The sequence below is a fragment of the Oncorhynchus masou genome, chromosome 11 (genome assembly GCF_036934945.1).
Source record: "Oncorhynchus masou masou isolate Uvic2021 chromosome 11, UVic_Omas_1.1, whole genome shotgun sequence".
Taxonomy (NCBI): domain Eukaryota; kingdom Metazoa; phylum Chordata; class Actinopteri; order Salmoniformes; family Salmonidae; genus Oncorhynchus; species Oncorhynchus masou.
The window spans coordinates 31988799-32060210 of NC_088222.1; the positions used below are offsets into that span (position 1 = coordinate 31988799).

General features: G+C 42.1%; 5 protein-coding genes across 7 annotated transcripts in view; 3 read left to right on the plus strand and 2 right to left on the minus strand.

The window, feature by feature from the left end:
- The first annotated feature begins 9574 nt into the window (after positions 1-9574).
- Positions 9575-19876, plus strand: LOC135548544 (gamma-sarcoglycan-like). The gene is made up of 7 exons (XM_064978269.1): positions 9575-9884; positions 10308-10409; positions 11402-11492; positions 17795-17914; positions 18112-18184; positions 19214-19337; positions 19574-19876. Exons 1-7 carry the CDS (start codon positions 9687-9689, stop codon positions 19745-19747), a joined length of 882 nt encoding a protein of 293 aa, XP_064834341.1. The 5' UTR covers positions 9575-9686; the 3' UTR covers positions 19748-19876.
- Positions 19877-20410: 534 nt separating this feature from the next.
- LOC135548545 (tumor necrosis factor receptor superfamily member 19-like) lies at positions 20411-28480 on the plus strand. Of its 2 annotated transcripts, none has more exons than XM_064978270.1 (7): positions 20411-20725; positions 20811-20921; positions 21390-21568; positions 21655-21740; positions 27255-27416; positions 27566-27672; positions 27836-28480. In XM_064978270.1, exons 1-6 carry the CDS (start codon positions 20663-20665, stop codon positions 27664-27666), a joined length of 702 nt encoding a protein of 233 aa, XP_064834342.1. In that variant the 5' UTR covers positions 20411-20662; the 3' UTR covers positions 27667-27672; positions 27836-28480. The 2 variants fall into 2 exon arrangements, with proteins under 2 accessions (XP_064834342.1, XP_064834343.1); XM_064978271.1 differs by having other exon boundaries at positions 20411-20704.
- Positions 28481-28851: 371 nt separating this feature from the next.
- On the minus strand, positions 28852-44170 carry mipepb (mitochondrial intermediate peptidase b). Its single transcript, XM_064978268.1, has 19 exons — positions 43538-44170; positions 43112-43285; positions 42918-43006; positions 42723-42809; positions 42462-42525; positions 42090-42272; positions 41782-41938; positions 41585-41633; positions 41399-41459; positions 41231-41283; positions 40826-40979; positions 40568-40645; positions 40271-40475; positions 39955-40064; positions 39436-39510; positions 39243-39359; positions 37615-37736; positions 34066-34139; positions 28852-29229 (listed from the first exon to the last, which is right to left on the minus strand). Exons 1-19 carry the CDS (start codon positions 43673-43675, stop codon positions 29132-29134), a joined length of 2088 nt encoding a protein of 695 aa, XP_064834340.1. The 5' UTR covers positions 43676-44170; the 3' UTR covers positions 28852-29131.
- A 21729-nt stretch (positions 44171-65899) lies between these two features.
- On the minus strand, positions 65900-69506 carry LOC135548547 (non-histone chromosomal protein HMG-14-like). The gene is made up of 6 exons (XM_064978275.1): positions 69339-69506; positions 67740-67766; positions 67520-67549; positions 67387-67422; positions 67178-67285; positions 65900-66855 (listed from the first exon to the last, which is right to left on the minus strand). The coding sequence occupies exons 1-6, from the start codon at positions 69354-69356 to the stop codon at positions 66808-66810; spliced, it is 267 nt and encodes an 88-aa protein (XP_064834347.1). The 5' UTR covers positions 69357-69506; the 3' UTR covers positions 65900-66807.
- A 459-nt stretch (positions 69507-69965) lies between these two features.
- LOC135548546 (guided entry of tail-anchored proteins factor 1-like) overlaps positions 69966-71412 on the plus strand; it is a 9364-nt gene continuing 7917 nt past the window's right edge. The window contains exon 1 of one of the 2 annotated variants that reach the window (XM_064978274.1): positions 69966-70085. In XM_064978274.1, the coding sequence (XP_064834346.1) occupies positions 69996-70085 (90 nt within the window). In that variant the 5' untranslated portion in view covers positions 69966-69995. The remainder of the gene's footprint in view (positions 70086-71412) is intronic. The other variant, XM_064978273.1, reaches the window with a different exon arrangement.

Below are 71412 nucleotides of genomic sequence, written 5' to 3' on the forward strand. Positions count from 1 at the left end.
AGAACGCACCCTTGTGGGGCCCCAGTGTTGAGGATCAGCGGGATGGAGATGTTGTTTTCTACCCTCACCACCTTGGGGCGGCCCGTCAGAAAGTTCAGGACCCAGTTGCACAGGGCGGGGTTGAGACCCTTGAGCTTAATGACGAGTTTGGAGGGTACTATGGTGTTTAATGCTGAGCTGTAATCGATGAACAACATTCTTACATAGGTATACCTCGCCCAGATTGGTTATGTCAGTGTGCAGTGTGATTGCGATTGCGTCGTCCGTGGACCTATTGGGGCGGTAAGCAAATTGGAGTGGGTCTAGGGTGTCAGGTAGGGTGGAGGTGATATGATCCTTGACGAGTCTCTCAAAGCACTTACCTTAGCTTTCTTGGGAACAGGAATAATGGTGGCCCTCTTGAAGTTTGTGAGAACAGCAGATTGGGATAAATATTGATTGAATATGTCCATAACACACCAGCCAGCTGGTCTGCGCAGGTTCTGGGGACACGGCTAGGGATGCCGTCTGTGCTGGCAGCCTTGCGAGGGTTAACACGTTTAAATGTTTTACTCAAGTTGGCTGCGGTGAAGGAGAGCCCGAAGGTTTTGGTAGCGGGCTGTGTCAGTGGCACTGTATTGTCCTCAAAACGAGCAAAGAAGTTGTTTAGTTTGTCTGGGAGCAAGACGTTGGTGTCCGTGATTGACTGTAGACCCAGTCACATATGTCTCTTGTCTGAGCCATTGAATTGTGACTACTTTGTCTCTATACTGACGCTTAGCTTATTTGATTGCCTTGCGGAGGGAATAGCTACACTGTTTGTATTCGGTCATGTTTCCAGGTCGCCTTGCCATTATTAAAAGCAGTGGTTTGCGCTTTCAGTTTTGCGCGAATGCTGCCATCAATTCACGGTTTCTGGTTGGGGAAGGTTTTAATAGTCACCGTGGGTATAACATCACCGATGCACTTTCTAATAAACTCACTCACCGAATCAGCGTGTACATCAATGTTGTTGTCTGAGGCTATCTGGAACATATCCCAGTCCACGTGATCGAAGCATTCTTGAAGCGTGGAATCAGATTGGTCAGACCAGCATTGAACAGACCTCAGCAAGGGCGTTTCCTGTTTTAGTTTCTGTCTATAGGCTGGGATCAACAAAATGGAGTCGTGATCAGATTTGTCGAAAGGAGGGCGAGGGCGGCTTTGTATGCGTCACGGAAGTTAGAGTAGCAATGATCCAGAATTTTTCTAGCCGGGTCGCATATTTGATATGCTGATAAAATTTAGGGAGCCTTGTTTTCAGATTAGCCTTGTTAAACTCCCCAGCTACAATAACTGCAACCTCAGGAAATGTGGTTTCCAGTTTACATAGAGTCCAATGAAGTTCTTTCAGAGCCATCGAGGCGTCTGCTTGGGGGCGGGGGATATACACTGCTGTGATTATAATCTAAAACAATTCTCTTGGTAGATAATGCGGTCAGCATTTGATTGTAAGGAATTCTAGGTCTGATGAACTAAAGGATTTGAGTTCCTGTATGTTGTTATGATCACACCCAACTCGTTAATCATAAGGCATACACTCCCTCCCTTCTTCTTACCAGAGAGATGTTTGTTTCTGTCGGTGCAATGCGTGAAGAAACCGGGTGGCTGTACCGACCCTGATAAGTTATCCCGAGTGAGCCATGTTTCCGTGAAACAGAGAATGTTACAATCTCTGATGTCTCTCTGGAAGGCAACCCTAGCTTGAATTTCGTCTACCTTGTTGTCAAGAGACTGGACATTGGCGAGTAGTATACTCTGGAGTGGTGAGCAATGTGCCCATCTACGGAGCCTGACCAGAAGACCGCTCCGTCTGCGGTGCCGTTGTTTTGGGTCGCCTACTGGGATCCGATCCACTGTCCTGGGTGGCTGTCCAAACAGAGGATCCGCTTCAGGAAAGTCGGATGCCTGGTCGTAATGTTGGTAAGTTGACGTTGCTCTTATATCCAATAGCTCTTCCCGGCTGTATGTAATAAGACTTACGATTATATAATAATAATAATAATAATACATTAAAAAACGAAATACTGCATAGTTTCCTTAAGAACGCGAAGCTGAGCTGTAGTAATCAACTATTTACCCACTTAATAACCAGACCGTCATACAAACTTGCTATGCTGAATTCTTGACGCACAACATGTTGCTATATGCTGCCAGAAAAGCCACAAGCGAGCCACTTGTGTGTAGATCACCATTTGTCCTCCTGCGTCACTTCAACACAGAAAATCTCAGCTAAACATAGAATGAAGATGAATACCTGTCTCTCTGTGACCACCGAAAATGTAATAGATGAATATTAATAGCCTAAAAAGCTTGCTGTGTTATAAATAAACGAAGCAAGGATACTTAAAAAAAGGAAAACACAATCAAATTTCATGTGCAATCGGTAAACCTACCTATTAGCCTACTTCTTAGGGATAGGAGTCCCGTCAATGGGGCAGTTGTAAATCATGCAGCGCCGTATGTCACAATCGCAGATTTTAGAGAAACAACAAATGTCAGTACATGCAGTATAAGTGTCTTATATCGTTTTGGGAAACGGATTTGACATCTTTGGCAGTTAATTTTCAGAATGCATCATTAAAACACTCATAAGCTTAAGTTCCATCGCTACCGGGAAACCGGGCACAGATTGACTAACAGGAGGGTAAAGTCACTTGCCCAAGGCCAATTGGCAGATTTTTCCCCCAGTTGGCTTGGGGATCCAAACCAGTGACCTTTCAGTTACTGGCCCAATGCTCTTAAACCCCCCCCCCCCTTATGCATTCTCATTTCCACGCCAAAATCACCAGTGTGTGTGGCCAAAGAGCTCTATTTTCATGTCATCTCACCAAAACACCGGTTCCAATCCAAGTGCCAACATCATTTGCAATACCATCTGTTGGATTACATGAAAATAGAGCTCTTTGGCTACCCATAACAGTGGTGGTTTAAGAGTTGAAATGAGAATGCATGAGCAGAAAACAACCCCATACCTACTGTAAAAATGGTGGTGGATCTTTGATGTTATGGGGCAAAAAAAATATTCACTGGTCCTCGGGCCCTTGTTAAGGTTAAACAGCATCATGAACTTTACCCAGTACCAGGGCATTTTAGCTGAAATCTGGTTGGCTATTTGACCAAGAAGGAGAGTGATGGAGAGCTGCATCAGATGACTTGGCCTCCACAATCACCCAACCTCAAACCAATTGAGATGGTTTGGGATGAGTTGGACCGCAGAGTGAAGGAAAAGCATCTAACAAGTGCTCAGCATATGTGGGAACTCCTTCAAGACTGTTGGAAAAGCATTCCAGGTATAGCTGGTTGAGAGAATGCCAAGCGAGTGCAAAGCTGTCATCAAGGCAAAGAGTGGATACTTTGAAGAACCTCAAATATAAAATATATTTTGATTTGTTTAACACTTTTTTGGTTACTACAGGATTCCATGTGTCTTATTTCATAGTATTGATGTCTTCACTAATATTCTAGAATGTAGAAAATAGTAAAAACCAATTAGATTGTGTATCCAAACGTTTGACTGGTACTGCATATTGTTAATCAAAATCTTTATCAAGGGTGTCAATTTCGCACCCCACTGTATATACAATATACCATTACTTCCGGCGCCGACAGAGATGGCCGCCTCGCTTCGCGTTCCTAGGAAACTATGCAGTTTTTTGTTTTTTTTACGTGTTATTTCTTACATTAGTACCCCAGGTCATCTTAGGTTTCATTACATACAGTCGAGAAGAACTACTGAATATAAGATCAGCGTCAACTCAACATCAGTACGTCCAAGAATATGTTTTTCGCGACGCGGATCCTGTGTTCTGCCTTACAAACAGGAAAACGGAATGGATCGCATGCAGCGACCCAAAAAAACAACTCAGAAAAAGAGGGAAACGAGGCGGTCTTCTGGTCAGACTCCGGAGACGGGCACACCGTGCACCACTCCCTAGCATTCTTCTTGCCAATGCCCAGTCTCTTGACAACAAGGTTGATGAAATCCGAGCAAGGGTAGCATTCCAGAGGGACATCAGAGACTGTAACGTTCTGTGCTTCACGGAAACATGGCTCACTGGAGAGACGCTATCCGAAGCGGTGCAGCCAACGGGTTTCTCCACGCATCGCGCCGACAGAAACAAACACCTTTCTGGTAAGAAGAGGGGTGGGGCGTATGCCTTATTGCTAACGAGACATGGTGCGATGAAAGAAACATACAGGAACTCAAATCCTTCTGTTCGCCTGATTTAAAATTCCTCACAATCAAATGTAGACCGCATTATCTACCAAGAGAATTCTCTTCGATTATAATCACAGCCGTATATATCCCCCCCCAAGCAGACACATCGATGGCTCTGAACGAACTTTATTTAACTCTTTGCAAACTGGAAACCATTTATCCGGAGGCTGCATTCATTGTAGCTGGGGATTTTAACAAGGCTAATCTGAAAACAAGACTCCCTAAATTTTATCAGCATATCGATTGCGCAACCAGGGATGGAAAAACCTTGGATCACTGTTACTCTAACTTCCGCAACGCATATAAGGCCCTGCCCCGCCACCCTTTCGGAAAAGCTGACCACGACTCCATTTTGCTGATCCCTGCCTACAGACAGAAACTTAAACAAGAAGCTCCCACGCTGAGGTCTGTCCAACGCTGGTCCGACCAAGCTGACTCCACACTCCAAGACTGCTTCCATCACGTGGACTGGGACATGTTTCGTATTGCGTCAGATAACAACATTGACGAATACGCTGATTCGGTGTGCGAGTTCATTAGAACGTGCGTTGAAGATGTCGTTCCCATAGCAACGATTAAAACATTCCCTAACCAGAAACCGTGGATTGATGGCAGCATTCACGTGAAACTGAAAGCGCGAACCACTGCTTTTAATCAGGGCAAGGTGTCTGGTAACATGACCGAATACAAACAGTGCAGCTATTCCCTCCGCAAGGCTATCAAACAAGCTAAGCGTCAGTACAGAGACAAAGTAGAATCTCAATTCAACGGCTCAGACACAAGAGGCATGTGGCAGGGTCTACAGACAATCACGGACTACAGGAAGAAATCCAGCCCAGTCACGGACCAGGATGTCTTGCTCCCAGGCAGACTAAATAACTTTTTTGCCCGCTTTGAGGACAATACAGTGCCACTGACACGGCCTGCAACGGAAACATGCGGTCTCTCCTTCACTGCAGCCGAGGTGAGTAAAACATTTAAACATGTTAACCCTCGCAAGGCTGCAAGGCCCAGACGGCATCCCCAGCCGCGCCCTCAGAGCATGCGCAGACCAGCTGGCTGGTGTGTTTACGGACATATTCAATCAATCCCTATACCAGTCTGCTGTTCCCACATGCTTCAAGAGGGCCACCATTGTTCCTGTTCCCAAGAAAGCTAAGGTAACTGAGCTAAACGACTACCGCCCCGTAGCACTCACTTCCGTCATCATGAAGTGCTTTGAGAGACTAGTCAAGGACCATATCACCTCCACCCTACCTGACACCCTAGACCCACTCCAATTTGCTTCCCGCCCAAATAGGTCCACAGACGATGCAATCTCAACCACACTGCACACTGCCCTAACCCATCTGGACAAGAGGAATACCTATGTGAGAATGCTGTTCATCGACTACAGCTCGGCATTCAACACCATAGTACCCTCCAAGCTCGTCATCAAGCTCGAGACCCTGGGTCTCGACCCCGCCCTGTGCAACTGGGTACTGGACTTCCTGACGGGCCGCCCCCAGGTGGTGAGGGTAGGTAACAACATCTCCTCCCCACTGATCCTCAACACTGGGGCCCCACAAGGGTGCGTTCTGAGCCCTCTCCTGTACTCCCTGTTCACCCACGACTGCGTGGCCACGCACGCCTCCAACTCAATCATCAAGTTTGCGGACGACACAACAGTGGTAGGCTTGATCACCAACAACGACGAGACGGCCTACAGGGAGGAGGTGAGGGCCCTCGGAGTGTAGTGTCAGGAAAATAACCTCACACTCAACGTCAACAAAACTAAGGAGATGATTGTGTACTTCAGGAAACAGCAGAGGGAACACCCCCCTATCCACATCGATGGAACAGTAGTGGAGAGGGTAGCAAGTTTTAAGTTCCTCGGCATACACATCACAGACAAACTGAATTGGTCCACTCACACAGACAGCATCGTGAAGAAGGCGCAGCAGCGCCTCTTCAACCTCAGGAGGCTGAAGAAATTCGGCTTGTCACCAAAAGCACTCACAAACTTCTACAGATGCACAATCGAGAGCATCCTGGCGGACTGTATCACCGCCTGGTACGGCAACTGCTCCGCCCTCAACCGTAAGGCTCTCCAGAGGGTAGTGAGGTCTGCACAACGCATCACCGGGGGCAAACTACCTGCCCTCCAGGACACCTACACCACCCGATGTTACAGGAAGGCCGTAAAGATCATCAAGGACATCAACCACCCGAGCCACTGCCTGTTCACCCCGCTATCATCCAGAAGGTGAGGTCAGTACAGGTGCATCAAAGCTGGGACCGAGAGACTGAAAAACAGCTTCTATCTCAAGGCCATCAGACTGTTAAACAGCCACCACTAACATTGAGTGGCTGCTGCCAACACACTGACACTGACTCAACTCCAGCCACTTTAATAATGGGAATTGATGGGAAATTATGTAATATATCACTAGCCACTTTAAACAATGCTACCTTATATAATGTTACTTACCCTACATTATTCATCTCATATGCATACGTATATACTGTACTCTATATCATCGACTGCATCCTTATGTAATACATGTATCACTAGCCACTTTAACTATGCCACTTTGTTTACATACTCATCTCATATGTATATACTGTACTCGATACCATCTACTGTATCTTGCCTATGCTGCTCTGTACCATCACCCATTCATATATCCTTATGTACATATTCTTTATCCCCTTACACTGTGTATAAGACAGTAGTTTAGGAATTGTTAGTTAGATTACTTGTTGGTTATTACTGCATTGTCGGAACTAGAAGCACAAGCATTTCGCTACACTCGCATTAACATCTGCTAACCATGTGTATGTGACAAATAAAATTTGATTTGATTTTTAGTGTTTAGGCCACATAGCAATGAAATTCCTCCCTTCACATTACTTAATGTAAAAGTATAGACATTTTGGGGGTATTTGTTTCATTAGTCCACTGTTGATAGTCCCAAAATGTTTTGCATGTCAGCAATCAAGTTTTCAAGATATAGAATGACATGATGCAGATATGATTCTTGTACCAATAACCCATACCATGGTGATTTTAATAGTGAAACATTGTAACTTCACTATGTAGGGAGATTCGTTGTTGTAGGCTTAGGACTAAATCAAAACTTTGCTAATGCATGTATTGGTCTTCAAGTGGCTCATTAAAATGTGTGTATACTTAACAAACAGCTGTGCAAATTACTTTCCAAAATGTGATTTAAAGTTCCGAATTAATTATGTGTGCGCACTGGGATGTGTAAACTCCAAATCAACAAACCTGTCCTTGCGTGATGGCACCCAGGCGCACTGGAGTGGCATGTTTGTAGTGATAACGCCCCCACAGGGATTTAGAATAAGCAGCCCATTATTAACACAACATTGCATAAAGGCATCATACCACTCATTCTGGAGTGGAGTTCCAGTCCAGAGATGTTGAGTTGACAGGGTCGGGGGTCTTTTTTATATCCAAATATCTAAAGCTGTGGCACCATCACACCTTTAAGAATTTGCGACAATCTGAGTTTCAGGATTGGCGCTATCGCAACAAGGTAATATTGGTGTTGGTATCAGACAATCACTCATTTTAAACGACGTTCTTTGCCTTGAATACTTGGTTTTACGCCTGTAAATCCAACACCAACATGCCAGAGACGAGTTTTCTAGTCGTGCAGTCTGTCAAGTCGGAAAGACATTGAGGTATTTTTGTTTACAATGAGGAGGATTTGAATAGAGCATGCACTGACCGACAGACAGAATCGTTTGCGGAAAGGAAACGTGATGACTCGTGTTCATTCGTACAGTTTGGGATATGTTCGTTCACAGCATCTCCACTTTGAGCGAACATTTAGGTACAATCCTTCTCTAGTGTGAAATTGTGAATGAGTGAATTATAAAAAATGATGATATTATAAAACCTGTCCTTGGTGCTGATTGTTTGTCAACAGCACACTTTAATTAATAATGTCAACATGCATAATGAATCATATGCAATAATTATTAATATTATTACAAAAATCTATAGGTAATTCTGAAATAATATCAGCAACCCTTCAGCAGAATGCTGTACTGAAAACGTCTTCATTTTCTAATGAGACTGAGAATCACTTGAAATACTGTATACTGTCTCTTTTATCTCATATACCTGACTGGGTTTTTTTTCTGCTATTCTGCAAAAAAGTTTTGGACAGAGAATAATGACATGGTTTTTCACCTCCAATGGATACCCATAGGTAGCCCATAACTTAGGCTGAACAAAGAGAATGGAGAAGTGAGGCAGGCAGCGAAATGTGGGTACCTAATGTAGACCATATAATGCAGGAGAGCAAGCCAAAGTCCTCATGCGGAGGGATGCTAAGCATCTCTCAGTCAGTGCCGATTCGGAGCGTGATTCATGGCATCTTGCTGGTAAATGCCAGGTCCATGGGTCTGAGATCCATACAAAAGCCCAATTGCCTCTGCAAAGGAGGGAAACTTTCTCTCTGAGACTTTGGTAAGAGATGCTTATTGTCATTGATTTGTCTGTCATTGGTTAAGGAACAAGCTAGTAGTCTGAGATTCTGCCCTATTGTTTATCATGTTGCATCTTGCATGTCATATGAATTAAAGTTATTTTTAAGTAGCATATGTTATTTCAAGATCAGAACTATTTTTGTTGCTATGGTATAAAAATGTGTAATACATCCGCTGAACATGAGTCGGATGACGTAAAAACCAGCAATCGCTTAAAGTTATGTTACGGAAGATTCATTTTTGACCATCACACCACTTATTCCCATAGGTTGTTCCCCTGTTTCAGTGGGAGAATACTGAACAGCTCATTAAGATGCTTTGAACAGGAACTGAACTGACATGTAATTACTGGGGAGATTTAGCAGAGTTGTTCCTGTTTTTCTTTTTACGGGGTTCTTCACAACAAGATCTCATTAGTGTTCAGTGCTGTTCATCCTTTTGGAGGCAAAATTATCATTTCCATCTCATCTTGATCCCATTAGTTATTTAAAGCATGCAATGTATAGATTGAGAAATGTACAGTTCACAAATACATTTAGGATTTTGGGTCTCATATCCACTCTAAAAATAATTTCATCATACTGAAGAGATGCCAGAAATTAAAAACATCCAAGATTCAAATTGACTGGACTTCTGCTCAAAAGGATAATTTCACTCTCACCACGTTTGAAGCATTCGGCTTTCTGATTAGTTTCTAAACAAGGTACTGTATAATAATTGTTTATCTAAATAAAGTAATGCAACAGCAGATTACATGACTTCAATGCAATGTGGTCACACATATAGCAGCACATTATTGCATCTTTACTTCAAACTTGTATGACTTGTACACATAACATGTTGTATGAACATTTTTCATTGTGATGCTGCATGTTTATGCTATGTTCCCCAAGGTTGTAGGTAGCCTATTCTGCAACAGTGCTATAACTGTCCTTCTCAGCTGATGGTTTTGCAGCAATACCCCCCACCAGCAGAGGGTGCTGAAGGCCCAGACACAGAGGAGCAGAATGATGATCACAGGCTGGGGGTCTATGGCTGGAGGAAGCGCTGCTTCTATCTGCTGGTGCTTCTCCTGCTCTCCACCCTGCTGGTCAACATTGCCCTGACAATCTGGATCCTCAGGGTCACCTGTCTCAACACAGTGAGTGCATTTCAACAGTATTTCTCTTCTCGCCTGCTATGAGGTTCCCTCTGACAATTTTGAGTAGGTGGCCAGGAGAAGGATGCATGAAATCAAATTAATTACTTTTGAGACTCACAAGGAGTACATGCTCAGTCTAGTTTGCTCAGTTCAGTATTTATCAGTGACAGTTGCTTATTACCAGACATCCTGGATGAGATAGCCTATCTTGAAATGGGTTTTATCTATAATAAAACAGGGAAGTCATTTGTACACCTTTGTCTAGTTAAAGACCATCGAGGCATGTCGGCAGTCTCACAAAACACTTCAGAGGTACGATAAGATAACTTTAACTCTTCTGGAGGAGAATATCAGCATATTACAAGAGCAAGAATGACAAAACAGAGTTTGTATTAAAAGTTGATTTCCTCCTGACTGTTTCAGGAAGGAATGGGGCAGCTGAGAATAACATCAGATCGGGTGAGGCTTGATGGAGTGTCCGAGTTCCTCTTCTCTATCTACGCCCAAGAGATACACTCCAAACAGGTAAACTAATTCAAGTTCTATACATTGAACATTTACATATCTTCCTGTTTCCCTCAATGTTCTGGCTAACTCCACTTATACTGAATGAAGTGTCTGAGCCATGACTTGAGGACCAATGAAATCATATTCCCTTGCAAAGATTGCATCATCCCTTTCACCATGGATTAAATATTTTATTCATCAAATGTTTTTGTGTAAAAATATTGAAATACCTATGTTACTATCACATTTAGTAATGACAGGATGCATTTCAAACTTCATCCACAGTAAAAGTGTTATGACTTTTTATTAAATTATTTTATTGATAGGTTAGGTGGGTGGTGGTTGTGCATTGATAAGCACACCAAAGCCAGCATTAACAATAAGTTATACAATAAAGACGGCAGTTCAACAAGCCTATTTCACACCGTAGCCTGCTTGATTGGCAAGATAACTTTTATCATTTTGATTTTGCCACAAATTAAAATGTGGCACTGACTCGCCCATGGATTGACGTTTCAGCATTGTCTCAATGAAGAGTTTGGCGTTTGACTAGCTAGTTAAAGTCAATTCATGCTTGATCCGAAAATGTGGTCGGAAGCGCAATTGCGGAGCCTTCACTGGTATTCAGAGGCCAAATTGAGCTCCGTACTGCATTGGCATGCGGCGCACACATTTTGTAACAATGCGGGGGACTCTGTATAGCCACGCATTGACATGATTGGTTGACGGTAGGTGGGGCTGAAGGTCCTGTATAAGTACAAACTCACATTCTTGACAACATCCTTCACAACAGTTCTGCGCTGCTCCGTGAAGAGCAACACATATGAATGCCCTGCCTTCTGCAGAACGAACAGGCCGTATCACCGTAAATTAATGAAGCCTGAGCTGGAATGTGAAGCTAACTGAAGCTGGCTAGTTTTAGAAAACCCTGAGTAGATTTAGCTTTAATTGTAGTATACCCCTCTGATCAGAGTGACACTGCACTCAAACACTGTTCTCTTGCTTCACAGGACACCTCCCTTCTTATCCACTCTGAGTTCCAGAATGTCACGCTCCAAGCCTGCAATGGGAAAGGAGGTGTGTTAGGTAGCCTTAACCTGGGTAAGAGTCCATCTTTGCTAGCTACAAGAATGTGATATATAGTGCTATTATGACTCAACATGCTTCTAAGGAATCAAATTCAAAACTAGTATTTTTTAAATACACTTTTGATGTTTAATAGATGACTCATGCTGATGTATCTATTAGTTTCTCTGTGGCACTGATAAGATGCAGACCTGCTGGACTAAATAGATTTATGAGAAATGGAGATGTCAAAAAAAGCTAGGTACAACTCTGAATAATCAGAAAGGATGGCTTTAATGTATTCAAATCAAAATGCCATAGTTGGGATGCCTCCACATGAGCCCTGAAATATATTATTCTCAGTTTATGGGCTCATGTATATATATGATTAATACTTTAGATTCCTACATTTGATGGCTAATATAAATAGCCTGTGGGTGTTTATCAAAGTAGATGTCCATGCCCCGCTGAAATCTAATTAGCATAATAAAAACATCCCCCCCAAAATCCCTCCGTTTAAGCTTGAGATATGTTTTTTTGCATTGGATGCGTTTCAGTCCACCGCATTCACCGATGTCGCACTTCTGCACCTGCGGTGAAAGGTGACAGAGGTAGAGCGGTGTTTGTCAGACCATGAGACATCTCAGAAATCGGTCTTCTCACAAAATAGTCTGTGGCGTCCGAACAGTTTGGCCCACAAACTATTATGACCCCTCTATGGAAAGATGCTCTACGACCCCCACAAGCGTCTTGCGACTCGTCTGAAGTCGGTACAGCCGATCTGCCAACTTCTGTCTGTAGCATACAAACAGTTTGGGGTACACGCCAATGCCTCTCACGAACACATACATGTCAGTTGTGGGGCCTGTGGGCCTCCTAGAGCAACACAAGACTCGTCTGAGGGTCCGCCGTCAACCATTTGAAAACATTTATGGAAGTACAGTATATATGGAGACTCCTGAGTGCCAAAAATAAGGGGTTAAATACAAGTAAAAAAATAAAGATTCCTGATCTTTCTTATACACTACATAACGAAAAGTATGTGGACAGCTGCTCGTTAAACATCTCATTCCAAAATCATGGGCATTAATATGAAGTTGGTCCCCCCTTTGCTGCTAGAACTGCCTCCAATCCTCTGGGAAGGCTTTCCACTAGATGTTGGAACATTGCTGCGGGGACTTGCTTCCATTCAGCCACAAGAGCATTAGTGAGGTCGGGCACTGATGTTGGGTGATAAAGGCCTGGCTCGCAGTCAGCGTTCCAATTCATCCCAAAGGTATTCGATAGGGTTGAGGTCAGGGCTCTGTGCATGCCAGTCAAGTCCTTCAACACCGATCTCGGTATCGCTTCGTGCTCGGGGCAGTGTCATGCTGAAACAGGAAAGGGCCTTCTCAAAACTGTTGCCACAAAGTTGGAAGCACAGAATCATCTTGATTGTAATGTATGCTGTAGCGTTAAGATTTCCTTTTGCTGGAACTAAGGGGCCTAGCTCAAGCCACGAAAAACAGCCTCAGACCATTATTCCTCCGCCACCAAACTTTACAGTTGGCACTATGCAGTCGGGCAGGTAGCCAGACAGTGAAGCGTAATTCATCACTCCAGAGAATGTGTTTTCACTGCTCCAGAGTCCAATGGTGGAGCACTTTACACCACTCCAGCTGATGATTGGCATTGCGCATGGTGGTTTTAGGCTTGTGTGCGGCTGCTCGGCCATGGAAAACCATTTAATGAAGCTCCCAACGAACGGTTCTTGTGCTGGTGTTGCTTCCAGAGGCAGTTTGAACTGGGTAGTGAGTGTTGCAACCGAGGACAGACCATTTTTACGTGCTACTGTGAGGGAAAAAAGTATTTGATCCTCTGCTGATTTTGTACGTTTGCCGACTGACAAAGAAATGATCCGTCTATAATTTTAATGGTAGTTTTATAACAGTGAGAGACAGAATAACAACAAAAAAATCCAGAAAAACACATGTCAAAAATGTTATTAATTGGTTTGCATTTTAATGAGGGAAATAAGTATTTGACCCCTCTCAGTCAGAAAGATTTCTGGCTCCCAGATGTCTTTTATACAGGTAACGAGCTGAGATTAGGAGCACACTCTTAAAGGGAGTGCTCCTAATCTCAGTTTGTTATCTGTATAAAAGACACCTGTCCACAGAAGCAATCAATCAATCAATCAGATTCCAAACTCTCCACCATGGCCAAGACCAAAGAGCTCTCCAAGGATGTCAGAGACAAGATTGCAGACATACACAAGGCTGGAATGGGCTACAAGACCATCACCAAGCAGCTTGGTGAGAAGGTGACAACAGTTGGTGCGATTATTTGCAAATGGAAGAAACACAAAATAACTGTCAATCTCCCTCAGCCTGGGGCTCCATGCAAGATCTCACCTCGTGGAGTTGCAATGATCATGAGAACGGTCAGGAATCAGTCCAGAACTACACGGGATAATCTTGTCAATGATCTCAAGGCAGCTAGGACCATAGTCACTAAGAAAACAATTGGTAACACACTACGCCGTGAAGGACTGAAATCCTGCAGTGCCTGCAAAGTCCCCCTGCTCAAGAAAGCACATATACATGCCCATCTGAAGTTTGCCAATGAACATCTGAATGAATCAGAGGACAACTGGGTGAAAGTGTTGTGGTCATCAAAAGAGACCAAAATGGAGCTCTTTGGCATCAACTCAACTCGCCGTGTTTGGAGGAGGAGGAATGCTGCATATGACCCCAAGAACACCATCCCCACCGTCAAACATGGAGGTGGAAACATTATGCTTTGGGGGTGTTTTTCTGCTAAGGGGACAGGACAACTTCACCGCATCAAAGGGACGATGGAAGGGGCCATGTACCGTCAAATCTTGGGTGAGAACCTCCTTCCCTTAGCCAGGGCATTGAAAATGGGTCGTGAATGGGTATTCCAGCATGACAATAACCCAAAACACACAGCCAAGGAAACAAATGAGTGGCTCAAGAAGAAGCACATTAAGGTCCTGGAGTGGCCTAGCCAGTCTCCAGACCTTAATCCCATAGAAAATCTGTGGAGGGAGCTGAAGGTTCGAGTTGCCAAACGTCAGCCTCGAAACCTTAATGACATGGAGAAGATCTGCAAAGAGGAGTGGGACATCCCTCCTGAGATGTGTGCAAACCTGGTGGCCAACTACAAGAAACATCTGACCTCTGTGATTGCCACCAAGTACTAAGTCATGTTTTGCAGAGGGGTCAAATACGTTTTTCCCTCATTAAAATGCAAATCAATTTATAACATTTTTGACATGCGTTTTTCTGGATTTGGTTGTTGTTATTCTGTCTCTCACTGTTCAAATAAACCTACCATTAAAATTATAGACTGATCATTTCTTTGTCAGTGGGCAAACATACAAAATCAGCAGGGGATCAAATACTTTTTTCCCTCACTCTATGTGCTTCAGCACTCGGCCGTCTCGTTCTTTGAGTTGGTGTGGCACAATCTGTTGGTCCGTGTGGAAAATATTGTATTTAATATGTTTTAGGCTAATAGCATTCAGGCCAATTTTTCATGAAAGTGTTTTATTTAGATATTTTTGGAGAAACTTCAAGGGGTCTGAATTCTAAATCAAATAGCTAATTATCCTTGGTATCACCTTAAAACAATTCTATATAGTTTAGAAGAACTATAAAGGTAAGACCCAGATGCAGACAATGTCGAATTAACAATGGTTTAATAATCCAACAGGGATAGGCAAAAGACAGGTCAAGGCAGGCAGGTGTCAATAAACCAGAGGTGGGGCAACGGTACCGGATGGCAGGCAGGCTCAGGAAGAGTGGTCAGGCAGGCGGGCTCAGAGTCAGGACAGGCAAGGGTCAAAACCAAGAGAGCGAGAAAAAGGGAGACTGGGAAAAGCAGGAGCTGAGACAAATGTTAGTCGATTTGACAAACAAGACGAACTGGCAACAGACCAACAGAGAACACAGGTATAAATACACAGGGGATAATGGGGAAAATGGGTGATAGCTGAAGGGGGGTGGAGACAATCACAAAGACAGGTAAAACAGATAAGGGTGTGACGGGTTATAACATAATGAGGGTGAGAGCGGATATCAACATTAATTATCTCCCAACTTAATGTATTCATGCTCAATGCTCTTTAAAATGTCTGTGTCCTCTCCATGTACTACAGTTGAAGTTGCAGGTTTACATATGCCTTAGCCAAATACATTTAAACTCAGTTTTTCACAATTCCTGATATTTAATCCTTGTAAAAATGCCCTTTCTTAGGTCAGTTAGCATCACCACTTTATTTTAAGAATGTGAAATGTCAGAAAAATAGTAGAGAGAACGATTTATTTCAGCTTTTATTTATTTCATCACATTCCCAGTGGGTCAGAAGTTCACATACACTCAGTCAGTATTTGGGAGCATTGCCTTTAAGTTGTTTAACTTGGGTCAAACGTTTCGGGTAGCCTTCCACAAGCTTCCCACAATAAGTTGGGTGAATTTTGGCCCATTCCTCCTGACAGAGCTGGTGTAACGGAGTCAGGTTTGTAGGCCTCCTTGCTCGCACACGCCTTTTCAGTTCTGCCCACAAATTTTCTATAGGATTGAGGTCAGGGCTTTGCGATGGCGCCTCCAATACCTTGACTTTGTTGTTCTTAAGCCATTTTGCCACAACTTTGGAAGCTTAGGGTCATTGTCCATTTGGAAGACACATTTGCGACCAACAGATGTCTTGAGATGATGCTTCAATATATCCACATAATTTCCCTTCCTCACAATGCCATCTATTTTATGAAGTGCACCAGCCCCTCCTGCAGCATCACGGTTGGGATGTTGTTCTTCGGCTTGCAAGCCTCCCCTTTTTCCTCCAAACATAACGATGGTCATTATGGCCAAACAGTTCTAATTTTGTTTCATCAGGCCAGAGGACATTTCTCCAAAAAGTACAAGCTTTGTCTCCATGTGCAGTTGCAAACCGTAGTCTGGCTTTTTAATCGCGGTTTTGGAGCAGTAGCTTCTTCCTTGCTGAGTGACCTTTCAAGTTATGTTGATATAGGACTCGTTTTACTGTGGATATAGATATTTTTGTACCTGTTTCCTCCAGCATTTTCATAAGGTCCTTTGCTGTTGTTCTGGGATTGATTTGCACTTTTCGCACCAAAATATGTTCTGTCACGCCCTGACCGTAGAGATCCTTCCATTCTCTATGTTTGTTTGGTCAGGGTGTGACTCTGGTGGGAAAGTCTATGTTTTCTGGTTCTTTGTTTTTGTCCGGGTATGATTCTCAATCAGGGACAGCTGTTGTCTCTGATTGGGAATCATACTTAGGCAGCCTTTTTTCCTTTTTTCATTTGTGGGTTGTTGTCTTTGTTTGTGGCATGTATAGCGTTACAGAGCTCCACGTTCATTTTGTTGGCGACATTTAAAATAAAAGAATGTACGCCTACCACGCTGCACCTTGGTCCGGTCATTTCCTTGAAGACGATCGTGACACGATCTCCTTCCTGAGTGGTATGACGGCTGCATTGTCCCATGGTGTTTATACTTGTGTACTATTGTTTGTACAGATGAATGTGGTACCTTCAGGCGTTTGGAAATTGCTCCCAAGGATGAACCAGACTTGCGGTCTACAATGTTTTTTTCTGAGGTCTTGACTGATTTCTTTTGATTTTCCCATGTCAAGCAAAGAGGCACTGAGTGTGAAGGTAGGCCTTGAAATACATCCTCAGGTACACCTCCAATTGACTCAAATGATGTCAATTTGCCTATCAGAAACTTCTAAAGCCATGACATCATTTTCAGGAATTTTCACAGTCAACTTAGTATATGTAAACTTCTCACCCACTGGAATTGTGATAGAGTGAAATAATCTGTCTGTAAACAATTGGTGGAAAAATGACTTGTGTCATGCACAAAGTAGATGTCCTAACCGACTTGCCAAAACTATAGTTTGTTAACAAGTAATTTGTGGAGTGGTTGAAAAACAAGTTTTAATGACTCCAAGCTAAGTGTATGTAAACTTGAGTAAAATATAAATGTGTTTCGGTAATGACCCTCATTAGGCAACTCAATGGATCCCATTTATGAAGCACCTTTCATTTCAGAATCTAAGCGTTTTTAAATATTTCAATATTGGGGTTAACGCACATCTCCCACTACCTACTGTATGTGTACATGGAGATAGCAAATAGCTGTTCTGCTGAATCAAAACACTCTCCACACACAGTTATTGCTGTGTGGGTAGATGTGTTTGTAACATTTGAACTCAACCCACTGTGTGCATCCATTTACTTAAGTGTTAATTAAATGTCTACTGTGTTTTAATCACTTTGGTAATATAATTTATTATTTGTATTTAGGTCCACAATCCATGGAAAGCGTAGGACAACATTTTGAGGTGATGACAAGCACTGGGAAATTGTTATTTTCTGCTGGTACAGAACAGGTAGTTGTTGGAGCGGATAAGCTAACCATTACAGGTATGTGGGCATTTCACACTATTCAGAGAAACAGTCCAACTTTGTTTAATCATGAAACATCCTTTGTTAGTTTTGTCTGATATACTGTATCTGTCAGGGATATGGTAATACATACAATATCTGTATACTGATTCACATGATGTTATTATAAGAATATAATCTAAACGGGGCAGTGCTCCTACATTTGTGTTCTACAGGGTCTGATGGTGCTCAGTGTGAACATTCCATAGAGACATCCCTGGTCAGGGCAGAGCATTCCATGGACTTGAGGTAACTTTAAAATGTTGACACCTAATGGCAGTTTTTATCTGATCATAGGGGAGAGAAGCCTTTGCTTTTCTTCTATTGTTAAATTAGAGTTTTGATAATTTTGTCTCCATTTCCTGTGACAGAAATACTCCCACCTTGGGTAAACAACATAACGATTCAACATAATTTGTTGTCTTACAGTCACCATATGTATCACACAGCAGGGCAACATTTCCCAGACATCTTCTCTCTTCAATATAAATGTCCCATCAACAGCAGTGTCCGCAGTGGTGGAGTGCAGGCTGCAGCACAGACATAACAGGCACAACAGTCCCCTGCTCTGGGGTTAGGAGCAGCGTGTGTTTCCTGTGCCGTTGTTATCTCTCCCTCCATCTTGGTTTCCCCAGTGTGTGGCCCTCAGAATGCACAGCGCTCTGCTCACTCTCTCTCCCTCAGCATACAACGTGTCCTACCTTAACGAATCGTAATCCTAATGCCTCACACTCCATGTACTGCCAGTGGGTGGGAGTAGAGACCTCCTCTTTTGTGTACATGAGTGGGCAGACCTATAAATTGGGACTTATGTATTTAGGGGCTTTACTGTCGATGTAAAGAGATGCTTTTGTGGAAATATGTAAATCCAATTTACATGTTTAATTAAGATAAGAGGTATTAAGCTAATTTCTGATTTGGATGGATCAAGGGGTCTCATAGTAACAGCTTGGAGATGGTGTGCATAAATATTCATGTCATTGGCTCATATTGCTCGGTGAAAACTCCCAGTGAATTTGTCCACAGTTCTTTCAGTCTCTGCCGATTTCCAACAAATTAAATTCAAATATGTTCTGTATTCGAATTGATAACATGACTAAATACATTTGAATGTAGACTGAATAAATGTGCTCAACTGGTAATGTGTGGATTTTCTGCCACCTATAGGCTTAATTCAAGTCCAATTCAGCCTTCTAAGTGTAAAGCATGCACCACTTGTGTCCATTCTCTTATTATCTAATATCCTTTACCGTATACTCTGTCTTTCTGTGTGTTCAGGCTAGAGGCCCCCACCCGGTCGCTCCACCTGGATGCTCCAAAGGGAGTCCACATCAAAGCAGTGTCCGGCAGCGGCCAGGCCGTGTCCAGCATGGACATCTCTCTACTCTCTATGGACGGAGTGGTAAGAAGAGACACCACTAAATCTAGGATAGCACCCATGGCAACACTTTTTACTTCAGTGTCCTGATTACAATACTTAATACACCTTTTACGAATTCATTTGCATTGGAATAAGGACACTGTCATGTTTCTAAATGTATTTCTTATTGTTAGCAAAAACTAAATGAATGTCTTATGGTTCATGTGCTCAAGCAAATAATGAATATAGCATCATATTATTTTCCTCTCTTTCTGCAGTTGATTGTGGATGCTGAGAGGGTGCAACTGCCCAGGTTACCTCTGAGTGGAGAAGGAGTGAAGGGGAGTCCTGGGGAGCAGTTGTATGAAGTGTGTGTTTGTCCTGATGGAAGACTGTACCTGTCCAAAGCTGGTCACACCTCCACCTGCCATGACAACAGTCACAATTGTTAAAAGACCACACTCTATTATCTTGAGATTTGTATTTACCTGGGATCATCTTTATACATACATCATCATAATTGTGCAGTCAGTCCTGTCTTGTCTGAAAATTATGCAAAGTGCATATTAGAAAAATATGAAAGTTCAAAACTTTTAATAAAACAACATTTGTATATTTTAATAGTTTTTTTTTCACAGCTTCATATCTAAAATATGTACATGCAAGGTGTTCTACTCTCGTGGCACCAACTATGTTACCTGATTCGTCTGGGAATAGTTTCATTAATTATATTTGTGGATATTTTCATCCCTTTCACAGTAAACATATGTTGGTTATGATGTTGTACAACCGGATAACATGTATGATACTATCCGTCCTATATGATATTGTACGACCGCTATTCCATCCATAACGTAACCTATTGTAGGGTAATATATCATACTAAACGGAGAGAAACAAATACATTTTCCAAATCCTACCCATTGCTCTGAAGACAGGTTGATATTTTGAACATGCAGTGTACATATGTGATTGAAGATTGTTCATAATGTTCAGGGGGAGCTTGATGCGCTAGTATCTGGCAGGCGGCAACAGTATTTGTTGAAAAAGTAGCCTACCCAATAGCGGTGTCTGCGAACTACACTTCTGACTGGGTATTTAGGAGTGGGGCGCGGTATTGTCTAGCAACGTGTTGTGGAATAAACGCCGTTGCCTTATCTTGCCTATGGCAGCATCATATGTCATATCCGCCAGATATCTACTTATATTACTGTACTTAATAGCTTCTTATGTCAATTAACATTGGACGTACTGCATCAGAAGATGGACCGTTTAATCGCATTATTATGAGCGTGGGTGGTATAAAAGTATTAGCTCATTGATTCCCATCCAGGTATTGGCAGACATTTTAAGACAAAATAGTTAACATGGAGTGGAAGCTAAAGAAGATGCTGTCGCTTTTACTGGAGGTGATTATTTTGTGCTATATGGTAAGGCATAAAATTTTTCGTTTACGGATGTAGTTTTTCATTTGTTGTAGTGTATCTGAAGTCTGTGAGTGATGCTCTTGGTCAGGTTCATGGAACTGCAGTGGAGAATAGAGAATGCAGGGAGCAGGAGTACAGGGATGAAGCAGGGGACTGTGTCGCCTGCAGACAGTGTGGATCTGGGCAGGAGTTATCCACGGTGAGTAGTCTATCAAACGTATTCCCTCCTGTCAAAATTATTGATACAACCAGTCATGCCGTTGTAAGAATATAATTAATGTGCGCGCCGCAAGTAGGCTAGTGGTTAAGAGCTTTGGGCCAGTAAGAAAGGTTCCCCTATAAGATAATACAAATCGCTGGTTCGAAACCCTGAGCCGACTAGGTGAAAAATGTGTCAATCTGAACCTGAGCAAGGCACTTAATCCTAATTACTCTGGATAAGAGCATCTGCTAAATGACTAAAATGTTATGTATTTCCTGTTACATACTTTGTTGACATATGAAACATTTTACACATATGTTACTATGCAAGTTGTCTCTTTCTCTCTCAACCACTGTTAGCGACCTCTGCTTGCTGTTCCTTCACAAACTCCCAACCCCCACCACACCTCCTCACCATCAACTGGGTCTCCTGTGTATGTTTGTGTGTGTGTGTTAAACCCCTCAGGAATGTGGTTTTGGCTATGGGGCGGGTGCTCGCTGTGCACCCTGCAGACCGGGGCGCTACAAAGAGGAAGCAGTAGGGCAGAAATGCAAGCCGTGTCTATCATGTGCCCACACCAGCCGCCTCCATAGAGCCAACTGCACTACCACAGGAAACGCTGTGTGTGGAGACTGTCTGCCCGGGTGAGGACAGCTGCTGTCTCATCCTCCCCATTATCTCCGAAGTGTCTCCATTTTCCATCACATATGCTGTTGTTGTTGTATTACAGGTTCTATAGGAAAACCAAGCTGAGTGGGTTTCAGGACATGGACTGTGTACCCTGTGGAGACCCTCCTCATGCCTATGAGCCTCTCTGTGAGTAGGCCTTTTCATCAATACAAATGATCTATGCACACTCACACACACTCCATACTCTCACAGACATGCATATTGACGCCACACTCACACAGACACAAATTGTATTAGTCACATACACATGGTTAGCAGAAAATGCTTATGCTTCTGGTTCCAACAGTGCAGCAGTATCTAACAGGTAATATCTAACAATTTCACAACAAAACCTAATATCTGAAAAAATTCCACAACAAAACCTAATACACACAATCTAGTAAAGGAATGGGATAAGAATATATCAGTATAAAATATATGGATGAGCAGTGACAGAGCGGCTGAGATGCAATACATAGTGAAGGACACAGTATTCTTTATATACATATGAAATGAGTAATGTGAGATATGTAAACATTCTTGAAGTGGCATTATTAAAGTGACTAGTGTTCAATTTCGTAAAGTGGCCAATGATATCAAGTCTGTAAGTAGGCAGCCGCCTCTCTGTGCTTGTGGTGGCTGTTTTAACAATCTGATGGCCTTGAGATAGAAGCTGTAGTTTCAATCTCTCTGTCCCAGCTTTGATGCACCTGTACTGACCTCGCCTTCTGGATGGAGGCGGGGTGAACAGGCAGTGGCTCGGGTGGTTATTGTCCTTGATGATATATTTTGCCTTCCAGTGACATCGGATGTTGTAGGTTTCCTGGAGGGCAGGTAGTTTGCCCTCTGTGATGTGTTGTGCAGACTGCACTACCCTCTGGAGAGCCTTGCGGTTGTGGGCGGTGCAGTTGCCATTCCAAGCGGTGATACAGCCCGACAGGATGCTCTCAATTGTGCACCTGTAAAAGTTAGTGAGTGTTTTTGGTGACAAGCCAAATTTCTTCAGCCTCCTGAGGTTGAAGAGGCGCTGTTGCGCCTTCTTCACCACACTGTCTGTGTGCGTGGACCATTTCAGTTTGTCGGTGATATGTGCACCAAGGAACTTAGAACTTTACACCTTCTCCACGGCGCTCCCATCGATGTGGATAGGGGGGTGCTCCCTTTGCTGTTTCCTGAAGTCCACAATCATCTCTTTTGTTTTTCTGACATTGAGTGAGAGGTTATTTTCCTGACACTAGACCCAGGGTCTCAAGCTTAATGATGAGTTTGGAGGGTACCATGGTGTTGAATGCTGAGCTGTAGTCAATGAACAGCATTTTTACATACAGTTGAAGTCGGAAGTTTACATACACCTTAGCCAAATACATTTAAACTCAGTTTTTCATAATTCCTGACATTTAATTGCAGTAAAAAGTCCCTGTCTTAGGTCAGTTAGGATCACCACTTTATTTTAAGAATGTGAAATGTCAGAATAATAGTAGAGTGTTTTATTTAAACTTTTATTTATTTCATCACATTCCCAGTGGGTCAGAAGTTTACATACACTCATATTTGGTAGCATTGCCTTTAAATTGTTTAACTTGGGTCAAACGTTTCGGGTAGCCTTCCACAAGCTTCCCACAATAAGTTGGGTTAATTTTGGCCCATTCCTCCTGACAGAGCTGGTGTAACTGAGGCTAATTGACATAATTTGAGTCAATTGGAGGTGTACCTGTGGATGTATTTCACGGCCTACCTTGAAACTCAGTGCCTCTTTGCTTGACATCACGGTCACTGTAGGTACGACGTGTCATGGTAATTTCCTGTATTACTAAGTGAAAGGAGAGTTTACAAACTACACACAAGTCAGAGTTATACTTTAAACTTAATCTTTTAATAATAAAAGCTTCCCCATAGCCCTTTGACAGATCAATTCAGTGTTTATAAATTAATTCTGAGAGTGCTTACAAAATGGCAACTGAGATCTTTTATAGCAAAGATCCACCCCTCCCAACTCACAATGACGAACCACAGGTCTTAGGAAAACTGCATAAAGGAAGACTTTTACTTGAGAGAGAGGAGTATCCCATAGCCAGACAGCATTAGCTATAAATTATCATTCAGTTTGGTCTCCTAAACGAAGTTCTTATCTTGTTCTTGGTACAACATAGTGCCAAAACATTACCTCATCCAATGGCATATATCATTTGTCAATTCTAGATACTCCCATCTCAAATACAATCCCTCCTGGACAAGCTCACGGAGAGGAGAGTGAGCCTCTAGGTCAAGATAAGGGCAACATCAAAGGGGACATACAATGGTTCCAGACACTGCCATACTCTTCCCCCAAATGGGAAAAGTAGGGAGTGGCTAGCACAGACATTGTGGAGCTAAGAGATAATTGGTTCCCCCTCAATCATCCCTTCACATGGTTTAAAATAAACGTTCACATATGAAGACAAGCCTGACCTCTCCCCTCTCTGGGCCCCAAGTGACTTTACCCACATAAGCATATTTATGAAAGTAGATAAAACATCTTATTTATCAATGTTATCTAACTAATTCTCATTCTGCTACGACAGACGTCATCGATGCACTTATTGATGAAGCCAATGACTGATGTGGTGTACTCCTCAATGCCACCGGAGGAATCCTGGAACATATTCCAGTCTGTGCTAGCAAAATAGTTCTGTTGCTTAGCATCTGCTTCATCTGACCACTTTTTTTTATTGATCTAGTCACTGGTGCTTCCTGCTTTAATTTTTGCTTGTAAGCAGGAATCAGGAAGATAGAATTATGGTCAGATCTGCCAAATGGAGGGTGTTGGTTCCGTTTTTCTGTGCTCCGTTTTATTTACTTAACAAATAAGGAACACTCAAAAATCATAACAATTTGAATCAAAATACAGCTGTAGACAGAAGTCAAAGATCAAACATACAACTGATGTCTCTCATGAGTTCTGCCCCATAGGAAAAGTCCAAGTTACTTTTATCATGCTTGTAGTTAACCCCCTGTGATGTCACTGCATACGTCATTACCTGCTACTCCTCAGACCAAGCCCATGCATACACAGCTATAATAACTTGCAAGAGATACAATAGTTCCAGTGTTTTCTAAGGCCTCAGCAGTAAATAAATGTCCACTCCTCCAAGTTGATTTATAGAGGTATGTCTGATTAGCCTCTTATCTCTTCTAGTCCTCTGCATGGCTCTTTGTTTATCTTTGAAATGCTTTTTCACAGACCCCGTTTCTTTATAAGAGGCAGAGACTTAGAAAAGATTGGAACAATTCCAAAACCTTACAATGAATATATATATATTGTTCATCTGTAGTCTAGGACCCTTTAGATGTAGAGGAGGAGGGGTCCCATAGCCCCTCCCCTTCTATTAATACAACATAAGAATATCAATTATTTTATTGGATTTTATCAACATTGGATCATTCAGAGATCCTCACTGAACTTCTGGAGAGAGTTTGCTGCACTGAAAGTAAAGGGGCTGAATAATTTTGCACGCCCAATTTTTCAGTTTTTGATTTGTTAAAAAAGTTAGAAATATCCAATAAATATCGTTCCACTTCATGATTGTGTCCCACTTGTTGTTGATTATTCACAAAAAAATACAGTTTTATATCTTTATGTTTGAAGCCTGAAATGTGGCAAAAGGTCGCAAAGTTCAAGGGGGCCGAATACTTTCGCAAGGCACTGTAGATTGCGCCCATTAATTCTCAGAAGGCAGCCCGCCCTCCGGCCCCTTTTTCTCTGCCTCCTCTCCATGCAAATCACAGGGATCTGGGCCTGTACCAGAGAAAACAGTATATAGTTTGCGTTGGCCTCGTCAGATTCGTTAAAGGAAAAAAAAGATTCTGCCAGTCCATGGTGAGTAATCGCAGTCCTGCACATTGACTCGGTAGCAGTATTCCTTGTATATAGCCTCGTTATTATTTTATTATGTTACTATTTTCTTTTATTTCTTATTTACTCATTCTTTTTTTCTTACTTTTTAACTGCACTGTTGGGAAAGGGCTCATAAGTAAGCATTTCACGGGAAAATCTACGGCTGTTATATTCAGTGCATGTGACAAATAACATTTTATTTGATTTCCCCATAGGCAAGATTGGGCTTCAGTCCAAGTACTATAAGCACGCTTAATGTTACTGTATCACTTTTAGAATAATTTAAGAAAATATTTCCAGGGAACATGTGAAATGTGCTTTACTGATGTCTGTCTGTTTAACTATCTTTCTGGGATTGTTTGCACACACATATCCACTATGTACCAGCCTCAAATGAAATTCTTGGAAGATCAAATCATGCCCACCACTATTTTGTAGTGGAGTGTGAGCTAGCTGGCTGTTGAACTTCCGTCTCTCTCTGTGTTTAACTTGGCAGTCAAATGGGGTTGAAATAAGAACACATTTCCCAGATGTTACAACCTACTGTTAGGTGTTAGGTATGGAAAAATACTCCTGGTATTGAAGCACACTTTGATACCATAAAAGGCATATTTAGATGATTTTGATATTACAAAAACTTATTTGAAGTCCATCTGAGAACTCTTATAGTTAAAATGTGAAATTCTTATGAGACAAATAGGTTGTTGTATCCCAGAGTGACAGTGCTCTCCAAGTGTCTTCTCCCCACCTCACTACATGCCTCCAGTTGTGATGGAGCAGCATTTCATTCATAGTGACTTTTATAAAACAAAAACAAAGTGTAGACCAGCACAAGTAAGTTATTGCATATCCTTCCAACTGCAAGGATCTTACCGTAGTTTGTACTTTAAATCACTTTTTTGAGAAAATAGGCATGAAAAAAATGAATAGGTGCTTGTTTTTGATTTCCTGACACCTTTTAGACATCTCTGTTCTGGTGGTTCAGTTTGGTGATGCCCCAGGGGTATGTTCGGTTTGGTTATCAAACCAAAGGGTTTTGGCACAGAAAAGTGTTATGATTAGATCATCATGTAAATTTGTTTCAGTGGATTGTCCTCTATCTGAACTGAAAAGCAGGAAAGATTTGGGGAGACACAAAGACAACCAGACTCAATGTGCTGTCTTTGGATTTGAGAAGCCACTACCAAAGAGGACATATGAGATAGGTATTCAGTAAGGCAGTGAATGCTAATATACACATGCCAACACACACTGCACCCACACTCAATTACAAATCTGAATTATCCCACACTTAAAAATACTTAGAAAAAGTGGGTGTCTTAACAACTAGAGGTCGACCGATTATGATTTTTCAATGCCGATACAGATTATTGGAGGACCAAAAAAAGCAGATACCGATTAAATTGGCCGATTATTTTAAATATATTTTTTATTTGTAATAATGACAATTACAACAATACTGAATGAACACTTAGTTTAACATAATATATTACATCAATAAAAATCCATTTAGACTCAATGTTCAATTTGGTTTAAATAATGCAAAAACAGTGTTGGAGAAGTAAAAGTGAAATATGTGCCATGTAAAAAAAGCTAACGTTTGAGTTCCTTGCTCAGAACACATGAAAGTTGGTGGTTCCTTTTAACATGAGACTTCAATATTCCAAGGTAAGAACTGTTCTATAATTAAATGCATGTTTGTGGGTGTGCTGTATTGCACCCAAGGATAAACAGCTGTAGTGATATTTGTGCACATGCGTGTGTGTTTATGCATGTTTACTGTGTAGGCAGTAGCAGGGTGAACCTGGTGCCCCTTTCGTCTGTTGTGGCAAGCTCCAGGGACACTGTCCTGGCTGTAGTCATCTGCATCGCTCTGACTTCTGTCCTACTGGCCCTAATGCTTTTCTGTGCCATCTACTGCAAAAGACAGCTGGAGAAGAAACCTCATGGTAACCCTGCCTGAATCACAGATTCTCACTCATCCCTCATGTCGACTAAGATTGTAATCATGTCAAACAATGTTTAATGCAGATATTATGCTGTATTTATACCATGCCAAATATTTGATGTAAATAACTTTTGTTTTTGCACTAATCAGAGCCATGCCAGGGTGTTAGCTGCCATGATGCAAAGTTCCCCAGCTTTGAGAATATTCAGGTCCATCAGCTACCTCAAACTGCTACCATGGCACAGGCATAACTTGTGGTATGTTGTTCTGTTAGCCTGGGCTTGCAAATAACCTTTTAATGTCATTCTTTACCAATATGCACATGGCGCCAAATCCACATTTGAGAAGAGTGCATAACTTGAATTTCTGCACTTGACATGTCCCATCAACATCTCTAAAACTGCATTTTCCTGTCCTAAGGTCAAGTGAAGCTTTTCCCTTATCAGTTCTCTGAGGAACCTTGCAGCATGGAGAACAGCAATGTTATGGCCACATATCCTGCCTGGGACTCACCGAGAAGACACTGCCCAGTGAGCTGAACCATGACCTCTACCAAACTGATGTGGAAGTGTCTGATGAGAAGACGTGGACCCATGCTGTATTAAACTAAAGATCTGGGATTCACTAAACTGTACTGAGTAGGCCTAAAAGCAGAGACCATTTCTTCATGAGGATAACCTTTGATATGTTGACTGTCATCATAACAGACTTGTGGTTATGTGAAAGACATTGCAACTGCTGACAGTGACTTGCTGGTTTGAAAGCCATTCAAACTTGTATTTTCTGCTTGTTATTTTCCAGAGCTAATCTCATTGCCATTACCAAATATGTGTGGGCCAATGTCTGCTATAGTACAAGTTTAAATTTAACCAATTCTCTTGGATTTTTAAAAATGTTAAAATATGTACCATGCATACATTTAAAAAGCTTGTAATTTACAGTCTCATCCAAAATTATTGGCACCCCTGATAAAGATGAGCAAACAAATCTGAGCTATTGTATTTTATAGTAGTACAATTGCTTAGAAAAAGATTGTTTAACAAATAATAAAAAATCTCAATGATGGATGGCACCCATTTTTCAATACTTTGTTATGAAGCCATTACGAGCAGGGTTTCAAGCATTATTTTAATGGTGTTCGTTAGTATGAAGGAAAACCAGAGAATACAGCAGAGTTCTTCCAGAGGCCAGCACGGAGCTGTATTGCTTTAGTGAGTCTGTCATTTATCTGCAGCCCTTCAGACATCCTCCGTCCCCTTATTCTCTATGTCAAAACAATGACAGGCCCACAGCTCTTTCAGTTGTTTCACTAATCAGGCAGCTAAAGGTCTATCTCACAAAAAAGAGCATTCAAGAGTGATTCATTCAATAGCTGAAACTGTAGCTAGAGATTTAGAGAGTAATAGCCAAGTAAGAGAACACTAGTTGTTCAGATGACAAAAAAAAAAAAATAGTAGACAATATAGGGTTGGCACTGGCAACATGGATGTTAAGGGTTCATAATTCACAATGAGACAAGGATGCATCACAAGTCAAATACAATATTATACACACTTCATATTTTCATTCCCTCATACTCATCAGGCCACTGCAGAGTAATATCAATTTTGAAATTCAACATCGCTAAGCGTAGGATGAGGTAAGTGGGGAGGGGCCCTGCCCCTAATTTCCCATGATAATTCACAGTAGGTAAAAAACAACAAAAGTACAATCTGCTCATGAGGAATCATCACGGCAGGTTACTGAGTCTGTGTCCAGGTCGGCTACTAGAGCGTCCACTAATTCTTCAAGGGTAGGGGATCTCTGAAGCATGCCTGCAAACCATGGAACAGGCCAGGAGAGAGGGGGACAGATTTAGATAAAGGACTTCAATGACAAATTTGAAACTTGTCTGAGGGAAAGAAAATCTTGATATTTTATTTGTAGTGCTCAATCTATTGAGCTATTGTTTGAACCTGGATTCATTGTGTTTGAGTTCATTCATATGAACAGAAATTATACTAGATCCAACCAGGTCCATGTCAAATTGGCCTGTAATACACCGCTGATTATCTGTGCTGGTTCTGTATTGTAACAACTCAGCTTTGGCTGTACTCATGTCATGTTGACAGCTACTAAAGAGGTTAATTACCAGAGATGCATGTCACCTCTCAGAGCCTGATCGAGTTAACACAGCAATTGAAAGCCATATACAACTCATTTTGGCCCTATGGGAGAGTAATGCCATTGATTAATGTATTTGATCTTCAAATACCGACAAATCATGAACTTCAGCCCATCTTTCAACTGAGACTATAGGAGCCCCACTGCAACTGTGACTATGAAAAACAAGAGCCAGTGCCAAAATTCTGAGTGGCTCCAGGGAATGTTGAGAGTGGGTTTAGCTTTTTGGTTGTGAGTGGATGGAATAACATCTAGTTTCAACATTTGCTAAATGGATGTAAGAATCTATCTGGAGAGTTTCCAAAGTATCACCATAAATAGGGCTTTGAATTAAGTGTGCAAATTAAAGGAAATATCCACCCATTTTGAACGGTCTCGTTTTTGTGCATTTCTGAGAAATGTTCCATGATGGCACCGGAGGGGAAGGCTGCCATCTTATCGGCTCTTAACCAACCATAATATTTAAAAATATATATTTTTGCGTTGTTCGTAACTTGTTTTGTACATAATGTGCTGCTACCATCTCTTATGACCGAAAATAGCTTCTGGATATCAGAACTGCGATTGCTCACCTCAAACTGGACAAAGAGATCTTCAATGAGTCAGATGGGAGGGATATAATACAGAAACCCGACCAGGCCCAGATCCCCGTTATTCAGCATGTTAAACGTGCAACCAGAGGGAAAAACACTCCAGACCACCTTTACCCTACACACAGAGACACGTACAAAGCTCTCCCTCGCCCTCCATTTGGCAAATCTGACCATAATTCTATCCTCCCGATTCCTGCTTACAAGCAAAAACTAAAGCAGGAAGCACCAGTGACTCGGTCTATAAAAAAAAGTGGTCAGATGAAGCAGATGATAAACTACAGGACTGTTTTGCTATCACAGACTGGAATATGTTCCGGGATTCTTCCGATGGCATTGAGGAGTTACACCACATCAGTCACTGGCTTTATCAATAAGTGCATCGAGGACGTCGTCCCCACAGTGACTGTACGTACATAACCCCAACCAGAAGCCATGTATTAGAGGCAACATTCACACTGAGCTAAAGGGTAGAGCTGCCGCTTTCAAGGAGCAGGTCTCTAACCCAGAAGATAAGAAATCCCGCTATGCCCTCCGACGAACCATCAATCAGGCAAAGCATCAAATGCAGGACTAAGATTGAATCCTACTACACCAGCTCCAACGCTCATCGGATGTGGCAGAGCCTGCAAACCATTACAGACTACAAAGGGAAGCACAGCCGAGAGCTGCCCAGTGACACGAGAATACCAGACAAGCTAAATAACTTCTATGCTCGCTTTGAGGCAAGTAACACTGAAACATGCATGAGAGCATCAGCTGTTCCGGACGATTGTGTGATCACGCTCACCGCAGCCGATGTGAATAACACCTTGAAACAGGTCAACATTTACAAGGCCGCAGGGCCAGATGGATTACCAGAACGTGTACTCCAAGCATGCACTGACCAATTGGCAAGTGTCTTCACTGACATTTTCAACCTCTCCCTGTCGGAGTCTGTAATACCAACATGTTTCAAGCAGACCACCATAGTCCCTGTGCCTAAGAACACTAAGGTAACCTGCCTAAATGACTACCGACCCGTAGCACACACGTCTATAGCCATGAAATGCTTTGAAAGGCTGGTAATGGCTCACATCAAAAGTATTATCCCAGAAACCCTAGGCCCACTCCAATTTGCATACAGCACCAACAGATCATGCAATATCTATTGCACTCCACACTGCCCTTTCCCACCTGGACAAAAGGAAGACCTATCTGAGAACGCTATTCATTGACTACAGCTCAGCGTTTAACACCATAGTACCCTCAAAGCTCATCAATAAGCTAAGGACTCTGGGACTAAACACCTCCCTCTGGAGACAGAAAAGATTTGGCATGGGTCTCGGATCCTCAAAAGGTATTACTGCTGCACCATCGAGAGCATCCTGACGGGATGCATCACTGCCTGGTATGGCAACTGCTCGGCCTCCGAACGCAATGCACTACAGAGGGTAGTGCGTACGGCCCAGTACATCACCGGGACCAAGCTTCCTGCCATCCAGGACCTCTATACCAGGCGGTGTCAGAGAAAGGCCCTAAATATCGTCAAAGACTTCAGCCACCCTAGCCATAGACTGTTCTCTCTGCTACCGCAGAGAAAGCAATACCGGAGCACCAAGTCTAGGTCCAAGAGGCTCCTAAATATCTTCTACCCCGAGCCATAAGACTCCTGAACAGCTAATAAAATGTCTACCCAGGCTAAATGCATTGCCCCCCCCCATACACTGCTGCTACTCGTTATTATCTAGGCAGTCACTTTAACTCTACCTACATGTACATATTACCTCAATTACCTCGACACTGGTGCCCACTGTATATAGCCCCGCTATTGTTATTTACTGCTGCTCTTCAATCATTTGTTATTCTCTTATGTTTTTTGTTGTTGTATTTTCTTAAAACTGCATTGTTGGTTAAGGGCTTGAAAGTAAGCATTTCACTGTCTACACCTGTTGTATTCGGCGTATGTGACAAATAACATTTGATTCGATGTATTCCTGGGGAATGGGTGAATCTTTCCTTTAAACACAAATAAAGCTTCCCGTCTTGAGATTTATGGTGGTTTCAGGATAACCTGGGAGGAATCAGAGGGCCATGATGCATAATAGGAGCCCTTACCTGTTTCCAAACCCAGGGAAAAGCAAAGCAACTGCCATCATCACACAGCTATAATTAAGAGTTTGAAGTAGCCAAAGCCTGTGCCTCAGGCATATACACTTGCAAAACAAACTATGCATTGATGGCTTTGCCAAAATGATATAAGTTGATAATATACAGTGCCTTCAGAAAGTATTCTATCCCCTTGACTTATTCCACATTTGGTTGTTTTACAGCCTGAAACCAAAATGGATTTAATATTTTCTTTCTCTCACCCATTGACACACAATACCCCACAATGACAAAGTGAAAACATATTTTTAGAAATGTTAGCAAATGTATTGAAAATTACAGAAATATTTCATTTACATAAGTATTCACACCTGAGTCAATACTTTATAGAAGCACCTTTGGCAGTGATCGTGGCTGAGACTCTTTCTGGCTAAGTCTCTAAGAGCTATCCACACCTGGATTGTGCAAAACTTACCAAACATTCTTTAAGTTCTGTCTAATTGGTTGTTGATCATAGCAAGACAAACAGTTTCAGGTCTTGCCATAGTTTTTCCAAGTAGATTTAAGTCAAAACTAACTCAGCTACTCAGGAACATTCACTGTCTTCTTGGTAATCAACTCGTGTAGATTAGGCCTTGTGTTTTAGGTTATTGTCTTTCTGAAAGGTGAATTTATCTACCAGTGTCTAGTAGAAAGCAGACTGAATCCTCTAGGATTTTGCCTGTGCTTAGCTCTATTCCGTTTCTTTTTTATCCTGAACAACTCCCCAGTCCTTAACGATTACAAGCATACCCATAACATGATGCAGGCACCACTATGCTAAAAAAAAAAATGGTAAGTGGTACTCAGTAATGCCTTGTATTGAATTTTCCCCAAACATAACACTTTTTATTCAGGACAAAAATGTAGTTGCTTTGACACATTTTCTTGCAGAATTACTTTATTGCCTTGTTGCAAAAAGGATGCATGTTTTGGAATATTTGTATTCTCTTCAAGCTTCCTTCTTTTCACCCTGTCAATTAGGTTAGTATTGTGGAGTAACTATAAAGTTCATCCATCCTCAGTTCTCTTGTCACAGCCATTAAACTCTGTTTTAAAGTCAACATTGTCATCATGGTGAAATCCCTGATCAGTTTCCTTCCTCTTTGGTAATAGAGTTAGGAAGTACACCTGTATCTTTGTAGTGACTGGGTGTTTTGATACACCATCAAAAGTGTAATTAATAACTTCACCATATTCAATGTCTGCTTTTTAAATGTTTTACCCACCAACCAATAGGTGTCCTTCTTCACGAGGCATTAGAAAACCTCCCTGGTCTTTGGTCCGTGTTTGAAAGAGGAACCTTACAGATAATTATATGTGTGGGGTACAGACATGAGGTAGTCGTTCAAAAATCATGTTAAGTACATTTATTGCATGCAACTTATTATGCGACTTGTTAAGCACATTTTTACTCCTGAACTTATTTATGCTTGCCATAACTAAAGGGTTGAATACTCATTGACTCAAGACATGTCAGCCTTTTAATTGATTTATTACCATTTTGAAAAGCATAATTCCACTGACATTATGGGATAGTGTGTGTTGTTGGCCAGTGACAATAAAAAAACATTTAATAAATTTCAAATTAAGGTTATAACACAAAAAAAAAGTGGTCAAGGGTTGTGAATACTTTCTGAAGGCACTGTAATATACATACAGGAGTGTTGACCTGGCAAAGGAACTAATAGGAGAAAAATAGTGCAAGAACCCTAAAGAAAGGGAGGAAGGTAGCGGCCAAGAAAAATAGTGACAGTGTGAGCTCCTTACCTTGCACCATGAGCATGGGCTCCTTACTACCTCCATGAGCGAGCATCTCCCTTCGATATCGCTCTCCCATGTCCCTGTGTGGGGACATTAAACAGAGGGGGTGAATAGGATTGGGGTTTATGTCAGACAGATAAGGATTTGTCTGAATACTGTACTGGCTTGGTTTTCTTGTGGGTTGAGCTGTGCTTTCACTGCCACTGACTGCCACTCTACAAGCCCCCATGACAGAGACACAAAGAGCAGAAAGAAAAAAAACAGCTCTGAGAAAAACATAACACCCCAGGCAAAACAATACTCAATTTCTAAAACACAAATCCCCTGATGTCACAGTGACATCTGTGATGTGGTGTGTGGTCATTTTCTTTGTCACTGTCATGTTCAGACTAGTGTGAGCGAATCCAGCTAGTAGAGATTTCCCTAAAGTAAAATCTTCGAAAGCCAAGTTAAACAGATCACCGACCATTTCAAATCCCACCGTACCTTCTCCGCTATGCAATCTGGTTTCCTAGCTGGTCATGTGTGCACCACAGCCACGCTCAAGGTCCTAAACGATATCATAACCACCATCAATAAAAGACAATACTGTGCAGCCGGCTTCATCGACCTGGCCAAGGCTTTCAACTCTGTCAATCACATTCTTATCGACAGACTCAACAGCCTTGGTTTCTCAAATGACTGCCTCGCCTGGTTCACCAACTACTTCTCAGATAGAGTTCAGTGTGTCAAATTGTATGGCCTGTTGTCCGGACCTCAAAGTCTATGGGGGTGCCACAGGGTTCAATTCTCGGGCCGATTCTTTTCTCTGTATACATCAATGATGTCACTCTCGCTGCTGGTGATTCTCTGATCCACCTCTATGCAGACGACACCATTCTGTATACTTCTGGCCCTTCTTTGGACACTGTGTTAACAAAACTCCAGACGAGCTTCAATGCCATACAACACTCCTTCCGTGGCCTCCAACTGCTCTTAAATGCAAGTCAAACTAAATGCATGCTCTTCAACCGATCGCTGCCCGTAGCCCGCCCGCCCGTCAAGCATCACTACTCTGGACGGTTCTGACTTAGAATATGTGGACAACTACAAATACCTAAGTGTCTGGTTAGACTGTAAACTCTCCTTCCAGACTCACATTAAGCAAATCCAATCCAAAATTAAATCTAGAATCGGCTTCCTATTTCACAACAAAGCCTCCATCACTCATGCTGCCAAACATACCCTAGTAAAACTGACTATCTTACCGATCTTTGACTTCGGAGATGTCATTTACAAAACACTCTACTCAGCAAATTGGATGTAGTCTATCACAGTACCATCCCTTTTGTCACCAAAGCCCCATGTACAGTGGGGCAAAAAAGTATTTAGTCAGCCACCAATTGTGCAAGTTCTCCCACTTAAAAAGATGAGGCTTGTAATTTCCATCATAGGTGCACTTCAACTATGACAGACAAAAGAGAGAAAAAAATCCAGAAAATCACATTGTAGGATTTTTAATGAATTTATTTGCAAATTATGGTGGAAAATAAGTATTTGGTAACCTACAAACAAGCAAGATTTCTGGCTCTCACAGACCTGTAACTACTTCTTTAAGAGGCTCCTCTGTCCTCCACTCGTTACCTGTATTAATGGCACCTGTTTGAACTTGTTATCAGTATAAAAGACACCTGTCCACAACCTCAAACAGTCACAGTTCAAACTCCACTATGGCCAAGACCAAAGAGCTGTGAAAGTACACCAGAAACAAAATTGTAGACCTGCACCAGGCTGGGAAGACTGAATCTACAATATGTAAGCAGCTTGGTTTGAAGAAATCAACTGTGGGAGCAATAATTAGGAAATGGAAGACATACAAGACCACTGATAATCTCCCTCGATCTGGGGCTCCACGCAAGATCTCACTCCGTGGGGTCAAAATGATCACAAGAATGGTGAGCAAAAATCCCAGAACCACACGGGGGGACCTAGTGAATGACCTGCAGTGAGCTGGGACCAAAGTAACAAAGCCTACCATCAGTAACACACTACGCCGCCAGGGACTCAAATCCTGCAGTGCCAGACGTGTTGCCCTGCTTAAGCCAGTACGTGTCCAGGCCCGTCTGAAGTTTGCTAGAGAGCATTTGGATGATCCAGAAGAAGATTGGGAGAATGTCATATGGTCAGACTCAACTCGTTGTGGTTGGGGGACAAAGAATGCTGAGTTGCATCCAAAGAACACCATACCTACTGTGAAGCATGGGGTGGAAACATCATGCTTTGGGGCTGTTTTTCTGCAAAGGGACCAGGACGACTGATCCGTGTAAAGGAAAGAATGAATGGGGCCATGTATCGTGAGATTTTGAGTGAAAACCTCCTTCCATCAGCAAGGGCATTGAAGATGAAACATGACTGGGTCTTTCAGCATGACAATGATCCCAAACACACCGCCCGGGCAACGAAGGAGTGGCTTCGTAAGAAGCATTTCAAAGTCCTGGAGTGACCTAGCCAGTCTCCAGATCTCAACCCCATAGAAAATATTTGGAGGGAGTTGAAAGTCCGTGTTGCCCAGCAACAGTCCCAAAACATCACTGCTCTAGAGGAAATCTGCATGGAGGAATGGGCCAAAATACCAGCAAGTGTGTGAAAACCTGGTGAAGACTAACAGAAAACGGTTGACCTCTGTCATTGCCAACAAAGGGTATATAACAAAGTATTGAGATAAATAAGTATTTGGTCAATAACAAAAGTTTTCCACCATAATTTGCAAATAAATTCATTAAAAATCCTACAATGTGATTTTCTGGATTTTTTTTCCTTGTCATTTTGTCTGTCATAGTTGAAATGTACCTATGATGAAACTTACAGGCCTCATCTTTTTAAGTGGGAGAACTTGCACAATTGGTGGCTGACTAAATACTTTTTTTTGCCCCACTGTACTACCCACCACTGCAACCTGTATGCTCTCGTTGGCTGGCCCTCGCTTCATATTAGACGCCAAACCCACTGGCTCCAGGTCATCTATAAGTCTTTGCTAAGTAAAGCCCTGCCTTATCTCAGATCACTGGTCATCATAGCAGCACCCACCCGTAGCACACGCTCTAGCAGGTATATTTCACTGGTCATCCCCAAAGCCAATTCCCCTGTTCCAGTTCTCTGCTGCCAATTACTGGAATGAACTGTACAATTAATTGTACCCCAGTATCTCTGCACATTCATCTAATGCACATCTATCACTCCAGTGTTTAATTGATAAAATGTAATTTTTCGCCACCATGGCCTATTTATTGCCTTACCTCCCTAATCTTACTACATTTGAAAATACTGTATATAATTTATTTTTATTGTGTTACTGACTGCACGTTTGTTTACTCCATGTGTAACTCTGTGTTGTTTGTGTCGCACTGCTTTGCTTTATCTTGGCCAGGTCGCAGTTGTAGATGAGTACTTGTTCTCAACTGGCCTACCTGATTAAATAAAGGTGAAATAAAAAAATTCAAATAGAGACTTCACATGGCAGACTAAATAACTTTTGAGAAAATAATTTACAACATGGGTCAGGTGAGTTTCTCTCACCTGTTGAAGGGGTCTTTTTGAAAGCACTGCCTCCACACCATGGAGGCTATGGCGCGCGACATGAGGTATGAGTAGTACTTAGCACCGTACCCAATGAGGTGGCTGAATCTCAGCTGCCAGGCCTAGGGACAAGAATACCAGTTACTCATCTTTATCTAAAGACACCAGGGTTGGGGTCAATTCCAATTCAATTCTTGAATTCACACATTAAGTAGAGAATTTACGTTGACTTCAATTCGAATTTCAACAATCTTCAAGTTTTGGAATTAATGCTGTTTTTATCTTTGGGAAATGTTCAAATATTGAATTCCAATTAAATTCCAGTGAATGGAATTCATGTAGTTAATATAAAAAAATGGGCTGCAGGATTTGTTTTAAATAATTTAAACTTGTATTTCTATATTTCCAGTATAGCTAGGCTGTCTGAACAGCGAGTGACATGATCAGCCTGAAAGCCTGGGGGAATTGAATTCAATTTGAATTTGTTGAATTGTTGGGGATAATATTGAATTGGGAATTGTATTATTGGAATGTATATAACATTGAAATTGAGAGAAATTGAATTACCTCTTAATTCAAAAACTGGACTGGAATTTAAATAGAATTAAATTGAATTTACAGGGAGGGTATTTCATTTGAATTGCATTTGTGGAATTAACCCCAGCACTGAAAGATACTTCCATATTTTCGATTGAATATTTTGTATTCAAGCAACATTGTCAATCTGAAAATATTTTTTCAAACCCCTCTCCCACGTGCCACCCACCTTATAGAAGATGACTAAATTGGCTACAGAACATAAGTGAGACGTGCAGTATCTATCGGAATGATGCTGCTTCTGTGTATTCTCTCTCTCTGGCCAGTTGTTTCTAACACCCACACAGTCTTATTTTAATGATAAGAGCCCGGCTGTCTGTGTGGTGACTTGTTATAATCCAAATCCAGTGGGAACCCTCCCCTTTGCTTCTCACAGCCAATGACTGATAAGGACCTATCAAAAGACTTGCTGAGTGTCACAGTTCCAAACATGTTCTAAACTAAGACTGGGGTGAAAGTGGCTCCATATGATCACTGCAGTTAACAAATGCAGTTTGCTTTGTATGGCCAGGCACTAACTTAAATTGCACCTGAAATTAAAATACCACATTTTGCAACTGTAAATAAAAAAAGTATCAGAAACTGTCAGAAGTACAGCATCATTTTTAATTCCGACATAAATTGGTCTTTTCACATTTGGGAAACTACTTTTATCATACCCCAGGGAAAAACTGAGCTCTGCTATTTGGCAACAAACTAATGTAAAATTAATAGAAAATGGACTCACGGAGTAGATATTGGTTAGCTGTGGTGGTAAGCCAATTCAGGGAGAATATCATTGTCCAAATTTTCCTCACAACTGTAATTACAGTTGAGAAGAAATAGCCTGTGGGTTGTTCTATTCTGTTTTATGTTTCTCTGTGGATATAAATTCTCTCTCAAACAGTAAGGGGGGTACAAACCGGATGGTTTATATCCGGTAGAGAGAATAGTCTAATTACTATTTACCCCCAAGGATCTGACATTCACAGATCAGTACATTGTCCACAGTTTCAGTACTATGAGACTCACTAAGATATCTAGGCACTTACAGTATTTGGAACGTAAGGTAGTCCATAGAATTTCTCTTGCATCTTTTTTAGAATGTCTGTCGTTGACCGATTTTGTGGCTTGCCATGATACACTTGATCCAAAGCAGCATAAAAAACCTGTGAAAAAATAAAACACGCCAATAATTTTATTTAATAAGTACCGAAAAGACACAAACTGCCCCTGTGGCTATACCTGAAGCTGAGTGTCGGCAGCCCCACAGATTCTCTTGGATTCACAAAGGCGAGAGACCATGCTCTTGGGCAGGGGCTGAAATAGAACAAAATATTTCTGAGAAAAACAAAACACACCCATCTATCGAGTCTTCTGTGTGGTGAACCTCTGCTATCTTCAGTATTTGGCTAAAAAAATAGTTTGCTATTAGCTTGACTGTTTGTAGTCTGTCTAATCAACAGACTTTCAGTCCGATTCAAAATCATGACAAAAGACTTCACAGAAAACCAACGTGTGTTCAAGTGCAGCCGAGAGCATTTGGTTCAGAGCTGATGCAGAGCTAGTGATGGGTCTCAGAACTATTATCATACCAAAGGGGCAAAAGAAGGGCTGTCAAAGTCTATATTATTATAACAGACAGTCTGATAGGACAGCTTAGGACACTACTGTATCTGTGGACCACAGCAGTAATGACTGTGAATGACTGTGTTGTGTGTGAGGGAAAGTTACAGAGGACAGGTATGAACTTGTGCTGCCCACCTGTCCGGTCTGATAGTGCCGTGCAAACTGATTTACCACCCGATAGTCTGTGGCAAAGAACTCCATGAGGATGGAGGGGACTTCAGCAAAGTCAGTGGAGCATCTAGTTCCTGGAAAAGACCAGTCAAGAAGATAAGTCTCTCACAAAAGAGATTGTTTACCAACTGTACTATGTCATAAAATGGTAGTTCACTAAATGTGTCTGCTAAGCAAATAAATGTGGCTGCTAAGCAAATGTGCAACATATGCAATGCAATAATGAGAGACAGGGGAAATCCCTCCTAAAGCAGTAGGCTCTGGCCTGGACTCAGTTTACCTGTGACATGTTGGTAACGTGTGCGTCCCAGCATGGAATGCATGGCGTGGCCCATCTCGTGGAACAGGTTCTCCATCATGCCGGGGTTGAGCAGTGTTGGGGTGCTACGTGTGGGAGGGGGCAGGCTCAGCATCAGCACCACCACAGGATGTTGGTATTCCCCATCCTTCTTAAGACGCCCCCCTTGGATGGTGAAGTGGCAATCCTGGGAGCACAGAGAAAGCCTTGATATGATCAGCATTAGTATCTTACTTTCGCAGAGGCTTTAGGCAGTATTTCTGCAGAAGCTTGTCTTACCTGGTGTGGTTTGTCAGGCCTTCGGAAGAAGTCACAGTAGATGTATCCCAGAAGACCCTCGGTCTCATGGACAACAGCCTGTTAAGAGAACAAACTGACATTTAGGACTGCTTAAAATAAAATCCATCCCCAAAAGAAACGATGGGCCTTAAAATTACAAAAAGCCAAGCAGCAACTATTACATTTTCTGCTGGTTCACTCAAAGGAGCCCCCAGAAATTGGCGTTGAGTGTCATACAGACAGAGATTGTTCTCTTACCAACTTGTGGACTTCCTCACTCCACACCTCTCCTGCCATGGGCTGCTCATTCCGGAAGGAGACTCCCAGCAGCTGGCTGAACAGCATGTTGAGGCCCTCCATGCAGGCCCCTAAGGAGAAGTAAGGACTGTACAGGCTGGGATCGATCTTATACCTGCACACACAAACATACACAGACACTTGTAAGGCTATGTTATTACAGACCGTTTCCCGAATAATGTTAAGCAATACACAAGCCCCCTCTAGAGGCCTTTTAGTAGAAAATTTAGCTCAGGTACTCCCGTCAACCTTTCAATAGTTTCTTTAGGAGATTCCCAACGATTCCTTGTTGACAAGTTATATTATTTCCACTTAGAATATACACATAGGTTTACAGTACTGTATACCTTTGTATAGGTATCTTACCTCTCTGCCCGCACAGCGCTGCTGAAGTAGGAGTGGTCCCATGGCATGAGTACCTTGGATTTTTTTTTAAACATTGAAACATCAAACAGCAGAAAGATTGTCATGATCTCCTACACATGGAAGTCAGAACCATGAGAGCTACTTATACGCATTTATAAGATGACTCACGGTGCTTCTTGAGTTCATTTTCATCTTCATATCCCTCATCAGGTTAAAATCTTTGGCAGTTCTGGATTAAGGAATAGGGACATTGTGTGAGCATGTGCTACTCTTACAGTATGTTTGAGATGGGCAAAACATTGATGTGTTGTACAGTGTTCATGCCAGTGTCTGGCTCTTTGACTCCTACCATACCTGTCCGAGAGTTTGTCTGTCAGCAATTCAAGGAATTTCATGACAGTCTCTGCAAAACAAAAACATACTAAACACACTGGTCAACACAGCATTACAGCAGTACACACTTCTCTGTTCAAAGAATCATAAAATCAATTAAATATTTCTTCCAAGCAGCAGAGCACAAAGAAATTAGGTAAACAGCCAGAGTACTTTACCTGGAGTCTTGGCCATAGTTCCATTTAAAGCCCTGTGTGCAAAAGATTCATAGCCCACTAATTTGGCTAGCTCATTCCTACAAGTCAACAGGTCATCCAGACAAAGCAGCAGACTTGAATTCGGGAAGAGAAAGATTTTATAAGCAGCCTCCCGCACCTAAGAGAAAAGGACAAGCATATAATATCTATAGGCTACTGCACAGCAAACAAACATGCCCAATACCATTTCCTACCATGGGACAGTAGCTGGAAGACCACTAATTATGTATAGAGATAAACCTCTGGGTTGCGCTCACACACACACACACCAGTTCATCAGGTGAATCTGCATGGAGACCTCCAATCTGGATGGAGTTGCCGTCTATGGAGAAGCAGTGTCGGATGTGTTCTGGCAGGGCCGTCTTCTCTATCCTATTGGGCAGGTGGGTGCCATTTAGAAATTCATTGTTCAGATCCAGCAGATTGACATTGAGGCTCACCGCCTTCCCTCTCTGGGAAAAAGATTCATACATTGAAACAGAGGTGCTGTTTAGGTTAAGCTCACATTGTGGTTATACTTCCCTGAGGATGTGGCTTAGTAGGCTAATAATCAATGTGTACATGACAATTATTGATTTAAAAATATATTCCATGAAGTGTAAGTGATAGGCTAGTAATGTCATTTATATCACACCACTAACCTTTGATTCATCCAGATGAATGCCACTGATCTCAAAATCAAACATGAACAGTTCTGCTACTCTCCTGCAAAATGTATTGCGAAATATCAGTAAAACAAGATTGCCTGTCTACCCAACCACTACGCCCACGGACATTAGTTTCTTCTCTGCAATGAAATATGTAGCAAACATTGAGCAGCGGAAGAATTCAGTTTGAGTCGTCAGGCAAAAGACAAAATGCACTGCTACTCATCGTACAAACAGGAAGATGATTGTACATGCCTTGTATCTGGGTCCAAAGAATCCAGAACCTCTTTGTTATCTAGTAGGTTCTTGAGACTTCTACACAGTTCAACATTAGTGTTCAGCCTATCAGGGCAAAAAAGAGAAAACATCCATGAAAGAATGTATGAAAAAAGTGTTTTGCTTGACATCATGTAATACTTTACTAGAGCAACTAAGGAAGAGGGTTCATACCTTTCTACTACTGTGCCAATGTTTATGCATGCCTTCTCAGCAGCATCCCGGAAGGCAGGGTCTGGATGGCCAACTTTGACAAAATCTGCCTGCAAGAAAAGAAATACAACATCAAGGGTGTATCATATTCAACAGGGAGGAGTTTGGCTTGACAACAATGCCAATGATCCCTGAGTGTGACTGTGAGCCATTACCAAATCTGCCACTTTGCAAAGGCTGTCAGAAAGTTGATCGAAGGTCTCCACGGTCAGGGCGCCTGGTGGGTTATTGCAGGCTGTTTCTACCAACTGTTCTGTTTCCCTGAGCGCTCGTTGCTGAGCCACCTCGAAACCAGCCGGAGTACTCAACTCTGGAACCCCGAATAATCCCTGTGCAAAATATAGCATGTACAATGCCATGTCAAAAGTCTGTGTGGCCAACTCCTCGTTTTCGAGGCTGATCATTACAACAACCCCAAATGACAAATTTATAAAATAGCAAGTATTTTTCTAGTGAACACAATTATGCGTGATTTTGACAATGAGGACATTTAATATAGGTTGGGATTTTATGCAGCTAGTTAACTTCTTCTCTGGTATTATGGCGGTCCGCAAACAAACCGCTAACGTTAGCTGACTTACCACGTTCTTCTGAAACAAATCAACTTTCCTCTGCTGGGCATTGAATGCTGCTCCAACCGGAGACCAAGTAGTGACATGTCGTGATAGTGTCCTTGAGTTCCTCACAACACTCACAAATCGTTGACACGCAAACATCATAACAACTTCAACTGATTGTTGTGGAAAGAAAAATAAAGGTCGGTCAAAGTGGAAATTCCGTGGGGAGTAATTTGGCTCGCGCTAAATGATTATCTCAATCTTAAGCAAGCACGTTTTAAGCTTTTGCTTTGCATCCATGCTGATACTTTCATAATACCAAAAAAGTATTGGATTTTAAATTAGTCTTTATTTCACGGTCTCTCTATAATTATTCGGTTAACTAGCTAGTAGCCCACCACTGCCATTGAGTTAAAACGAGCACTGCCAAGCATGAATGACGAATGTTTACAATTCTCAAAATGGTTCCGATGTTTCGTGTCTGCACTTTCGCGACTAGACCCTATCCATAGGGCTGGACGATATATCGAATTAAATCGATTATTTCAAATGTAAGTTTATGCGCGATATTCGAAATGCATGTATCACATAATCATTTTTTTGTATTTTTCGTTATGAGCGTTTATGTCAGCTTGTTCTCATGTTGTCTTTTGGTCTCGTTCGCATCTTCAGTGATGTGCGCCTTCTTATTTCTTCTTCGATGAGGTTTAACCGCGTTGGCATCCAATAATTGTTTCATTACCGCAACCTACTAGACTGGAGTACAACTCCCTTATACTTTGCTTAATTATTTTTTTTTACAAATACCCTACCATCTAACACTACACTCACAAAAAAACACCACCCTACTCCACAATTTAAATCTATTTAGTCCTACTTCAGGCCAACAACCTGAAAGGATGGGACACCACCACTTAACACACCCTGTAACTTCTGATGTCAAGTCTCACACATCCAAATACCTCTCTGCAGCTGCCACCACAATCTCCATTTTCTGTGACTTACATTCCATCCCTGCAGTACAGTTGATAACCATTGCTAAAAATCCAATCTTACGGAAACATATCACTTGTTGGCCTATCCCTCTGTACTGGTACAGATCTACTACTCACACCACTCCTCTCAGGTTACCCCACCTTGACCCATCTTCCTCTACTTTCTTCACTGACTCAGCATATGACAACTTCTGCACTACTCTAACCCTGGAAACCCACTTTCCCATTTACACCAGAGATCTGTATATAATAACGTAACTTCCGGCACTACGGGGTGCCTGAGGACATAGTGTCTGTTCGAGGTCTCCAGTTCACGTCGAGGGTCTGGTGGGCGTTCATGAAACGTCTGGGTGTCTCGATCAGCCTTACCTCGGGTTTTCACTCTGAGAGTAACAGGCAGGTGGAGAGAGTTAACCAGGATGTGGATAGGTTCATGCCCTGGGCAGAGATGGCCCAGAACTCGCTCCGCCACTCCTCCACTAACCTTTCCCCCTTCCAGTGTGTACTGAGGTATCAGCCGGTTCTGGCTCCTTGGCATCAGCGTTAGATCGAGGCTCCTGTGGTGGACGACTGGTTCCAGCGCGCAGACGAGACATGGGACGCCGCTCATGTACACCTTCAGCACACCGTGCTGCGCCAGAAAGCTAGAGCAGACCATCACCGGAACACCGGGGGACCGGGTCTGGCTCTCGACCTGAAACCTGCCCCTCTGCCTGCCCTGCCGGAAGCTGGGTCCGCAGTTTGTGGGGCCATTTAAAGTCCTGATGAGACGGAACGAGGTGAGTTACAAGTTAAAGCTTCCCCCTGATTACCGTATTAACCCCTCGTTCCATGTGTCTCTCCTCAGGCCGGTGGTGGCTGGCCTGCTCCAGGAGTCTGAGGTGCGGGAGGTTCCTCTGCCCCCTCTGGACTTCGAGGGGGCCCCGGTGTACTCTGTTCGTGCCATACTGGATTCGAGGTGCCGGGCGAGGGGCCTTCAGTACCTCGTGGACTGGGAGGGGTACAGTCCGGAGGAGAGATGCTGTGTTCCGGTGGAGGACATGTTGGAACCTTCAATGCTGCGGGAGTTCCACCGTCTCCGTCCGGATCACCCTGCGGGTCGTCCCCGAGGCCGGTGACGGCGCGCTGCTGGAGCCGTGCGTCAAGAGGGGGTACTGTCACGACTTTCGCCGAAGTCGGTTCCTCTCCTTGTCCGGGCGGCGTTCGGCGGTCGACGTCACCGGTCTTCCATCGCCAATCCACCTTTCATTTTCCATTTGTTTTGTCTTGTTTTCTCACACCTGGTTTACATTTCCCTCATTACTTGTCGTGTATTTAACCCTCTGTTCTCCCCATGTCTGTGTGTGTAATTGTTTATTGTCAGGTTGGCACTCTTCCGGCTGGTTTGCATCGTGTTATATTTTACACCCGTGCTTTTTGACAGTCTGTACTTTGTTATTTGTACTTAGTGCTGCCTCACTTGTTCTGAGGGCATTTGTTTTGTGACGCATTGCGTTCTATTCATACATTGCCTCAGTAAAGTGCCTTGTCCACTCATCTCTGCTCTCCTGTGCCTGACTTCCAATGCACCAGCTACACCCACACCTTGACATCCAGGCTGTGTAAGGGCTATTTGACCAAGAAGGAGAGTGATGGAGTGCTGCAACAGATGACATGGCCTCCACAATCACCCAACCTCAACCCAATTAAGATAGTTTGGGATGAGTTGGACTGCAGAGTGAAGGAAAAACAGCCAACAAGTGCTCAGCATATGTGGGAACTCCTTCAAGACAGCTGGAAAAACATTCGAGGTGAAGCTGGTTGAGAGAATGTCAAGAGTGTGCAAAGCTGTCATCAAGGCAAAGGGTGGCTGCTTTGAAGAATCTCATATATAATATATATTTAGATTTGTTTAACACTTTTTTGGTCATTACATGATTCCATATGTGTTGTTTCATAGTTTTGATATCTTCACTATTATTTTACAATCTAGAAAATAGTAAAAAATTAAGAAAAACCCTTGAATGAGTAGGTGTGTCCAAACCTTTGACTGGTACCGTTGAAAAGTTTGGGGTCACTTAGAAATGTCCTTGTTTTTGAAAGAAAAGCAAATTTTTTGTCTATTAAAATAACATCAAATTGATCAGAAATACAGTGTAGACATTGTTAATGTTGTAAATGACTATTGTAGCTGGAAACGGCTGATTCTTTTAATGGAATATCTATGTAGGCGTACAGAGGCCCAATATCAGCAACCATCCCTCCTGTGTTCAAATGGCACATTGTGTTAGCTAATCCAAGTTTATAATTTTAAAAGGCTAATTGATCATTAGAAAACCCTTTTGAAATGATGTTAGCACAGCTGAAAACTGTTGTTCTGATTAAAGAAGCAATAAAACAGGCCTTATTTAGACTAGTTGAGTATCTGGAGCATCAGCAATTGTGAGTTTGATTACAGGCTGAAAATGGCCAGAAACAAAGACCTTTCTTCTGAAACTCGTCAGTCTATTCTTGTTCTGAGAAATGAAGGCTATTCCATGCGAGAAATTGCCAAGAAACTGAAGATCTCGTACAACGCTGTGTACTCCCTTCACAGAACAGCACATACTGTCTGTAACCAGATTAGAAAAAGGAGTGTGAGGCCCCGGTGCACAACTGAGCAAGAGGACAGTAGAGTGTCTAGTTTGAGAAATAGACACCTCACAAGTCCTCAACTGGCAGCTTCATTAAATAGTACCCGCAAAACACCAGTCTCAACGTCAACAGTGAAGACGCGACCTCGGGATGCTGGCCTTCTAGGCAGAGTTGCAAAGAAAATGCCATATCTCAGACTGGCCAATAAAAATAAAATGTTAAGATGGGCAAAAGAACACAGACACTGGACATCTTTCAAAAACAAGGACATTTCGAAGTGACCCCAAACTTCTGAACAGTAGTGTATACATCATTGATTCTTGAAGAATATAACTTTGAAATGCCTCATGCGCTTAGTTCAACTGTCACACTCCATGGGAATCCAAAATATAAGCTTGTTTTTCTACATTGTTTGTAAACATTGTAAACATGGTTAAAACAATAATTTTGATATCATGGATGGTCAGTCCTTGCATCCATAGCTCTGTCTATTAATCTGTGAGTAGTTACATTTATCCAGGCCCATCCCTCAGCTTTTTACCAAAACAAAGGCGTGGTGTCCATTTTTTTATGGTTTCATCTGCCCTTCAAACAGCTGCATATTAAGATATCAAAGTGTCACCAACAAAAATGTTAACAATAGGCCTATAGCAAATGCAGCACACAACATTAATTTTACACATGTAAATAACACTTTTCAGTAGTGTTCAAAGCAAGCCATTCCAGCATTTATTTTTCAACTCAAATCAATGAGCCCAATCAGTCCTCTATGACAACAAAATCATAAACAACAGAGTAGGGTTGGCTAGTAAGTCTTTAGTTTTGGGGTTATGCTCAGGTAAAACAATTTGGCTAATCTATACTTCCATATTTCTAAGTCCTATTCTTGGAGATCAAGGGGTATAACATCTATTAGAAAGGCTGGAATTCTGATAGACTTTGGTTTTTAATGTATATATATAATTTAATCATATTATTATATGTAGTAGAAAGCGATGAGTTAGAAGAAGCCTACATAACCAACCCATGAAGTAAAATGTAACATCCATGTATGGCCAGCTATGTAAAGGTTAACATTGATTTGTCCTGGCAATAGATGTCATTCAATTGGTAACATACATGTGTGTCTTCTTCTAATTCCTCTTAAGGGAATGTAATCTAAGAGTAACTGAATGAAATCAGATTACGTTACTGAGTTTGGGTAATCCAAAAGTTACGTTACTGATTACAATTTTGTTCAGGTAACTGTAATGTATTACACTTAGAAAGTAACCTACCCAACCTTTTGCTACTGGCTATATTCATGCTAGTTAGTAAGTTAGTCCCTCATGCTAGATAGTAGTAGCTTTTTAGTGGAAGTAAGTTAACATTCCCTCAACCTGCTACAAGATCAAGCGGCCAGGCCAAAGGTAGCTGCTGCAGAAAGTTGAGATTTCTACAGTACTTTATGTAGCTAACTTTGCTTGATCTTCTGTCTGGCTGGTGCTTATTGACTTAGTAGGCTAACAATGAACTCTTTGCCTCGCTATTTCTTACACATTCAATATAACAATATCCAGTTAAGCTACTGTCAATGCTGATATTGTGTGTGTGTAGGTGTGTGTTCAGAATGTGCCCACAGGTGAAGGATATTTGAGCAGATCAATGTGAACATCATCCAGTTACATCAGCCAATACATTAAGTTAAAATCAACCTTTTTATTGGTCATGGGTATAATTCACAAACCTCCTTTCCTGCTTACCTGAAAAGGCAGCTGTAGAAAAGGTATAATGGAGAGGATACTACATGAATTGCTACGGCAATCAGACTACCAGCCGCAAACCTACACCTATATGGGAGGATCTGGGTGGACATCTAACTTCGGTGGCGGCTCTGGTTCTGGACGTCGCCCCCCTTCTTTACACTGATCCCTCCGCCCTTGTAGCACATCGCCGGAGGCTCTGGACTGCGGATCCTCGCCGTAGGCCCCGGGCTGGGGACCCTCGCTGGCTGGGGACCCTCGCTGCGTGGATCATCGCCGGAGGTTCTAGACTGGGGACTGTCGCTGGCAACCCCGGGCTGGGGACTGTCGCTGGAGACCCCGGACTGTGGCCCGTCGTTGGAGGTTCCGGATTGTGGCCCGTCGTTGGAGGTTCCGGACTGTGGCCCGTCGTTGGAGGTTCCGGACTGTGAATTGTCGCCGGACGCTCTGGACTGGGTACTGTAGCCGGACGCTCTGGACTGGGTACTGTCGCCGGACACTCTGGACTGGGTACTGTCGCCGGATGCTCTGGACTGCCGAGGCGCACTGTAGGCCTGGTGCGTGGTGCCGGCACTGGTGGTACTGGGCTGGGGACATGCACCTCAGGGCGAGTGCGAGGAGCAGGAACTGGGCGTACTGGACCTTGGAGGCGCACTGGAGGCCTGGTGCGTGGTGCCGGCACTGGTGGTACTGGGCTGGGGACACGCACCTTAGGGTGAGTGCGAGGAGCAGGAACTGGGCGTACTGGACCTTGGAGGCACACTGGAGGCCTGGTGCGTGGTGCCGGCACTGGTGGTACTGGGCTGGGGACATGCACCTCAGGGCGAGTGCGAGGAGCAGGAACTGGGCGTACTGGACCTTGGAGGCGCACTGGAGGCCTGGTGCGTGGTGCCGGCACTGGTGGTACTGGGCTGGGGACACGCACGTCAGAGTGAGTGCGAGGAGCAGGAACTGGGCGTACTGGACCTTGGAGGCGCACTGGAGGCCTGGTGCGTGGTGCCGGCACTGGTGGTACTGGGCTGGTGACACGCACCTCAGGGCGAGTGCGGGGAGCAGGCACAGGACGTACTGGACTGTGGAGGTGCACTGGAGGTCTGGAGAGTAGAGCTGACACAACCCGTCCTGGCTGGATGTTTATTTGCGCAAAGCCGGCGCAGGATATCCTGGTCTAAGGAGGTATACTGAAGACCAGGAGCTCTGAGCTGTCACCTTTCTTCCTGGCTGGATGCCCATTCTAGCCCAGCCAATGCGAGGAGCTGGAATAGAGCGCACCGGGCTAGAATAGAGCACTGGAGACACTGTGCGCTCCACTGCATAACACGGTGCCTGATCAGTAACATGCTCCCCACAGTAAGCACGAGGAGTTGGCTCAGGTCTCCAACCTGACTCGTACAATCTCCTTGTGTGTCCCCCCATTTTTTTTTATTGGGGCTGCCTCTCGGGCTTCCGTGCTAGCCTCATATCGTCACCATTCCTCTATTCTCCGGTATTTCTCCTCGTAGTATCGCCGTTCCGCTTTCGCTGCCTCTATCTCCTCCTTAGGATGGCGATACTCCCCCGGCTGCATCCAGGGTCCTGCGCCATCTAGTATCTCCTCCCATGTCCATTTCCCCATTAAACGTTGCTCCTCCTTTTCACGCTGCTTGGTCCTATTATGGTGGGTTCTTCTGTCACGGACATTGTATGGAGGAGACCAAGGCGCAGCATTTTTTAATTAAAGAAAGAACACTGAACAAACTATACAAAACAACAAAATGAAATGTAAAGCTAATATGAGAAGTGCAGAACAGGCAACTAAAGGCAACTAAACATAGAATAAGAACCCACAAACTACCCAAGGAATATGGCTACCTAAAGATGATTGAGTAAGTTAGCTAGTGTAACTGTACAGGTTTTCAATGGTTTCTGACAGTGGCAGCTTTAGTCAGACGTGTGAAGTGGAGGATGGATGCAAATTCTGTTTGCTGACGTTAGAGTTTACCTTATGTTTGATGTAGTCAAGTTAGTATGACTAGCTAACTATGTTTCTAACATTTTAATTAATTTCTGTAATGAAATGCAAAGGTCAAGGCCAATGGACAGCTTTGAAAGGGATATGATGAATGAGTGGAACCTGGCCTCTTTGATTCCAAAGTTTGAGGGTAAATAAAACTAAGAAATTAATTTTACCATACTTGATTTATTACAGATATTCTGTCACATTGACCAACCTGACATACAACACACATATCACCGACTGGGAGCAGCTCATGGGCACTTAGGGGTATGGGCACTTAGTGGGCACTCATGGGCACTTAGTGCCTTGCTCAAGGGCACAACAGCAGAATGTAGTATACAGAGATATTGTAGCTGGTAAACCTCTGACTGCCGGATCACTTGCTGCAGATCTCCCTGCAGTAAGCTAGGGGTTCAAAACGATAACTCGCTGGAATCGACCTGCCTTTCTGGAATCGGCCTGCCTGTTTTTTTTCTACCCAATTTCGTGGTATCCAATTGGTAGTTAGTCCTGTCTCATCGCTGCAACTCCCGTAAGGACTCGGGAGAGGTGAAGGTTGAGAGCCATGCATCCTCTGAAACACAACCCAGCCAAGCTGCACTGTTTTTTGACACAATGCCCGCTTAACCTTTTGCGTGTAGGGGGCAGTATTTTCATTTTTGGCTAAAAAATGTACCCATTTGAAACGGCCTATTTCTCAGCCCCAGAAACTAGAATATGCATATAATTGTCAGATTAGGATAGAAAACACTCTAAAGTTTCCAAAACTGTCAAAATGTTGTCTGTGTATAACATAACTGATATTGCAGGTGAAAACCTGAGGAAAATCCAATCAGGAAGTGCCTCTTATTTTGAAACCTCTCTGTTCCTATGCATGCCTATCCTCCATTTAAAGGGATATCAACCAGATTCCTTTTTCTATGGCTTCCCTAAGGTTCCAACAGTCTTTAGACATAGTTTCAGGCTTTTATTTTGAAAAATGAGCGAGAAAGATAGGTGGATAGGTGGGGGCTCTCAGAGTGAATTTTGTGCAACAGAGTAAAGCGGCCATTGTTTCTCCTTGTCCTATTGAAAAACCTACACTCCCGGTTGATATATTTTCGAATATATATTTTAAAAACAACCTGAGGATTGATTATAAAAAACGTTTGACATGTTTCTGTGGACATTATGGATATTATTTGGAATTTTCGTCTGTTCTTTCCTGTGGATTTCTGAACATACCGCAACAAACAAACGCAGGTATTTTGAATATAAAAATCATCTTTATGGAACATTTGTTGTGTAACTGGGAGTCTCGTGAGTGAAAACATCCGAAGATCATCAAAGGTAAACGATTAATTTGATTGCTTTTCTGATTTTCGTAACCAAGCTACCTGATGCTAAGTGTACTTAATGTTTTGTCATGTGATCAATAAATTTACACAAACGCTTGGATTGCTTTGGCTGTAAAGCATAATTTCAAAATCTGAGACGACAGCCTTTTGTTAATCCACCTAAGCTGTGTTTTGCAATATTGCACTTGTGATTTCATGAATATGAATATTTTTAGTAATATTATTTCACTAGGGCGCTATGCTATTCAGCGGTTGCTGATGACAATTATCCCGCTTAAGGGATGGGTAGCGTCGTGAAGTTAACCCAGATTTCAGCCGCACCAATGTGTCGGCGGATACACCATACACCTGGCGACCGTGGCAGCGTGCATTGCGCCCGGCCCGCCACAGGAGTCGCTAGAGCGCGATGGGACAAAAATATCCCTGCCGGCCAAACGCTCGCCTAACCTAGACGACGCTGGGACAATTGTGCTCCCCCCATGGGTGTTCCGGTCGCAGCCGGCTGCGACAGAGCCTGGACTCGAACCATCTCTAGTGGCACAGCTACCACTGCGATGCAGTGCCTTAGACCACTGCGCCACTCGGGAGGCCTGGCCTGCCTTTGTAACCTCGAAGCTACTGCCACCCCTATTAATTTAGCTCTTTCCGCATTCCCTGGCTTATCAATCCTTCCCCCCTCAAAGTATGTAATTTAGAAATGTGGGTGAAACTATCCCTTAAAGTCTCCCCCCTAGCGGTTAAGCCTAGCGGTTAGGTGTTGGGCCAGTAACTGAAATCTGCCGTTCTGCCCATGAGCAAGGCAGTTAGACCCAACAACTAGACACACCAAGCATGAGGAGTAGCTAGGTCTTGCCAGGTATATGTTGAAATATTTATTGTGTATATTGAAAACTGATTGTTAAAAGGAATTTAAAATTAATTGAGTACTTTGTGCTCACAACAGTCAAATGTGACAGGGCAGCCCAGATAACATCTGGCCGGCAAATCAAGTTGCAGAGTACATGAAGGAGATTGAGATCCAGGGGGCTCATTGGACAAGACAGAATGGGGCCAAGACAGTCAAGATAGTCAGAGTATCCGTGTCTGCTGGTTACTCAAGGCATGGTGGATAATTAATTTTACAAAAACATTAGACTTGAATTTGATTCTGTTTGCAAGCCTGGCTGACTCACCGCTCAGGGAGAGCTGTAACCACACTGGACTGCAAAGGAGGCTGTTTGTTTGTTTGCAATATTCACTCATAAATTGTGCAACAGGGTTTGATTGGTTCTCTCAAATTAGAAAAGAAATTGAGTTGAGACCTCTAATTTTTGGGATTTGAAAATCCAACTTTTGTAATAGAAGTGGGCGGCGCTTGGGGGCTGTGTGTGGCAGTGCGTGTGCAGGGGCGATTTTAGCATGTAAATCTTGGTGGGGCAAACTCCCCCCGAAAATGTTAGATGTATGCCAGCAAAGCCACTACACAAAACAACACTAAACAATATATTAATTGCACTACAACGGTGACAAACTGTGCCCACAAACTGTTTGGTCCTATATAAAGCTGTCCCAACAACAGAGCTTTCTTTTTAGCACCATGGAGTGAATCCTTACAACCGCTACACCTGGCTATCAGCAGAGCCTTGTCTGGCAGCAAAACAGTTCATTCAGCCTCAGTGCCTTTAAAAAAAACATAGCTGATATGGCTGACTAGCTTAAACAAATGTGGTGAATACTGACAATTGAGATGTACAAATTATGGCATGAGGGAACGATGAGCAGATAAGAGGCAATCTGTAATTTCGATAAATATGTTAATGAGCGAGCTAGGACGGACACAGTCAATATAATATTTGTTCAGCACTTTTGAAATGTACAGCGACAGAATTCAGAACATGGGCCTTTCTTACAGTATTCTCCCTGTACACCAAGTCAGAACTGTAGGATAAATAAAGGCAGCATACAGTACATTCGGAAAGTATTCAGACCCCTTGACTTTATCCACATTTTGTTACATTACAGACTTATTTTAAAATGGATTCAATTGTTTTTATTCCTCATCAATCTACACACAGTACCCCATAATGAAAACGCAAAAATAGGTTTTTAGAATTTTTGCAAATGTATTAAAAATAAAAAACAGAAATCATATTTACATAAGTATTCAGACCCTTTTCTCAGTACTTTGTTGAAGCACATTTTGGCAGCAATTACAGCCTCGAGTCTTCTTGTGTATGATTTGACAAGCTTGGCACACCTGTATTTGGGGAGTTTCTCCCATTTTTCTCTGAGGATCCTCTCAAGCCCTGTCAAGTTGGATGGGGAGCGTCGCTGCACAGCTATTTGCAGGTCTCTCCAGAGATGTTTGATTGGGTTCAAGTCCGGGCTCTGGCTGGGCCACTCAAGGACATACAGAGACTTGTCCTGAAGCCACCACTGCGTTGTGTTGACTGTGTGCTTAGGGTCGTTGTCCTGTTGAAAGGTGAACCTTTGCCCCAGTCTGAGGTCGTGAGCACTCTGGAGCAGGTTTTCATTAAGGATCTCTCTGTAATTTGCTCCGTTCATCTTTCCCTCGATCCTGACTAGTCTCCCAGTCCCTGCCGTTGAAAAACATCCCCACAGCATGATGCTGCCACCACTATTAAAGCATCAGACAAGCTCAGTAGCCTACATATACTTGATTTTATTTAAATATATGGAAAAATATACGTTTTAACATGTCTACCAATCGATTGGTCGGAAGAACAGATGTATCTCGGTCTACCAAGATTTTTTGGGGGGTCAGGGGCAGCCCTATTATCGATGCATCGTGCCGAAAACATCAAAGAGACATTCCAGACTGAGGTCAGGAGGCCATTGAGTGTCAAATGTTAGCCACACTAATGATTAACTGCAATGGAAAATGAATTGTCTGCCCAAGATCTTCTCTTCGAAGTGCAGGTATAGTTTGAAATGGCCCTGCTGGTGGTGCTTCAGATGCTCATAAATGTTTAGCCTGAAACAATCAAGTTATTCACAAAACATTCTTCTCTCCAGATACACAAGGGGACATTGTTTTAAGACTTCTGCCAGTGGTCCTTCCAACACCAGTCTACAAGATGGGCAGAAAGACATTCCGACCCAGCTTCGAAGAGACCAAAACCAAAAAGTCCTTAATTGACTTGCAGCCTGTAAATTTAAATAGTGGATAGGCATAGGGAGATTGAGTAGATGATAGCATTTGTAAACCTTGAATGAAAGGAACAGCATTCCAAGATCTGTTATGCATAACTGCACTCTCCAAGACATTGTTGTGTAAATTAATCTATTATCATCAGTCCCAAAATAATGGAAGATGTAGGCATCAAACAATTATTTATTTATGTGTAAATGGCTATATAGTATACAAAATAAATTGTGTGTGATGGCATTGGTAGTGTGCCTCCATCCTTTGCACAAGTCCTCATATTCTAAAATGTAATGATTTCTATCCAACATGGTTGAGCACATGTGCCAGGCGGAGGTGACCAGACCCTACCCATTTGTGTTGGCTCACAGGTGTTTAGTCGTTAGTGGACAGGCATTGGAGCAAGGTACATTGCTTGAGGCACTGGATGTGTGCTTGAAATCCTATTATGCGTTTGATATCAACTTTCCCAGACTGTGTGCCCCAGCATGGTAATTCCTACAAACCACAGTGTATCAGCTGCCAGGAACAGAATCCCCCTCAGTAAGACAGTTGCGAGCATGCCTTTTTCCCACTGAACAATAGTGGGAAAGTATCTACTCTTGTATATAGTGTGAGTAGTGACAGGAGAAAGCACATGTGTTTGTGTTCTTGTGAATGAATAGATCAATGTATTAATGAGCCATGAGTGACTTTCTGATTCAGAAGGGTTTGGGTTAAATGTGGAAGACACATTTCAGTTGAATGCATTCAGTTGTGTGCAACTAACTAGATATGCCCTTTCCCCTTCATATTCCAATGTGAATATGCTCTTAAGGCATAGCTCTGTTAAATTGCCTTTTTGTTTGTTTTAATGCATTTTTCTTTACTATACGGTATGTGCTTGTTTGCCTTTAGTTCAACTACTGTTGCACAAATCTTCATATATTTGTATGACTAATATATAATTACTTTTTTTGTTCAAGCTGGGCTGAAGTGCATTCTGGTACTTTCATTCTATCACAACAATGTATTTAATATACAAATGTTACATTTTGGTGATTATGAAAATTGCTTTATGAGTCATTAGTCCATGTCCTTAGTAGTGACCTTCAAACGTAACATTTTACACTTGTAACAGTGTTTTGACTCGACCCAAATGTTGACCATTATTGTATGGCAAAACAGCTTAGCTGTGTTTGAATACTTATACTAACCACGCCAACCATACTATTTGGAAAGTAATTTGAGTATGGAGTCTGCTTATTGGTCATAGTATGGATATAGTTAGTATGCCAAAGGTTCCCGGATGTCGTATTAAATTTGCCAAAATACGAAGTATACAAGCAGTGGACACTATATCCGTGCATTAAGTGCTCATTATGCAGTTCTTCAGAAAATGGGAGTGGTTTTCAGATTTGAAGAAACTGGCAGAAAAATAAGCACCCGAAGTCCAACGAGAGCAGATACAAATTCATTGCTTTACTAATTATGACAAATGTTAAGAAAATGTTGAGCAGTGAAATAAAGTAATGACTTTTCAAATAAGTTAGGTTACACGTTATGTTGGATGACAATTGATTAGCTACGCTATCCTTGTGAAACGCATGGCATATCATTACAGCAGTATGTTAGCTAACATTAGCTAATTCTAATTCTGTCTACTCTGATTTCAGAGCACTCTTGTCTGAGTGTCACGTCCTGACCATAGAGTCCTTATTTTCTATGGTGGAGGAGGTCAGGGCGTGACTGGGGGGTTAGTCTAGTTTATATTTTCAATTTGGGGTTCTAGTTTTGTTTTCTATGTTGGTGTTTGGTATGATTCCCAATTAGAAGCAGCTGGCTATCGTTGTCTCTAATTGGGGATCATATTTAAGTAGCATCTTTCCACCTGTGTTTTGTGGGATATTGTTTATGGGTAGTTATAGTTCTGGGGCCTGTTGCACAAAACTAGGATAAGGGATTAAGCCAGGATATCTTGGTGATCCTGGCTCAATTGATCCGTAATCCGGTTGCACTAAAGATGGATAGGGGGCAGGAGGATATGTTATGGTATAAATTACCATGGAGATTTATTCTGTGGAGCTAGCCTGCTCCAGACCAGGCTAAATTCCAGGATCTATTTAATCTCATCCCTAATGTCAGTCAGCAGTCACCACAAATGGAAACCAATAGTTATTTCACTGCTCACTATACATTGTTATCACATATAACTAGACCCACTGTTATTATTTAAACGTTTGTGATCATTAATTTCAATGATTTTGGATAAAAAATGATTTTTAGATGATGTTGCTATCATTAGATAATTTACAGTTTCCCATAGACTATAAGGCTATATATAAAATGATAGAATATTAGGGCCACAGAGGGGAAAAAAACACAAGTCATAATATTGTAACCAGTTGTTTTAAAGGAGGACAGTTGTTAAAATGACAGATGTGGGGCATTTCGTGAAATTGTACTTCAGTATGGTTTCATAAACAAAGACATGCTGATGTGCCAGAATATTAAGTATCACATTGTCATAAGTATCAAAACTGTAAAAACAATATGTACCTTTTCTGCAGAAAGAACCAGCCTCATAAATGTATGACTTTATCCTTTTTCTTCAGTGTGGCCCTAGTACTCTGTCATATAAACAAATACACATTCCATATGAATATAAAAACACAATGTGTAACATTATGTTCCTTTATTGAATAAGGACAAAACAAAGCAGGTAAACCATCAGCTCCTTTCGAAACTGAAGTCACAGTGACTCTACAAGATGGAAAGCACAGAATCCAAGCATATTATACAAAATGATACATACACATTCAAAGGTCTGTATATAACACACCCTGCATGTCTGCACACTAAAATAAATGCAGGACAAATCCATACACATCAACTGAACAGACAAATGAATGGATGCAGTAGCCTCCCTGCAGCCTTGTATTACACACAGTATACCGCACAAACATCATAAGAGGCCAAATTCGTCAAAAAACGAACCCAAAAAACCCAAATTCCTCTGCCACCGCAGGACATATTTAACCAAAATTGAAAGCACACATACTAACTAAAATAATTCAACACATATTGGTCCCTCAGCAGCCGACCACTGTCGTCATCAGGGAAGATTGCCGGATTGTCCCAGTCCATGGCTGGTGGCACTCTGGGGGCCCTCTCCTTCCTCAGGCAGGCCACATTGTGGAGGACAGCACAAGCCACAGGAATATCACATGCCCTAACAGGGCTGACCCTTAATTTGTGAAGGCAGTGAAAGCGTGCCTTCAGGAGGCCAAAGGTCATTTCAACTCTGGCCCTGGTCCTGGCATGGGCATGGGTGTAGGCCTGCTGTGCTTCCTGGGGGTCTGTGAAAGGTGTCAGGAGAAAAGGCTGGCAGCCATACCCCCTGTCTCCCAGCAACACACCAGAGAATTCACCTGTCAACACAAAATCTCATCATTACTACCTCATAAACACAGTGATATTCTTGACACAGCCATGATGGTTATAAATAGGGGTTGTGTGGCTTACCTTGTGATAGGCACTGATAGATTTCAGAGGCCCGAAAGATTCTGGAGTCATGGACTGAGCCAGGCCATTTTGCCACAACATTGCTGATCACACAGTCAGCATTGCAGACCATCTGAAATCATAAGATGAGGAATATTACACCAATCAATGCACATCACTGGCAATGCAGAGTGTTCGTCAATGGACAATATCAAAAAGTTATGTTCACCTGAACATTAATGCTGTGAAAGGATTTCCTATTCACAAAATCGGCCTCATGGGCACCTGAGGGGGTTTTTATCCTTATGTGTGTGCAGTCCACTGCACCAATGACATTGGGGAAACCTGTCACACAAAGTAATGAGTATCCTACTATGTGTTAACAGTTGTCCTGTAATTTGTAGATCCTCTTACCTGCAATCCTATAGAACTCCTCTTTGATGTCACAGAGTCTTCTGTGGCCAGGGAAGGAGATGAAGACATCTGCTAATGCTTTGATAGCCAGACACACACTCCTTATTGTGCGGCAAATTGTGGCCTTGTTCAGCTGTTCTGCATCCCCACTGAGTACAGGAAGGCTCCACTAGCAAAAAGCGCAAGGCCACACAAACCATTTGCTCCACACTCAGTGCATGGCTCCGTGCAGTGCGGTGCTTAATCCTGGGACCCAGTAGTCTGCATAGATACCTGATGCCATCTGCAGAAAACCTGTATCATTCATATAGATGGTCATCAGGGAAGGCCAGTGGGTCCAACCGGTCCCTGAAGACCCTTTCTCGCCTGAAGGCTCTCCTCAGCACAAGTGCTTCTTCATCCACCACATCTCGCACGAATGGGCATGCCATTGTCAGAGCAGAAAGGAACACACAATTTTGGGCCTTCATATAGGCTAGTGGCCACACCTGGTGCTGGGGGGTGGGCAAAAGAGGGCGATGCCTTATAACGATGACTTGGTTGTACTGATTGCTGGGAAAATAAAAAAAACCTTAGAAAGATGCCACCGTCCTGTGTGCTCACAATAAGAGCTCATATGTCATGGCTCACTTGACTTTACGAGAATATACCTAATTTTTATTTTGAGCTGTGTCATCTTCTTGGAGCTGGGGGAGGAAAGAAAAATAATGATTAATACATTTGTGTTACAGTTAGCATACAGTGTACATTGAAGGCATATCTCACCTCCCTCTCAAGTTTTTTTATTTCAAGGTCCAGTTTCCTAATTGTCCTCTTATTTCGGACTCCAGTGCAAGATTTTCCATCTTTTTCTTCTTGTACTGAATGTCTATGTCTGCCAGTTCTATTTGGCGCCGGAGGTGGTTGCCATACAACTTTCTGATAGCTTGTGAGCTCTGTGAACACAATACAATTAGCGCAGCTGGAATTTGGCAGGATGTGGTGTCCTTTTATTAATACGCACTATGTTGCCAGGCTGGTTTTCCCACTGTATAGCATCTGGGTCCTGTAAAATAAATTAGATTTTGATGAGGACTCCTCACCATTGTAGAGTAAATAGTACTTTCACAGTCTTAACATGATACCTCATGCCTTCTGGAATCCAGAGAGATGGTCTCCTCCTCATCATTGTCTCCATCATGTGCTGTTGCTGCTGCACTGGGGCCTTCACCCTATCACATTTAATCGGATTCATATTGAAGCTAGTAGACAAGACATGCCAGGCCTACAGTATGCCTTTGATGGAGTACTCACTGGATCAGCATCGTCTGGTGCTTGTGCTGGTGGCTCTAACAGGAACACAGTGCTGCCAGACACTGCAAGGCAATAGGTAAACCAAAGTCAGACAGTCCAAATTGATTCAATATGAATGTGGTTGTATCCCATGTAGAGATGGAAGGACATACCTTGAATGAAGCGGGTGGCATCTTGGGAGGAACCTATGCTCGTCTCTTTCCCCCAGGGATCCCCTCTAAGACGGGCCTGCCTTTATTTAGCTCCAAGGCCATGTCCTCTGCTGGGGTAAGGTCAGCCTTTGGTGACCCACCACCCGTGCCTTGTCTGTGGGTATTCTTTTTCACTGCTAAAACAGTACAGACAATGTGTGAGCAGGCACCTTCTGGGTACAATATATGCTTGTGCTTTGTTAAATATTAGTCAGGGACCATACCATTCTGCAGAATGTTCTTGTATTTGATTTTGACCTGCTGCCATGTCCGTTTTGGCCCGTTCATGTTTAATCTACACACACACACACACACACACACACACACACACACACACACACACACACTTAATGGAGTCACACTGCAAAAAATTACTTGGTATTTTTGTCTTGTTTTCAGTAAAAATATCAAAAAATTTATCATAGCTTTATACAGTGTGATGGAGTTACTTTAAACAATTTCACTCATATCTGCAGTGCATTTCAATTAAAAATTTAACCGTTTCATAATTACAGTACAACTGCATTTTTGGAGATGTGAATTAAATATTTGAATTGTAATTGTGATGTTTCAGCGGAGCGGTGAGTGTGTAATTGTGCACTACTTACGCATTCAGGCGGTCTGCAATACTTTGCCACGCTTTTTCTCTTTGCTTTATCACTGTGGCGGTGTTGCCTTTCTTCTTAATTATATCTTTTACCTCCTCGTATGCCTCCATGAGGATTTGTGCTTCCGACGGGGGAAAGTACGCGGCTCTAGTTGCCATGGTAAATCAGTTAATCTGTGATCTGTGGCGGGGTCTATTTGAGTGAGCCGTGAGCGCGCACCTATCCAGGATTGGTTTCACCTGGTTTAATGAATCCGTGTCTGCTCATCCTGGCTTGGTCTTTGTGCAACCAATTAAGCCTGGACGCACATGTTTTGGCTTCATTGAGCTCAGCTGAGTCATTTATCCCGGATGTCTTAATTCTACTTTTGTGCAACAGGCCCCAGCACTCCATTGTCGTCACGTTTCGTTCTTGCTTTATTGTTTTGTGCATTTCACTAAATAAAGATGTGGAACCCAGATCACCCTGCACGTTGGTCCGAGTATGCTTTCAACGAACGTGCCACTGTGTGGCAGAGTACAGAATAACTGATCAATTTACGAATGCTCAACACCCGTTGAATATGGACGGTGTCAGTAAACGTCGGCAAAAAAACCCGCAATTAAATGGTTGCCAGCAGCACAGTTAGTCACCAATTTTCTGGATAACATGAAAACAGCCTAACCAGCTCTGGTAGGGTGAGTAAAATGGCCAGAGTGAGGTTTGCACATCTATCAGTCCAGTGTTTTAATTGCTAAATTGTAATTACTTCGCCACTACTGCCTATTTATTGCCTTACCTCCCTAATCTTACCTCATTTGCACACACTATATAGACTTTTCTATTATTATTATTGACTGTACGTTTGTTTATTCCATGTGTAACTCTGTGTTGTTTGTCGCTTTGCTTTATCTTGGCCAGATCACAGTTGTAAATGAGAACTTGTTCTTAACTAGCCTACCGGGTTAAATAAAGGTGAAATAAAAAAGTGTTCCCTCATTTTTGTCTGGGAGTAGCTGGCAAGCTAGCCAACGTTTGCCGGTTAGCTTGGGTGCTTAACTGCCGTTCTGAGGTCAGAACCCTCGGATCACACCCTAAGCCAGAGCGTCCAGTGTGTACTCTGAACGCTCCGGACACAGAACGCTCTGAATTTACAAACGGACAATGCTCTGGATTTACAAACGCCCAGAGTGCACTCTGGCACTCCAGATTGAATTTACGAACACACCCCAAATCGTAAAATGTCTAGCTAGTCATTTGTTATGCTAGCAAGAGGTTGCATAGCAACAGCATCAACTTCTGGTAGACAGGTGAAGCGCTTGTACACTCAACTGAAAGGATACCGTTGGTTTACAGTATGCTAAAATGAACTAATGGTGTAGTAAATACTCATTAAGTATGTAGTATTTAGTATGGGTATTCGAACACAGCTCGTGTGTGTTTGTGCTGTCGCCTAAAATAGCTGAAGTGTGTCAGTGAATGTGCTAATCTATTGATTAGCTGTGGCACTGTCTGATAGACAGATCTGTGTTAATACTACTTAAAACAGACTGTCTCAAACATGCATGCGTTGTTTTTCTCAGATTGCAATCTGAGTGTGCACATCAAGTTCAACTGAGGCTTTAGTCTGATTGAACTGTTTGGTTTCTGAAATTTAATTACATTTTAACAAATAGTCCTATCTTATGAAATCTTATTTTATGAAATAACACATTTAGACAATCGGGCTTTGATTCCATTTGCTATTTTATATATTTTGTATATATTTGTATATTCTACATTGGATGTGATGTTTGTTCTGAAATGCAAATTATTTGACATTTAACATTGTATCTTGACTGTGTCAGAAAAGGAGGGGGTGGGATGGTAGAGAAGGCAAAAATATACAGTGCCTTTGGAAAGTATTCAGGCCCGTTGACTTTTTCCACATTTTGTTACTTTACAGCCGTATTCTTAAAAAAAAGGATCTTTAGCAATCTACACACAATACCCCACAATGATAAACCGAGAACAGGTTTGTAGACATTTTTGCAAATGTATTAAAAATAAAAAAACAGATACCTTATTTACATAAGTATTCAGACCCTGCTATGAGACTCGAAATTGAGCTCAGTTGTGCTATTTTGTTTGTTTTTTTTGCATTTTGTGTAACTTATTTTTTTACTTGTGAACATAATGTTACTGCTACCGTCTCTTATGACCTGAAAATAACTTCTGGACATGAGAACAGTGAAGGATATCCTGCTTTCACTGGAACAGGCCCAGATCCACACATTTTTGCGTGAAGAAAAGAAGCAGGAAAAGGGGCCGCAGATTGGGCAGCCTTCTGAGAATCCGTAGGCAAGCGAGTAAACTCCATTTACCATCCGTTCTTCTTGCTAATGTGCAATCATTGAAAAATAATATTGATAACCTACGATTAAGATTATCCTATCAACGGGATATAAAATAAAACATACTATGTTTCACCAAGATGTTGCTGAACGACGATATGGACAATATAGAGCTAACGGGATTGTCCATGAACTGACAGAACAGAGATGCTACCACTGGTAAGACGAGGGGTGGGGGTGTGTGTCTATTTGTCATTAACAGCTGGTGTGCAATGTCTAATATTAAAAAGCCTTGAGGTATTGCTTTCCTGAGGTAGAGTACCGTAGGATAAGCTGTAGACCACACTATCTACCAAGAGAGTTCTCATCTATATTATTTGTAGCTGTTTATTTACCACCACAGAACGAAGCTGGCACTAACACCGCTCTCAACCAACTCTATAACTCTCTAGGTTTTTCCAATGGCAGGGACTGGGAGACTAGTCAGGATCGAGGGAAAGATTAACGGAGCAAAGTACAGAGAGATCCTTCATGAAAATCTAATCCAGAGCCCTGGGGACCTCAAGACTGGGGCAAAGGTTCACCTTCCAAAAGAACAACGACCCTAAGCACACAGCCAAGGCAACGCAGGAGTGGCTTCAGGACAAGTCTCTAAATGTCCTTGAGTGGCCCAGCCAGAGCCAAGACTTGAACCCGATTGAATATCTCTGGAGAGACGTGTAAATTGAGAGGATCTGCAGAGAACAATGGGAGAAACTCCCCAAATACAGGTGTGCCAAGCTTGTAGTGTCATACCCAAGAAGACTCAAGGCTGTAATCGTTGCCAAAGGTGCTTCAACAAAGTACTGAGTTAAGGGTCTGAACACCTACGTAGATGTGATATTTCAGGTGTTTTATTATTAATATATTTGCAAAAATTCCTACCAATCTGTTTGCTTTGTCATTAGGGGGTATTGTGTGTAGATTAAAGGACAAACATATATTTAATCAATTTTAGAATAAGGCTGTAACCTAACAATGTTGAAAAAGTGAAGGGGTCTGAATACATTCCGAAGGCACTGTATAAGCAAAATTGAAATTAGGATTACACTGAATGTAATCTAAGGATTAGTTAAATTACCCAGCTGCTTGATCAATCCCTCAACCCAATGTGCTGGGTTGTTTTAACCCAGCTATATAGACTAATTTACCAGCAGCTGGGTCAAGCACTTAACCCAAGGGGCATGGTGTTTGACCATTATTGACCCACTGTAAAAAATGTATATTGGAAAAATAATAGAAATTGCCGTATTAGGCATAACTCAATTTCTACCTTTTTAAGATGCCAAAATAAAAAAATTCAGTATCCTGTTTTTGTTTGTTTTTCGGGTCGTTTCAGTGCATGCATTCAACAACCTTTGGACGAAGGACTTCCACAGGGCCGCCATCTCCAAAGTTCATTCTAAAAGGCTATAATTTTGAACTGGGTTTGATTTAGTTTTTGTTTATTACCATTTTGTTAATCTTCTAAACTTTGATTGGTAGAAATATATTGCTGTTATAATTTGGCTCATCTAAACATCCTAAGGTCAACAGCCCCATAGTATTCACATTTCTCTCATGTAAATTTTGTAGCTACATTCACTCTGCCAAAACAGTACACAGACACTCACCCTTCTAGATAACTTGAAAGTCTAACCAGATCAAGTCAGTTAAGAACAAATTCATATTTTCAATGACAGGCTAGGAACAGTTGGTTAACTGCCTTATTCAGGTGCAGAACAGATTTTTTTTTTTACCTTATCAACTCGGGGATTTGATCTTGCAACATTTCAGTTACTAGTCCTATGCTCAAACCACTAGGCTACCTGCCACCCCGATAGCCTATCTCTGGGGCTAGTTGTGAGCTGTCAATAAATCACAAATGTAAATAGGACAATATTTACCTGTTGCACATTCTTTAGTTCTCATTAAATGCTTTCAATATTTAATTATACAGTTCTACAATTTATAGTCGGTTTCTTGTCATTGAAATGTGAAGCTATTGACAATTTACTGATGGTCCCTCACTAGCCCCACAGCAATAAATTATTTTTAGGGGCAGATGCGCTTTAAATGTATTTATATTTTTCACATCTAGGACAGATACTGGCTGTCATGTCAGTCTCAAAACCGGCATGTTTTTCCTTTAGCTAATATCTAAAATACTGTGTAGTATTGACATGATTGTATGGATTCACACATCGCTGTCTATTTGGCACACAATGAGAAAAGCTCAAACGATTACAACCACTTTTATTGGTTTGTTTATACCAATCATGACACAGATACATCTATAAACAAAGAATACAAGAACTGTACACTTGTACTTGATACCTAAAACCCACATGAATATTGCTGGTTTGTGTATTTGACAGCTCAAGTGGATGTACAGTTTCTCAGCATCAAAAGGAACCATAGTCAACAGTATGTTTCACACTTATGTCATTAGCTTGGCTAAGAACAAAGAATTCCATTTACAATGTACCATTACACACTGCATATAGAAAGTTTGAAAACCCTTTTAAACAGCAGCTGTACACATTTATTGCAATGCTATCACAGAACAGAGACAAAACCAATTACACGCAATGCACAGGCCTGATAGGGAGGAACTCCAGTGCTAGGGAATAGGTTTATTAAGCAGAATGTTTAAGAAAAAAAAAATGGCATGAGTACAATAGTTAACATACGGAACACAGCTTACAACATTCTAAAACATTTCTCATTATAAACAATAAAACTGTGTTGCCCTTTGAGGAATTCATCCCCACCACACAATACAGGTTACAAATACCGTCCCTCATATAGCCTATGGAATGTTAGTCTCTCAGGCAAGCTCTCTGTTTTGACCGGATCCTGTAAACAACGTGCCTGCATGTTCTTGATGCAGCAACCTGGCCCATTCCCACCCCACGGCAAAAATAAAAACCTTTGACATTTACAATAACTGTAATTGTTCCAGAGATGTAAAAATGTGGGATGTGATGAAATCCGTCTCCAAATGTATTTGTTCCATAAAAAAATGTTTCTACAATCAAACTACTAAAAAACTTGCATTTAGAAAATAGTCAATAAAAATATTCCCCTGAATTGTACAAGAAAGAGGAATAGGGAGCAGTGATAAAAGATGTGGTTTGAGAGATGTTATTCTGCCGCATCTTCTTTCTGTTCAGGTTCTTCTGTGGCTGGTTCCTGAAAAATCAAACAAATGTATATTAAAAAAGAGAGAAAAAAAAGAGCACCATATCATGGGGCGGCAGGGTAGTCTAGTGGTTAGAGCGTTGGACTAGTAACCGAAAGGTTGCAAGTTTAAATCCCCGAGCTGACAAGGTACAAATCTGTCGTTCTGCCCCCGAACAGACAGTTAAACCCACTGTTCCTAGGCTGTCATTGAAAATAAGAATTTGTTCTTAACTGACTTGTCTAGTTAAATAAAGATTTTTTTTAAAACAATTGGATTGTTTTTTCATTTATCAGTAAGAAGAAATACATACATATCCCATCAGCCCCTTACCTCTTCCTCAGCTTTGGCTTCGCCATTCTCTGCAGGCGCCTCCTTCTCCTCAGGTGCAGCCTTCTTCACCTCCTTAGCCTTCTTGGGCTTGGGTACTGCCTTCTCCTTCTGTGTGTATGCGCACACACACACAATACATTAAGTCCTTAACTGCACTTAATTTACTATTAAATGTACATTCAACATGGTTAATGTCAGCACTTCCTCACCTTTGGCTTGGGCTCTGCCTTTGGAGGGGCTGGTTTCTGCAATTAAAGGCATTTTAGTATGTGATTCTTAGCTGAAATTGTCTGTTTTTGGGTGCAAATGAAATGTGTCTACAAAGGTGTGTAATATACTCACATTTACCAATCTCTCAGATCTCCTCTTGGGCTGCAAAATATTTCAAAAGAAAATACCAATTGTTTAATAAAAACGGGAGCAGATTTTGACATGGTTGATGCTGGCCCCTGGTGGCAAAGCAATGGAATTGTACTCAACATTTACATACTTGTTAAGAATTTAAGAACCAGTGGCAAGATAAAATACAAATAAAATTACATTTGAGTAATATGTTACTCACCTCTGCTGCCTCAGCATCAGCGTTTGCCTGTGATAAAAGGAGAGAGGAATGTTAGTGACAACTCAGCAGGGCAACCGTGTTAGGTGGGTTTTACTGAGGGAGGGGCAGTTTAAATGCCATTAGTATTAGAGAAATTGTATACCCCACTTGTATTGGCAATGTTAACATACACTTCTATGCCAATAAAGCCCTGTGAATTGAAATTGTGTAATCAAAAGTGGGCCTAAGGAGGCAACAGTGTTATGGTCACTGCCATATCTGCTTGTTTGTTCCACTTACATCACCCATAAACTATTTAATACAAATACAGTACATGTCAACTTGCTTCAGTCATTTAAGTAATGAACCAATTAACTTGCCAATAACTAGTACACTGGGAAGAACTCAATTGCGTGCCCCTGGTCTCCTTCTCAAACACCATTGGATGGAAAAAGCCCTTCTGACCTTTTCCTCCAATGAGTTTTGAGAAAGGAGACCGGACGCAAGGAGTATGCAGTTGATATTTTCTTCATGCTGCGTGTGCTCGCTACAGAGGGGAATCCGACTCCTCCCCCCAACGCATTCATTCGTGATAAATGGACATTTGCCAAGCAACATTACTGTCCTCTTCGCAGACCAGCCCGTCTACTCTGCGTTCCCGCCATTCATTCGAATTTCGAACTCTCCGAGATCCTCAGCGACTCAATGGTTACAGAATCTACTAAAATCCCCAGCAACAAGAGCGGCGCTGTGATGTCGACGAATCGCCATTGCATAACTCAGAATTGTCTCGAGCAAACAACAAAATGAAGGGCACACGAAAATAAAATAAAATCACACAAGCAAACATTCTACACGATGTAGCGTGGCATGCGTCAACTTTTAAGCAGATTACGTTGTAACTATACATTTTGATATGGCAAAGCAAGAAAAACGTAAATGTTTGTCTTCCTCACAAGGGCAGCCATGACACACGACTTTGTGCCCTTTTTGAAGAACCCTAGAAGCAGTCTTCTGCATGTGCATACCATACCGCCCACCGAGCGTTGAACATATCCCAACAAATTAAGTTATTTGAATGATATTGCACTAAAGGATACATGTCTAAAGGATACACGGAATTAAATTAAAATGCAATGTTATACAATAAGTGCAGTCATATTTGCTTAAAAAAAGATTGATGTCACCAACTTTATTTCTGCAGAATGGCCATCTCACGACATGGCTGACTCCCTACTTCTCTTTGTCTTTAAGTAAATGGCATTTTTAAACAACCACTATGAAAAAAAAGTGGACAAACCCCCCCAAGTTACAAGACTGGATAAGGTAAATATAAAGCACCAAGTATTTAACCAGTCTGAATTTCCGAAGAGTAAAATCACAGCGTGAAAAGATAAGACGAAGAAAACCCGCCACTTCGCAAATCAAAACAGAGTGATACATTTTAAAACTCCTGACTGCACACAACAGCAGTGCAACAATGTTGCAGCGAAGAGGACCAAAACAACTTGCATTTGTGGCTACATTTCAACAATTGTACGTGCAAAAATAAATGCATTTCATGCAATTGTGTTTTATCTCTCAAATGACACACAATCAATACAAAAATATTATACTTACTTTGCTCCTTTTAGGCATGGCTGTTTTGCGTATTTGTTAAAAGAAAAAAAGAGGGCAATGTTCCAAAACGGAGCAAGAAAAATACTGTTCGGTATAAGATTCAAACAGTACGTTCTATTACAGCGTAGCGAGACGTTAATGTTCCATTGGAACAAAACTAGCTCAAACCGGATTGGATTCCACCCCCCCCCCCCCCACCTATTCAATTCATTACAGCGCTAACCTGACGGACAAACCACTCTCCGCCCCTGGCCATTGATTGGCTTTAGGAGTCGTCAACACATTTTCAAATCATAGCGAGATACCTGTGTGGATATCTTTACATGCCAATCAGATCTATATTTATTTGCCTTTCGACGAGGGGTGGGAAACCACGACACCCACTCCTTATACTGTTTCGCTCATACCCTTTATGGCAAAATATTGGTTAAAACGTTAAACTCTACATATGGAGAGATTCCCTACACAAAATACACCATATTATCAGAATACAAAGTAACAATGCAGTATTTTCATACACGTATGATTTTTGGGCGAAATAAATAAATCAGGCCAACGTTACTAGGCAAAAATACAAAATTATCAAAATCTACACGGGGTAGAAAGACAAGGGGGTGTGCTTCCCTAGCGACGGCTATAGTAAATAATCAAAGGAAAATGGCGACTGTGTACGTCTGGTTGCTGGTCTTAGGGTCTGTGGTCTTGTGCAACCTCGTCAAAATGTTGTTACCTTCAATTTCCTCATATGTGAGTATGTTATTCATGTGGTAACATTGTGTAGAAATTGTAGCCCAGTTGTACCGGTAAATGTGTGTTCAAACTTTTAAATTGCGCCGGCATGTTTATCTGTAACATTTTAGCATAGAGACATGACATGACGTTCGTTCTACTGGGCGGGATTGACAAAGACCCGCCGGCAGTTAATGGCTGGTTGTGACTGTTCATCTCCCTCTCACCAAAACGATATAATCTTCCCTATGAATTTATTTGACTTGATCCTCCCTTGCTCTTTTTAGCACCATAGGTGTTTTTAGTCTAAGACATTTCCGTGATACAAGGGTAAATGCCAGATTTGGGTATGTAGTACATTTTGAGTTTGAAATCTGGAAAATAACATCACGTGTATAATGGAGTCTAGCTGTGCATATCTCATGGGTTTAGTGCTATGGCAAAGTGATATTGATTCAAATGAGTGTTTTTTTCTCTCTTTCTCCATAAGCAACATTTAAACTAATGTAAAATGTTGTCAGATCATTAAACGCCAAATCCCGTGTTGGCCACATAGTAGGCCACAGTAGCAGATAATGTTGTCATGATACCAGCATTTTGACTTCCAAGTTTAATATATACTTGACACTCGATACCTTAACAACAAAACAAGAATGCATATGAGCTAAAGTAATCGAATGGCGCTTGATCCAGACAGATAAATTCAACTACTACTCTGTTCAATTATTGGGGATATATTGAGCTCAATATCAAATCAACTTGTATTGGTCACGTACACATATTTAGCAGATGTTATTGCGGGTGTAGTGAAATGCTTGAAATCATTATGTTAGAATTGTTTTACTTCAACGTTTTTCTGAGACAGCCATGTATGCATGCATTCATTAATACATTATACAATACGTTTGACTTTGTTTTTACCAATATAAATACATAACAACATAATGGTATTTGAATTGTACATCTCCTGATAAACTGGGTGAATTAAGATGTAGTTCATGGCCTATCCACAATACAAGTTAATGCATATTCAGTAGGAGTGTGTGAATGCATTAAGTTATTGAGCTTGTTTTGGCTGATTTCATGGGGCTACAGGTAACATACAATATGTTTCACTTACATTTGGGACTTATTTGTTGTACTGATCAACAACATTTACTTAGAAGTAGCTTCTTTGATAAAAATATGCTCTGTTGCTTTAATCATTAATGACGTCATTCAAAAGGAAAGAGGGGAGGGCCCATCAGAGCAACAGAGGCTATAGATAATCTTTGGGAGAGATTTGAGAGCGAGACCAAGACCAAATAAGTGAATGAATACATTTTTTTGGAGGCAATCAGCTTTG

What these genes read in the sequence shown, in the direction of transcription:
- mipepb (XM_064978268.1), bottom strand. Translation starts at nt 43,675, where the DNA reads ATGATGTTTGCGTGTCAACGATTTGTGAGTGTTGTGAGGAACTCAAGG. An exon ending in TTTGCAAAGTGGCAGATTTG is followed by an intron (nt 43,007 to 43,111) that starts GTAATGGCTCAC and finishes CTTTTCTTGCAG; the next exon opens with GCAGATTTTGTCAAAGTTGG. An exon ending in ACAGACAAACTCTCGGACAG is followed by an intron (nt 41,460 to 41,584) that starts GTATGGTAGGAG and finishes TCCTTAATCCAG; the next exon opens with AACTGCCAAAGATTTTAACC.
- LOC135548545 (XM_064978270.1), top strand. Translation starts at nt 20,663, where the DNA reads ATGGAGTGGAAGCTAAAGAAGATGCTGTCGCTTTTACTGGAGGTGATT. An exon ending in TCATGCCTATGAGCCTCTCT is followed by an intron (nt 21,741 to 27,254) that starts GTGAGTAGGCCT and finishes TTTACTGTGTAG; the next exon opens with GCAGTAGCAGGGTGAACCTG. An exon ending in GCTGGAGAAGAAACCTCATG is followed by an intron (nt 27,417 to 27,565) that starts GTAACCCTGCCT and finishes TGCACTAATCAG; the next exon opens with AGCCATGCCAGGGTGTTAGC.
- LOC135548544 (XM_064978269.1), top strand. Translation starts at nt 9,687, where the DNA reads ATGGTTTTGCAGCAATACCCCCCACCAGCAGAGGGTGCTGAAGGCCCA. An exon ending in AAGAGATACACTCCAAACAG is followed by an intron (nt 10,410 to 11,401) that starts GTAAACTAATTC and finishes CTTGCTTCACAG; the next exon opens with GACACCTCCCTTCTTATCCA. An exon ending in TACTCTCTATGGACGGAGTG is followed by an intron (nt 19,338 to 19,573) that starts GTAAGAAGAGAC and finishes CTCTTTCTGCAG; the next exon opens with TTGATTGTGGATGCTGAGAG.
- LOC135548547 (XM_064978275.1), bottom strand. An exon ending in GATCTGAGAGATTGGTAAAT is followed by an intron (nt 67,423 to 67,519) that starts GTGAGTATATTA and finishes CTTTAATTGCAG; the next exon opens with AAACCAGCCCCTCCAAAGGC. An exon ending in AGGCAGAGCCCAAGCCAAAG is followed by an intron (nt 67,286 to 67,386) that starts GTGAGGAAGTGC and finishes GCATACACACAG; the next exon opens with AAGGAGAAGGCAGTACCCAA.